Source organism: Hypanus sabinus (genome assembly GCF_030144855.1).
Source record: "Hypanus sabinus isolate sHypSab1 chromosome 1 unlocalized genomic scaffold, sHypSab1.hap1 SUPER_1_unloc_9, whole genome shotgun sequence".
Lineage (NCBI taxonomy): Eukaryota > Metazoa > Chordata > Chondrichthyes > Myliobatiformes > Dasyatidae > Hypanus > Hypanus sabinus.
In genome coordinates this window covers 114642-186730 of record NW_026778916.1, presented here as the reverse complement: position 1 = coordinate 186730, position 72089 = coordinate 114642, and the positions used below count along the sequence as shown (strand labels likewise).

The window sequence follows — 72089 nt, the reverse complement described above, 5'->3', positions numbered from 1 at the left end:
GGGGTAGGGGCTGGAGAGGGTCACAGGGTCAGAATGGGGTAGGGGCTTGAGAGGGTCTCAGGGACAGAATGGGGTAGGGGCTGGAGAGGGTCATAGGGTCAGAATGGCGTAGCGGCTTGAGAGGGTCTCAGGGACCGAATGTGGTAGGGGCTTGAGAGGGTCTCAGGGACAGAATGTGGTAGGGGCTGGGGACGGTCATAGGGTCAGAATGGGGTAGGGGCTGGAGAGGGTCACAGGGTCAGAATGGGGTAGGGGCTTGAGAGGGTCTCAGGGACAGAATGGGGTAGGGGCTGGGGAGGGTCATAGGGACTCAGAATGGTGTAGGGGCTGGAGGGGGTCACAGGGTCAGAATGGGATAGGGGCTTGAGAGGGTCACCATGACTCAGAATGGGGTAGGGGCTGGAGTGGGCCACAGGGACAGAATGGGGTAGGGGCAGGAGAGGGTCACAGGGACTCAGAATGGGGTAGGGGGTGGAGAGGGTCACAGGGACTCAGAATGGGGTAGGGGCTGGAGAGGGTCTCAGGGACTCAGAATGCGGTAGGGGCTGGATAAGGTCACAGAGACTCAGAATCGGGTAGGGTCTGGAGAGGGTCACAGAATGGTGTAGGGGCTGGGGAGGGACACAGGGACTCAGAATGGTGTAGGGGCTGGATAGGGTCACAGGGACTCAGAATGGTGTAGGGGCTGGGGAGGGTCATAGGGACTCAGAATGGTGTAGGGGCTGGAGAGGGTCATAGGGTCAGAATGGGGTAGGGGCTGGAGAGGGCCACAGGGACAGAATGTGGTAGGGGCTTGAGAGGGTCTCAGGGACAGAATGGGGTAGGGGCTGGAGAAGGGTCACAGGGACAGAATGTGTTAGGGGCTTGAGAGGGTCTCAGGGACAGAATGGGGTAGGAGCTGGGGAGGGTCATAGGGACTCAGAATGGGGTAGGGGCTGGAGAGGGTCACAGGGACTCAGAATTTTGGTAGGGGCTGGATAGGTTCACAGAGACTCAGAATGGGGTAGGGGCTGGTGAGGGTCACAGGGACAGAATGGGGTAGGGGCTGGTTAGGGTCACAGGGTCTCAGAATGGGGTAGGGGCTGGAGAGGGTCTCAGTGACTCAGAATGGGGTAGGGGCTGGAGATGGTCACAGAGACAGAATGGGGTAGGGGCTGGAGAGGGTCACAGAGACAGAATGGGTTAGGGGCTGGAGAGGGTCACAGAGACAGAATGGGGTAGGGGCTGGAGAGGGTCACAGGGACAGAATGGGGTAGGGGCTGGAGAGGGTCACAGAGAATGGGGTAGGGGCTGGAGAGGGTCACAGGGACTCAGAATGGGGTAGGGGCTGGAGAGGGTCTCAGGGACTCAGAATGGGGTAGGGGCTAGAGAGGGTCACCGAGACAGAATGGGGTAGGGGCTGGAGAGGGTCACAGAGACAGAATGGTGTAGGGGCTGGAGAGGGTCACAGGGACTCAGAATGGGGTAGGGGCTGGATAGGGTCACAGGGATTCAGAATGGGGTTGGGGCTGGAGAGGGTAACAGGGACAGAATGGGGTAGGGGCTGGAGAGGGTCACCGGGACAGAATGGGGTAGGGGCTGGAGAGGGTCACAGGGACTCAGAATGGGGTAGCGGCTGGAGAGTGTCACAGGGACTCAGAATGTGGTAGGGGCTGGGGAGGGTCACAGGGTCAGAATGGGGTAGGGGCTGGAGAGGGTCATAGGGACTCAGAATGAGGTAGGGCCTGGAGATGGTCACAGGGACAGAATGGGGTAGGGGCTGGAGAGGGTCAGAGGGACTCAGAATGGGGTAGGGGCTGGAGAGGGTCACAGGGACTCAGAATGGGGTAGGGGCTGGAGAGGGTCACTGGGACAGAATGGGGTAGGGGCTGGAGAGGGTCACAGCGACTCAGAATGGGGTAGGGGCTGGAGAGGGTCACAGGGACACAGAATGGGGTAGGGGCTGGAGAGGGTCACAGGGACTCAGAATGGGGTAGGTGCTGGATAAAGTCACAGAGACTCAGAATGGGGTAGGGGCTTGAGTGGGTCTCAGGGACAGAATGGGGTAGGGGCTGGAGAGGGTCACAGCGACTCAGAATGGGGTAGGGGCTGGAGAGGGTCACAGGGACACAGAATGGGGTAGGGGCTGGAGAGGGTCACAGGGACTCAGAATGGGGTAGGGGCTGGAGAGGGTCACAGGGTCAGAATGGGGTAGGGGCTTGAGAGGGTCTCAGGGACAGAATGGGGTAGGGGCTGGAGAGGGTCATAGGGTCAGAATGGCGTAGCGGCTTGAGAGGGTCTCAGGGACCGAATGTGGTAGGGGCTTGAGAGGGTCTCAGGGACAGAATGTGTTAGGGGCTGGGGACGGTCATAGGGTCAGAATGGGGTAGGGGCTGGAGAGGGTCACAGGGTCAGAATGTGGTAGGGGCTTGAGAGGGTCTCAAGGACAGAATGGGGTAGGGGCTGGGGAGGGTCATAGGGACTCAGAATGGTGTAGGGGCTGGAGGGGGTCACAGGGTCAGAATGGGATAGGGGCTTGTGAGGGTCACAGGGACAATGGGGTAGGGGCTGGGGAGGGTCTTAGGGACTCAGAATGGTGTAGGGGCTGGAGGTGGTCACAGGGACAGAATGGGGTAGGGGCTGGAGTGGGTCACAGGGACTCAGAATGGGGTAGGGGCTGGAGAGGGTCACAGACAGAATGGGGTAGGGGCTGGAGAGTGTCACAGGGACTCAGAATGGGGTAGGGGCTGGAGAGGGTCACAGGGACTCAGAATGGGGTAGGGGCTGGAGAGGGTCACAGGGACAGAATGGGGTAGGGGCTGGAGAGGGTCACAGCGACTCAGAATGGGGTAGGGGCTGGAGAGGGTCACAGGGACACAGAATGGGGTAGGGGCTGGAGAGGGTCACAGGGACTCAGAATGGGGTAGGGGCTGGATAAGGTCACAGAGACTCTGAATGGGGTAGGGTCTGGAGAGGGTCACAAGGACTCAGAATGGGGTAGGGGCTGGAGAGGGTCACAGGGACTCAGAATGGGGTAGGGGCTGGAGAGGGTCACAGGGTCAGAATGGGGTAGGGGCTTGAGAGGGTCTCAGGGACAGAATGGGGTAGGGGCTGGAGAGGGTCATAGGGTCAGAATGGCGTAGCGGCTTGAGAGGGTCTCAGGGACCGAATGTGGTAGGGGCTTGAGAGGGTCTCAGGGACAGAATGTGGTAGGGGCTGGGGACGGTCATAGGGTCAGAATGGGGTAGGGGCTGGAGAGGGTCACAGGGTCAGAATGGGGTAGGGGCTTGAGAGGGTCTCAAGGACAGAATGGGGTAGGGGCTGGGGAGGGTCATAGGGACTCAGAATGGTGTAGGGGCTGGAGGGGGTCACAGGGTCAGAATGGGATAGGGGCTTGTGAGGGTCACAGGGACAGAATGGGGTAGGGGCTGGGGAGGGTCTTAGGGACTCAGAATGGTGTAGGGGCTGGAGGTGGTCACAGGGACAGAATGGGGTAGGGGCTGGAGTGGGTCACAGGGACTCAGAATGGGGTAGGGGCTGGAGAGGGTCACAGACAGAATGGGGTAGGGGCTGGAGAGGGTCACAGGGACTCAGAATGGGGTAGGGGCTGGAGAGGGTCACAGGGACTCAGAATGGGGTAGGGGCTGGAGAGGGTCACAGGGACAGAATGGGGTAGGGGCTGGAGAGGGTCACAGGGACTCAGAATGGGGTAGGGGCTGGATAGGGTCACAGGGATTCAGAATGGGGTTGGGGCTGGAGAGGGTAACAGGGACAGAATGGGGTAGGGGCTGGAGAGGGTCACCGGGACAGAATGGGGTAGGGGCTGGAGAGGGTCACAGGGACTCAGAATGGGGTAGCGGCTGGAGAGTGTCACAGGGACTCAGAATGTGGTAGGGGCTGGGGAGGGTCACAGGGTCAGAATGGGGTAGGGGCTGGAGAGGGTCATAGGGACTCAGAATGAGGTAGGGCCTGGAGATGGTCACAGGGACAGAATGGGGTAGGGGCTGGAGAGGGTCAGAGGGACTCAGAATGGGGTAGGGGCTGGAGAGGGTCACAGGGACTCAGAATGGGGTAGGGGCTGGAGAGGGTCACAGGGACAGAATGGGGTAGGGGCTGGAGAGGGTCACAGCGACTCAGAATGGGGTAGGGGCTGGAGAGGGTCACAGGGACACAGAATGGGGTAGGGGCTGGAGAGGGTCACAGGGACTCAGAATGGGGTAGGTGCTGGATAAAGTCACAGAGACTCAGAATGGGGTAGGGGCTTGAGTGGGTCTCAGGGACAGAATGGGGTAGGGGCTGGAGAGGGTCACAGCGACTCAGAATGGGGTAGGGGCTGGAGAGGGTCACAGGGACACAGAATGGGGTAGGGGCTGGAGAGGGTCACAGGGACTCAGAATGGGGTAGGGGCTGGAGAGGGTCACAGGGTCAGAATGGGGTAGGGGCTTGAGAGGGTCTCAGGGACAGAATGGGGTAGGGGCTGGAGAGGGTCATAGGGTCAGAATGGCGTAGCGGCTTGAGAGGGTCTCAGGGACCGAATGTGGTAGGGGCTTGAGAGGGTCTCAGGGACAGAATGTGTTAGGGGCTGGGGACGGTCATAAGGTCAGAATGGGGTAGGGGCTGGAGAGGGTCACAGGGTCAGAATGTGGTAGGGGCTTGAGAGGGTCTCAAGGACAGAATGGGGTAGGGGCTGGGGAGGGTCATAGGGACTCAGAATGGTGTAGGGGCTGGAGGGGGTCACAGGGTCAGAATGGGATAGGGGCTTGTGAGGGTCACAGGGACAGAATGGGGTAGGGGCTGGGGAGGGTCTTAGGGACTCAGAATGGTGTAGGGGCTGGAGGTGGTCACAGGGACAGAATGGGGTAGGGGCTGGAGTGGGTCACAGGGACTCAGAATGGGGTAGGGGCTGGAGAGGGTCACAGACAGAATGGGGTAGGGGCTGGAGAGTGTCACAGGGACTCAGAATGGGGTAGGGGCTGGAGAGGGTCACAGGGACTCAGAATGGGGTAGGGGCTGGAGAGGGTCACAGGGACAGAATGGGGTAGGGGCTGGAGAGGGTCACAGCGACTCAGAATGGGGTAGGGGCTGGAGAGGGTCACAGGGACACAGAATGGGGTAGGGGCTGGAGAGGGTCACAGGGACTCAGAATGGGGTAGGGGCTGGATAAGGTCACAGAGACTCTGAATGGGGTAGGGTCTGGAGAGGGTCACAGGGACTCAGAATGGGGTAGGGGCTGGAGAGGGTCACAGGGACTCAGAATGGGGTAGGGGCTGGAGAGGGTCACAGGGTCAGAATGGGGTAGGGGCTTGAGAGGGTCTCAGGGACAGAATGGGGTAGGGGCTGGAGAGGGTCATAGGGTCAGAATGGCGTAGCGGCTTGAGAGGGTCTCAGGGACCGAATGTGGTAGGGGCTTGAGAGGGTCTCAGGGACAGAATGTGGTAGGGGCTGGGGACGGTCATAGGGTCAGAATGGGGTAGGGGCTGGAGAGGGTCACAGGGTCAGAATGGGGTAGGGGCTTGAGAGGGTCTCAAGGACAGAATGGGGTAGGGGCTGGGGAGGGTCATAGGGACTCAGAATGGTGTAGGGGCTGGAGGGGGTCACAGGGTCAGAATGGGATAGGGGCTTGTGAGGGTCACAGGGACAGAATGGGGTAGGGGCTGGGGAGGGTCTTAGGGACTCAGAATGGTGTAGGGGCTGGAGGTGGTCACAGGGACAGAATGGGGTAGGGGCTGGAGTGGGTCACAGGGACTCAGAATGGGGTAGGGGCTGGAGAGGGTCACAGACAGAATGGGGTAGGGGCTGGAGAGGGTCACAGGGACTCAGAATGGGGTAGGGGCTGGAGAGGGTCACAGGGACTCAGAATGGGGTAGGGGCTGGAGAGGGTCACAGGGACAGAATGGGGTAGGGGCTGGAGAGGGTCACAGCGACTCAGAATGGGGTAGGGGCTGGAGAGGGTCACAGGGACACAGAATGGGGTAGGGGCTGGAGAGGGTCACAGGGACTCAGAATGGGGTAGGGGCTGGATAAGGTCACAGAGACTCTGAATGGGGTAGGGTCTGGAGAGGGTCACAGGGACTCAGAATGGGGTAGGGGCTGGAGAGGGTCACAGGGACTCAGAATGGGGTAGGGGCTGGAGAGGGTCACAGGGTCAGAATGGGGTAGGGGCTTGAGAGGGTCTCAGGGACAGAATGGGGTAGGGGCTGGAGAGGGTCATAGGGTCAGAATGGCGTAGCGGCTTGAGAGGGTCTCAGGGACCGAATGTGGTAGGGGCTTGAGAGGGTCTCAGGGACAGAATGTGGTAGGGGCTGGGGACGGTCATAGGGTCAGAATGGGGTAGGGGCTGGAGAGGGTCACAGGGTCAGAATGGGGTAGAGGCTTGAGCGGGTCTCAGGGACAGAATGGGGTAGGGGCTGGGGAGGTCATAGGGACTCAGAATGGTGTAGGGGCTGGAGGGGGTCACAGGGTCAGAATGGGATAGGGGCTTGAGAGGGTCACAGGGACAGAATGGGGTAGGGGCTGGGGAGGGTCAGGGACTCAGAATGGGGTAGGGGCTGGAGGTGGTCACAGGGACAGAATGGGGTAGGGGCTGGAGTGGGTCACAGGGACTCAGAATGGGGTAGGGGCTGGAGAGGGTCACAGACAGAATGGGGTAGGGGCTGGAGAGGGTCACAGGGACTCAGAATGGGGTAGGGGCTCTATAGGGTCACAGAGTCTCAGAATGGGGTAGGGGCTGGAGAGGGTCACAGAGTGAATGGGGTAGGGGCTGGAGAGGGTCACAGGGACTCAGAATGGGGTAGGGGCTCTATAGGGTCACAGGGACTCAGAATGGGGTAGGGCCTGGAGAGGGTCACAGACAGAATGGGGTAGGGGCTGGATAGGGTCACAGAGACAGAATGGGGTAGGGGCTGGATAGGGTCACAGAGACTCAGAATGGTGTAGGGGCTGGTTAGGGTCACAGGGACTCAGAATGGGGTAGGCGCAGGAGCGGGTCACAGGGACTCAGAATGGGGTAGGGGCTGGAGTGGGTCACAGGGACTCAGAATGGGGTAGGGGCTGGAGAGGGTCACAGGGACAGAATGGCGTAAGGGCTGGAGAGGGTCACAGGGACTCAGAATGGGGTAGGGGCTGGAGAGGGTCACAGGGACTCAGAATGGGGTAGGGGCTGGAGAGGGTCACAGTGACTCAGAATGGGGTAGGGGCTGTAGAGGGTCACAGGGACTCAGAATGGGGTAGGGGCTGGATAGGGTCACAGAGACTCAGAGTGGGGTAGGGGCTGGATAGGGTCACAGTGACTCAGAATGGGGTAGGGGCTGGAGAGGGTCACAGGGACTCAGAATGGGGTAGGGGCTGGAGAGGGTAACAGGGACAGAATGGGGTAGGGGCTGGAGAGGGTCACCGGGACAGAATGGGGTAGGGGCTCGAGAGGGTCACAGGGACAGAATGGGTTAGGGGCTGGAGAGGGTCACCGGGACAGAATGGGGTAGGGTCTGGAGAGGGTCACAGAGACTCAGAATCGGGTAGGGGCTGGATAGTGTCACAGAGACTCCGAATGGGGTAGGGTCTGGGGAGGGTCACATGGACTCAGAATGGGGTAGGGGCTGGAGAGGGTTACAAGGACTCAGAATTGGGTAGGGGCTGGAGAGGGTCAGGGGCTCAGAATGGTGTAGGGGCTGGATAGGGTCACAGGGACTCAGAATGGGGTACGGGCTGGAGAGTGTCACAGAGACAGAATGGGGTAAGGGCTGGATAGGGTCATAGGGACTCAGAATGGGGTAGGGGCTGGAGAGGGTCACAGGGACAGAATGGGGTAGGTGCTTGAGAGGGTCTCAGGGACAGAATGTGGTAGGGGCTGGGGACGGTCATAGGGTCAGAATGGGGTAGGGGCTGGAGAGGGTCACAGGGTCAGAATGGGGTAGGGGCTTGAGCGGGTCTCAGGGACAGAATGGGGTAGGGGCTGGGGAGGTCATAGGGACTCAGAATGGTGTAGGGGCTGGAGGGGGTCACAGGGTCAGAATGGGATAGGGGCTTGAGAGGGTCACAGGGACAGAATGGGGTAGGGGCTGGGGAGGGTCAGGGACTCAGAAAGGGGTAGGGGCTGGAGGTGGTCACAGGGACAGAATGGGGTAGGGGCTGGAGTGGGTCACAGGGACTCAGAATGGGGTAGGGGCTGGAGAGGGTCACAGACAGAATGGGGTAGGGGCTGGAGAGGGTCACAGGGACTCAGAATGGGGTAGGGGCTCTATAGGGTCACAGAGTCTCAGAATGGGGTAGGGGCTGGAGAGGGTCACAGAGTGAATGGGGTAGGGGCTGGAGAGGGTCACAGGGACTCAGAATGGGGTAGGGGCTCTATAGGGTCACAGGGACTCAGAATGGGGTAGGGCCTGGAGAGGGTCACAGACAGAATGGGGTAGGGGCTGGATAGGGTCACAGAGACAGAATGGGGTAGGGGCTGGATAGGGTCACAGAGACTCAGAATGGTGTAGGGGCTGGTTAGGGTCACAGGGACTCAGAATGGGGTAGGCGCAGGAGCGGGTCACAGGGACTCAGAATGGGGTAGGGGCTGGAGTGGGTCACAGGGACTCAGAATGGGGTAGGGGCTGGAGAGGGTCACAGGGACAGAATGGCGTAAGGGCTGGAGAGGGTCACAGGGACTCAGAATGGGGTAGGGGCTGGAGAGGGTCACAGGGACTCAGAATGGGGTAGGGGCTGGAGAGGGTCACAGGGACTCAGAATGGGGTAGGGGCTGTAGAGGGTCACAGGGACTCAGAATGGGGTAGGGGCTGGATAGGGTCACAGAGACTCAGAGTGGGGTAGGGGCTGGATAGGGTCACAGTGACTCAGAATGGGGTAGGGGCTGGAGAGGGTCACAGGGACTCAGAATGGGGTAGGGGCTGGAGAGGGTAACAGGGACAGAATGGGGTAGGGGCTGGAGAGGGTCACCGGGACAGAATGGGGTAGGGGCTGGAGAGGGTCACAGGGACAGAATGGGTTAGGGGCTGGAGAGGGTCACCGGGACAGAATGGGGTAGGGTCTGGAGAGGGTCACAGAGACTCAGAATCGGGTAGGGGCTGGATAGTGTCACAGAGACTCCGAATGGGGTAGGGTCTGGGGAGGGTCACATGGACTCAGAATGGGGTAGGGGCTGGAGAGGGTTACAGGGACTCAGAATTGGGTAGGGGCTGGAGAGGGTCAGGGGCTCAGAATGGTGTAGGGGCTGGATAGGGTCACAGGGACTCAGAATGGGGTACGGGCTGGAGAGTGTCACAGAGACAGAATGGGGTAAGGGCTGGATAGGGTCATAGGGACTCAGAATGGGGTAGGGGCTGGAGAGGGTCACAGGGACAGAATGGGGTAGGGGCTGGAGAGGGTCACAGGTACTCAGAATGGGGTAGTGGCTGGAGAGGGTCTCAGGGACAGAATGGGGTAAGGGCTGTAGAGGGTCACAGGGACTCAGAATGGGGTATGGGCTGGATAGGGTCACAGGGACTCAGAAAGTGGTAGGGGCTGGAGAGGGTCACAGGGACAGAATGGGGTAGGGGCTGGAGAGGGTCACAGGGACTCAGAATGGGGTAGTGGCTGGGGAGGGTCACACGGACAGAATGGGGTAGTGGCTGGATAGGGTCACAGAGACTCAGAATGAGGTAGGGGCTGGGGAGGGTCACAGGGACTCAGAATGGGGTAGGGTGAGGAGAGGGTCACAGAGACTCAGAATGAGGTAGGGGCTGGAGAGAGTCAGAGGGTCTCAGAATGGGGCAGGATCTGCAGAGGGTCACAGGGACAGAATGGGGTAGGGGCTGGAGAGGGTCACAGGGACTCAGAATGGGGTAGGCGCTGGAGAGGGTCACAGGGACTCAGAATGGGGTAGGGGCTGGATAGGGTCACAGAGATGGGGATGTTTGCAGGAGCTCGGGGTGGAGTGTGTGGTCAGGAAGATGTCACAAAACCAGAAAATGGTGTTATTGCTGGCAGTAAAACTTGCACAAACCACATCACTGACATTATCACTGCACATGAACTCACCGTATCATGTGAGTGATGGGCACAAAGACACAAACTGCATTCCCGTGTGTGAGCAGTGACAGGAAATGGTCTCGATATAGTTCACTGTGAGAGGGCTGTGCATGTGAGGCAGAGAGAGGGAGATTTTGTGTGCATGTGTGAGAGAGAGTGTGTGTGTGTGAGAGAGAGAGAGAGGTTATGTGTGTGTGAGAGAGAGGTTATGTGTGTGTGTGAGAGAGAGAGAGAGGTTATGTGTGTGTGTGAGAGAGACTGTGTGTGTGTGAGAGAGAGTGTGTGTGTGTGTGAGAGAGAGGTTATGTGTGTGTGAGAGAGAGTGTGTGTGTGTGTGAGAGAGAGGTTATGTGTGTGTGAGAGAGAGACTGTGTGTGTGAGAGAGAGAGGGTGTGTGTGTGTGAGAGAGAGAGGTTATGTGTGTGTGTGAGAGAGACTGTGTGTGTGAGAGAGAGAGGGTGTGTGTGTGTGTGAGAGAGAGGTTATGTGTGTGTGAGAGAGAGACTGTGTGTGTGAGAGAGAGAGGGTTGTGTGTGTGTGAGAGAGACTGTGTGTGAGAGAGAGAGGTTATGTGTGTGTGAGAGAGAGACTGTGTGTGAGAGAGAGACTGTGTGTGAGAGAGAGAGGTTATGTGTGTGTGTGAGAGAGACTGTGTGTGAGAGAGAGAGGTTATGTGTGTGTGAGAGAGAGACTGTGTGTGTGTATGTGAGAGAGATGGTTATGTGTGTGAGAGAGAGAGACTGTGTGTGTGAGAGAGAGGGTTATGTGTGTGTGTGAGAGAGACTGTGTGTGAGAGAGAGAGGTTATGTGTGTGTGAGAGAGAGACTGTGTGTGTGTATGTGAGAGAGATGGTTATGTGTGTGAGAGAGAGAGACTGTGTGTGTGAGAGAGAGGTTATGTGTGTGTGAGAGAGAGGTTATGTGTGTGTGTGAGAGAGAGAGAGAGAGGTTATGTGTGTGTGTGAGAGAGACTGTGTGTGTGTGAGAGAGAGTGTGTGTGTGTGTGAGAGAGACTGTGTGTGTGTGAGAGAGAGTGTGTGTGTGTGTGAGAGAGAGGTTATGTGTGTGTGAGAGAGAGACTGTGTGTGTGAGAGAGAGAGGGTGTGTGTGTGTGAGAGAGAGAGGTTATGTGTGTGTGTGAGAGAGACTGTGTGTGTGAGAGAGAGAGGGTGTGTGTGTGTGAGAGAGAGAGGTTATGTGTGTGTGTGAGAGAGTGGGTTATGTGTGTGTGAGAGAGAGACTGTGTGTGTGTGAGAGAGAGTGTGTGTGTGTGTGTGAGAGAGAGGTTATGTGTGTGTGAGAGAGAGACTGTGTGTGTGAGAGAGAGAGGGTTGTGTGTGTGTGAGAGAGACTGTGTGTGAGAGAGAGAGGTTATGTGTGTGTGAGAGAGAGACTGTGTGTGAGAGAGAGAGGTTATGTGTGTGTGTGAGAGAGACTGTGTGTGAGAGAGAGAGGTTATGTGTGTGTGAGAGAGAGACTGTGTGTGTGTATGTGAGAGAGATGGTTATGTGTGTGAGAGAGAGAGACTGTGTGTGTGAGAGAGAGGGTTATGTGTGTGTGTGAGAGAGACTGTGTGTGAGAGAGAGAGGTTATGTGTGTGTGAGAGAGAGACTGTGTGTGTGTATGTGAGAGAGATGGTTATGTGTGTGAGAGAGAGAGACTGTGTGTGTGAGAGAGAGGTTATGTGTGTGTGAGAGAGAGGTTATGTGTGTGTGTGAGAGAGAGAGAGAGAGGTTATGTGTGTGTGTGAGAGAGACTGTGTGTGTGTGAGAGAGAGTGTGTGTGTGTGTGAGAGAGAGGTTATGTGTGTGTGAGAGAGAGACTGTGTGTGTGAGAGAGAGAGGGTGTGTGTGTGTGAGAGAGAGAGGTTATGTGTGTGTGTGAGAGAGACTGTGTGTGTGAGAGAGAGAGGGTGTGTGTGTGTGAGAGAGAGAGGTTATGTGTGTGTGTGAGAGAGTGGGTTATGTGTGTGTGAGAGAGAGACTGTGTGTGTGTGAGAGAGAGTGTGTGTGTGTGTGTGTGTGAGAGAGAGGTTATGTGTGTGTGAGAGACTGTGTGTGTGAGAGAGAGAGGGTTGTGTGTGTGTGAGAGAGACTGTGTGTGAGAGAGAGAGGTTATGTGTGTGTGAGAGAGAGACTGTGTGTGAGAGAGAGACTGTGTGTGAGAGAGAGAGGTTATGTGTGTGTGTGAGAGAGACTGTGTGTGAGAGAGAGAGGTTATGTGTGTGTGAGAGAGAGACTGTGTGTGTGTATGTGAGAGAGATGGTTATGTGTGTGAGAGAGAGAGACTGTGTGTGTGAGAGAGAGGGTTATGTGTGTGTGTGAGAGAGACTGTGTGTGAGAGAGAGAGGTTATGTGTGTGTGAGAGAGAGACTGTGTGTGTGTATGTGAGAGAGATGGTTATGTGTGTGAGAGAGAGAGACTGTGTGTGTGAGAGAGAGGGTTATGTGTGTGTGTGAGAGAGAGGTTGTGTGTGTGTGAGAGAGAGAGAGGTTATGTGTGTTTGAGAGAGAGGTTGTGTGTGTGTGAGAGAGAGACTGTGTGTGTGTATGTGAGAGAGATGGTTATGTGTGTGAGAGAGAGAGACTGTGTGTGTGAGAGTGAGAGGTTATGTGTGTGTGAGAGAGACTGTGTGTGAGAGAGAGGTTATGTGTGTGTGAGAGAGTGGTTATGTGTGTGTGTGTGAGAGTGAGACTGTGTGTGTGAGAGAGAGGTTATGTGTGTGTGTGAGAGAGAGTGTGTGTGTGAGAGAGAGGTTATGTGTGTGTGAGAGAGAGTGTGTGTGTGTGAGAGAGAGAGGTTATGTGTGTGTGAGAGAGAGAGGTTGTGTGTGTGAGAGAGAGTCTGTGTGTATGTGTGAGAGAGAGAGAAACTGTGTGTGTGTGTGAGAGAGAGTGTGTGTGTGTGAGAGAGAGAGGTTATGTGTGTGTGAGAGAGAGAGGTTGTGTGTGTGTGAGAGAGAGTGTGTGTGTGTGAGAGAGAGAAGTTATGTGTGTGAGAGAGAGAGTGTGTGTATGTGTGAGAGTGTGTGTCTGTGTGTGAGAGAGAGAGAGGTTGTGTGTGTGTGTGTGTGTGTGAGAGAGAGAGAGGTTATGTGTGTGTGAGAGAGAGAGGTTGTGTGTGTGTGAGAGTGAGGCTGTGTGTGTGAGAGAGAGAAGTTATGTGTGTGAGAGAGAGAGTGTGTGTATGTGTGAGAGTGTGTGTCTGTGTGTGAGAGAGAGAGAGGTTGTGTGTGTGTGTGTGTGTGAGAGAGAGAGAGGTTATGTGTGTGTGTGTGTGTGAGAGAGAGAGAGGTTATGTGTGTGTGTGAGAGAGAGAGGTTATGTGTGTGTGTGAGAGAGAGAGAGGTTATGTGTGTGTGAGAGAGAGAGGGGTATGTGTGTGTGTGAGAGAGAGGTTGTGTGTGTGTGAGAGAGAGGGTTATGTGTGTGTGTGTGTGTGTGTGTGTGTGTGTGTGTGTGTGTGTGTGTGTGTGTGTGTGTGAGAGAGAGAGAGAGAGACTGGAACCGTCAGTCCGTGTGGAGAAGGTATGAGAGAGAGAGAGAGAGAGAGAGAGAGAGACTGGAACCGTCAGTCCGTGTGGAGAAGGTATGAGAGAGAGAGAGAGAGAGAGAGAGACTGGAACCGTCAGTCCGTGTGGAGAAGGTATGAGAGAGAGAGAGAGAGAGAGAGAGAGAGACTGGAACCGTCAGTCCGTGTGGAGAAGGTATCAGAGAGAGAGAGAGAGAGAGAGACATACTTTATTGATCCCGAGGGAAATTGGGTTTCGTTACAGCCGCACCAACCAAGAATAGTGTAGAAACATAACAATATAAAATTATAAATAATTAAATAATATGTTAATCATGCCGAGTGGAAATAAGTCCAGGAGCAGCCTATTGGCTCAGGGTGTCTGACACTCCGAGGGAGGAGTTGTGAAGTTTGATGGCCACAGGCTGGAATTACTTCATATAACGCTCAGTTTTACATCTCGGTGGAATGAGTCTCTGGCTGAATGTACTCCTGTGCCTAACCAGTACATTATGGAGTGTGTGTGTGAGAATGTGAGTGTGTGTGAGTGTGTGTGTGTGTGTATCTGTATCTGAGTGTGTGTGTGTGTATTTGTAGCCAGAGGATAGTGAATCTGTGGAATTCATTGCCACAGAGGGCTATGGAAGTTGAGTCTTTGGGTGGAGTTACAGTGGAGTTTGATATGTTTTTGATTAGTAAGGGTGTTAAAGATTATGGGAAGAAGGAAGGAAGGAGAATGACAATGAGAGAGATAATAAATCAGCCAAGTGCAAGTCTCACTTACTAGGTGAGAATAAGTGTTCGGCACGGACTGGAAGGGCCGGATGGCCTGTTTCCGTGCTGTAATTGTTATATAGTTATAAGAAGGAATGGCAGAGCAGACTTAATGGGCCAAATGCTCGTTCTGCTTCTATGTATAGAATATGTATATGTATGAATATGTATATGTAGAATATTCTATGTATATGTATGTTTTAGGGTCAACATTTCCTCAGCACCCCTCTGGCTTGACAAGTGTCAGTGCTTGGAGCTGCAGCAGGGATCGAGGGGAAGATTTCCCCTCCGGGAGGGAGGGGGTGGTAGGATATGGAGTAAGCTGCCTTAGGGTGGGGAGAGTATCTCATTGAAAGAGTATCCAGACAGGCTCTGAAAACCAAAATGCTGGAAACTGAGCTTTTGTCCCCAGGGCACATAGAGGAGTGGAGACCAAAGATTCCCCTGGATCTTACTGTCCAACCTCTCTGCTTGTCTCACCCCACTGGGTTTGCTCTGTTGCTGCAGCAGCTCAGGGTGGGGAAGGGAGAGGGGATAGAGAGCAAGGGGAGGGGAGTGATGATGAGAAAGGAGAGAAAGAAAGGGTTAGGAGAGAAATGGAGTAAGGGAGAGAGGAGGGGCAGAGAGGTAGAAGGAGAGTGCAGATGGAGAGAATGAGATGCGAGGGAAGGAGGGGAAGAGATTCAGAGGAGATGGGGAGGGGAGAGAGGAAGAGGTAGACAAGGAATGTAAGTGGGTGGGTGGCTGGGGAGGGAATGGAAAAGAGGGAGAGTAATACAAAGAGGTGGAGAGGGAATAGAGTGATAGTGAGAGAGAGGAGAAGAATGGATGATGGATGAAAGATGCGGAGAGTGTGGAAAGAGAGAGGGCAGACAAGGTTGAAATCAGAAAAAGACTGGGGGGAGCAAGAGGGAGAAGGGGAGAGTGTTAGACAGAGATAGTGTATGGGGTGGCTGAGAAAAAGAGGATAGGGAGACATCTTGTATACAATTCCTGTTCAATGTAGAGCCCATTTGGTCATTCCATAGACCCAGCACAGTCTGGGGGATAAACCTGCCTCTCAGGACCCCTTGGAATCTCTCCCCTCTCCCCATAAGCCTGTGCCTCTAGTTTTAGCTTCCCCTACCCTGGGGAAAAGATTGTGACCATCCACCTTATCTCTTCCCCTCATTGTTTTACAAACCTCCATAAGGTCACCCCTCAGCCTCCTTCACTCCAGGGAAAACAGCCTCTCCTTATATCTCAAACCCTCCAGTCCCAGTAACGTCCTCGTGAATCTTTCCCACACCCTCTCCAGCTTAATGACATCCTTCCTGTAGCTGGGCGACCGGAACGACACACAATGTTCCAAAGTGTGGTCTCACCAACGTCCTGTACAGCTGTAATGTGACATCCCAACCCCTGTACTCAGCGTCCTGCCTGATGAAGCTCAGCGTGCACCAGAATTGGTATTGGGAGGGGGGCCAAAGCTCCGTTCCCCCAGGTTCAGAATCACAATCAGGTTTATTATCACCAGTATGTGTCCCAACATTTGATACCTTCAGAGCAGCAGTTCAATGGAATATAGAAAGGGAAAAATAAAGAAATAAATATTTTTCAGTAAGTATATAGATATATATTAAATACTTAAATTTAAAATAGTTCAAAACGGAAATAATATATCATGACACTGTGGGCTGATTTCGACAGCCCGCCCTTGTTTTTCTGATAACCAGTGCTGATAATTGTTCTTGTGTTAAAATGCTTTTGTGGGATCATGGTGGGAAGTTCCAGTTCATTTATTGTTACATTTTTGCTTGGGTTATATGGTTATTCACTTGTGTATTTGTGGGAGACTGATGGCCACTTCCCACGTTTGTGTGAGACTGGTTGGGTTCACTCTCTGTTTGTGTCTATCACAGTAAAACGGTTGTTGAGTTAAAGAGTTTCCTCATCTGTCATTATGGACCAAATGCTTGCCAGGAGTGGGATGCGAGATCGACGAGATTGAAGAGCTATGATGTTGGATAGAGTGCCTTAAGACCCAGGGAATGTCGAGGGAACGAGCTGTATGCCTCTGGGCAGGGTTTATGCAGATGAGACCCAGAGGGAGGACCTGGGAACCGAGCATTGTGCCTTCCCAGTGGAAGACATCTGCAGTGTACCGGACATTCAAGAGTGTCAGGGAAGTGAAGTTTGTGCAGTGAAAATTTTGACTGAGAAAATGCTCAGGAAGCTTAATGGTCTGAGGGTGGATAAATCTCCTGGACCTGATGGAATGCACCCTGGGGGTCTGAAGGAAGTAACTGGAGAGATTGCGGAGGCATTAACGATGATCTTTCAAGAATCGCTAGATCCTGGCATTGTACCCGATGACTGGAAAATTGCAAATGTTACTCCGCTATTTAAGAAGGGTGGGAGGCAGCAGAAAGGAAACTATAGACGTGTTAGCCTGACATCAGTGGTTGGGAAGTTGTTGGAATCGATTGTTTGGGATGAGATTACTGAGTACCTGGAGGCACATGACAAGATAGGCCAAAGCCAGCACGGTTTCCTGAAAGGAAATTCCTGCCTGACTACCCTACTGCAATTCCTTGAGGAAATTACAAGCAGGGTAGACAAAAGAGATGCAGTAGATGTGGTGTACTCAGAAGGCCTTTGACAAGATGCCGCACATGAGGCTGTTTAGCAAGAGCCCATGGAATTACAGGGGAGTTACGAGCATGGCTGGAGCATTGGCTGATCAGCAGAAAACAGAGTGGGAATAAAGGGATCCTATTCAGACTGGCTGCCAGTTACCAGTGGAGTTCCACAGGGGTCGGTTTTGGGACCACTGCTTTTTACGATGTGGGTCAATGATTTGAACAATGGAATGAATGGATTTGTGGCTAAATTTGCCGATGATATAAAAATAGGTGGAGGAGCAGGTGCAGAGAGACTTCGACAGTTTAGGAGAATGGGCAAAGTGGCAAATGAAATACAATGTTGGAAAATGTATGGTCATGCACTTTGGTGGAAGAAATAAACGGACAGACTATTATTTAGATGAGGAGAGAGTTCAAATTGCAGAGATGCAAAGGGATTTGGGAGTTCTCATGCAGGATACCCTAAAGGTTAATCTCCAGGTTGAGTTGGTGGTGTATTCTTTTGGGCTGTATTCCCTGGAGTTGAGGAGAATGAGGGAGGATCTCATAGAAACATTTCAAATGTTAAAAGGCCTAAACAGATTAATTATGGCAAAGTTATTTCCCATGGTAGGGGAGTCTAGGACAAGAGGGCATGACTTCAGGATTTAAGGACATCTGTTTAGAATAGAGATGCGGAGAAATTTCTTTAGCCAGGGGGTAGTAAATCTGTGGAATTTGTTGCCATGAGTGGCTGTGGAGGCCAAGTCGTTGGGCGTATTTAAGGCAGAGATAGATAGGTTCTTGACTAGCCAGGACATCAAAGGGTATGGGGAGAAGGCAGGGGAGTCGGGATGACTGGATCAGTCCATGAATGAATGGTGGAGCCAAGTTGATGGGCTAAATGGCCTACTTCTGCTCTTATATCTTATGGTATGATGGTCTTATCTGGGTTGAACTCCATCTGCCACTTCGTAGCTGATTTCTGCATCCTATCAATGTCTGGCTGTAACCTCTGACAGCCCTCCACACTATCCACAACACCCCCACCCTTTGTGTCATCAGCAAACTTCCCGACTCACCCTCTACTTCCCCATCAAGGTCATTTCTAAATATCTTGGGTTTGTCCCAAGTGGATAGATTAATCGGACCAAGCGGTTCTCTCTGGAGAGAGCGGTTGTCACCGAGACACAGAAACCTCATCAGGGTTGATGCAGGGAGGGGAAGTGAGGTGGGAGGAAACCCCTCAGCTGGGAAGTCAATGTCCCAGTCTCAGAATGGGACCACTGGTCATTCAGGATGGAGATGGGGAGGGTCAAGGACCCCCAGGAATTCCCTCCACAGCCCTCACCCGCTGCCTATCTCCGTGGATCCGAGGGATGCAGGGACGTGGGGCTGGTGGGTGGTGAGTGGGAGACCAGGGACATCCCCTTGGCACCAAGATTCAAAGTTCCCAGTATATTTATGATCAAAGCTTATATATACAACCTTGGGATTCGTCTTCTTGCAGGCAGCCACAAAACGTAGAAACACCATAGAATCCAGGAGATGACACATAGAACAGCAAGCGGGTGACGCCAAGGTTGCCAAGGAAGGGACCACAGTGAGCTTTTAGTTCCCATTCCCTTTCCCGTTCTGACATGTCGGTCGATAGCCTTCTCTTCTCCCACCATGAGGGCCACGTTCAGGATGTAGGAGGAACAACTCATACCCTGCCCAGGTTGCCTCCAACCAAGCATGAACATCGATTTCTCCAACTTTCAGTGATCTCATTCTTTCTTTCTCCCACCACCTTCCCTCTTCTTCTACTCCCCACTCTGGCCTCTTACCCCTTCTCCTCAGCTGCCGATCACCTCCCCGGTGCCCCTCCTCCCATGGTGCACACTCCTCTCCTATCAGATTCCTCCCTCTCCAGCCCTGTACCTTTTCCACATATCACTGCCCAGCATTCCAGGCCCCCCCCCCCCACACATCTTCCAGACTGTGACCTTTCCCTGGTCATCTTCCCCCTTCTTTTCCAGTCCTGAAGAAACTCCTTCATCTGTCTATTCATTTCCATAGATGCTGCCTGACCTGCTGAGTTCCTCCAGCATTTTGTGTGTGTTATTATAGTGGTAATGCCACCTCCCACAGGAAATATTTCACCCCCACACCCCCAGTCAGAAAATAACTGGAATACTTCAGTCTTGTTTTGGAATTACTTTATTCACAAATGCAACTGAAAGATTGACAAACTGCTTGCAAGATGGCAACAGGCAGTGGGCTGGTGAGGTGACAATCGATGCAGACTGTTAAGGGCAGGACTGGGGTTCACAACGTTACAGGCACGGTGACAGTTTTGGACAGATGGGGATGGGTGTACGGCCAGAAGGGGTCACAGAGAAGAGGGGTGTGTAAGGGCAGGAGGGGGGTCACAGAGATGGAGATGGTTATAGATGGTTCCAGAAAGGGCAGGAAATGGTCACAGAGAGGAAACGGTGTTCTTGTTGACTCTGAAGGTTGCAGAAGCCACATCACTGACATTATCACCACATGTGAACACACCGTATCTCCAGTCCTTATTGTGGTCTCTAGGGTTGGACACAAAGGCACCTCTCCTGTGTGAGCAGTGCCAGGAAATGGTCTCAATATAGTTCACTGTGAGAGGGGCCTACGTGTGAGGCAGAGAGAGACGGAGAGGGAGAGTGTATGAGAGTGATTGTGCTTGTGTATCAGAGAGAGAGATTATATTTGTGTGAGAGTGATCATGTTTGTGTGTGTATATGTCTGAGAGAGAAAGGTTCTGTGTGAGACAAAGGGATTGTGTGTGATCAAGAGTGAGAGATTGTGTGTGGAAAAGGGAAAGATTGAATGTGTGTGTCAGAGAGAGGTTGTGTTTATATGTGGAGAGAGTTTCTGTTTGTGTGAGAGAGGTCTCACACAGACACAAACACAATTCCTCCCCCTCTCTCCCTCCCTCCCTCTGTCCCTCCCACAAGCTCACACAATCTCTCTCCACACATACACACAATATCTCACTCACACACACACACAAACAGGAGTAAATCTGCAGAAGCTGGAAATCTGAATAACACTCACAAAATGCTGGAGGAACTCAGCAGGCCAGGCTGAAAAGAGTACAGTCGACATAGTCAACATTTTCAGATTAAACCCTTCAGCAGGACTTGAAAGAGATTGAATCAGTGTGTGTGTGTGTGTGTGTGTGTGTGTGTGTGTGTGTGTATGTGTGTGTATGTGTGTGTGTATGTGTGTGTGTGTGTGTGTCTGTGTGTGTGTATATGTGTGTGTGTCTGTGTGTGTGTCTGTGTGTGTCTGTGTGTGTGTGTGTGTGTGTGTCTGTGTGTGTGTCTGTGTGTGTGTGTGTGTGTGTCTGTGTGTGTGTCTGTGTGTGTGTCTGTGTGTGTCTGTGTGTGTGTGTGTGTGTCTGTGTGTGTGTCTGTGTGTGTGTCTGTGTGTGTGTATGTGTGTGTGTGTGTGTGTCTGTGTGTGTGTATATGTGTGTGTGTCTGTGTGTGTCTGTGTGTGTGTGTGTGTGTGTGTCTGTGTGTGTGTCTGTGTGTGTCTGTGTGTGTGTGTGTGTCTGTGTGTGTGTCTGTGTGTGTGTCTGTGTGTGTCTGTGTGTGTGTGTGTGTGTGTCTGTGTGTGTGTCTGTGTGTGTGTCTGTGTGTGTGTGTGTGTGTGTGTGTGTGTGTGTGTGTGAGAGAGAGATATGGTGTGTGCATGGAATAGAGATTGTGTGAGTGTCTGAGAGAGAGTTTGTCTGTGTTTGAGGGGCATGTTGTGTGTGAGAGAATGAGGGAGACCCATCCTCGAGTGGTGTGTGCCTTTGAAGATGGTGTGATGATGGGGTGGGTTCCAACAATGAGCAGTGGGGAGTGGTCTGCTGTTGGAGAGGAGCCCAGCGATGATGTGGAGGTTCTGACGGAGCAGTGAGGTCAGACGGTGAGGAGGGGGTCAGGACTCTGAAAGGGGCGAGAGGTCCAATGACAAGTAGCGGTCTGATGGCGGAGAGGGATCTGACGGTAGGGAGAGGTCAGACAGTGACACTGGCTTCCCGGACCAGTGACGTTGATCTGCTGTCCCTCCTACTGTAGCGGCTGGATGCAGACTCCTCCCCCAGTGCTACCCGCAGTGCTGTCTTCACCTCAAGGCCAATGTGGATCCTTCGGCCCATCGTGAAGTACAGGATGGGGTTCAGGCAGCTGTTGAAGAATGCCAGCGCAGAGGCCAGGGGCATTCCCAGTCTCAGGAAATTATGGGGTAGGTACTCAGACCAGACCAGTTCCAATAGCTTGAATACCTGCAGGGGGAGCAAGCAGAGGACAAAGGCCAAGACTACGGTTGCCATGATCTTGTAGGGCTTGTTGCGCCCAGGCCTCCCGTGAATCCTGACCTGCAGCCCAACCAGGGTGTAAGAGATGGCAATGATCAGAAATGGGATGAAGAAGCCCAGGACGACCTGAGAGACCACCAAGCCAACTTGTCTGGAAGACCTTACAACCTTCAGCTCATCATACACGTCATAGTACAAGATATCGCTTTCATAGGCCTCGTCCAGACGGGTCTCCTCATGGGTGTGCCACATATTCATGTGACAGGAGACTGTCCCGTTTACCGTAACTACGTCCCGATAGGTCCAGGTGGGGACGGCCAAAGCAGTGGCTGCAACCCAGGCGAGCAGGGAGACGCGGCGAGCCAGCGGCAGTCTGCGGTGGTTCTGGGACCAGACCGGCCACAGGATGGAGCAGCAGCGGTCCAGGCTGACCAGGGTCACAGTGAAGGCACTGGCGTACATGGTGAGGACCGCTAGGAAGCTGTGCGTCTTACAGAAGAAGCGGCCGAAGGGCCAGTGGTGACTCATGGTGAGGGAGGTGATGTAAAACGGCAACAGCAGGGTGAACGTGAAGTCGGCCACAGCCAGACTCAGGAACCAAACCGTGTTCACCGTGACTTTCAGCTCGCGCGTGCTGACATAGATGACCAGGCCGTTGCCAAGCAGCCCCAGGATGCATGTCAGGACGCAAACAATGATGGTGAATATACTCAGAGGCGGAATGCAGTCTGATGCTGGCTCATTGTGGCTGACTGGTACCTCTGTCATTCTGTTGGAGGGAAAGCAAGGAGAAAGGTCACTAGCAACTCTGAGACCACAAGCCATCATTCAGCCCATCCAGCTTACTCTGCCATTCCAGCACGGCTCATTTAATTTCTCTCTCAACCCCATTTTCCTGCCCTTCTCCCTGTAACCTACTGATTCGTACTAACCAAGAATCTCTGCTTCAAATACACCCGATTACTTAGTCTACCTTCAGTTCCACAGACTCATCACTCCCTGGCTAAAGAAATTCCTCCTCATCTTTATTCCAAATTTTGAGGCTGTGCCCTTTGGTCCTAGACTCTGCTACCATGGGATGGAAGTACTCTCTGTACAAATATGAGAGTTTTCACTGAGATCCCTCTCACTCTTCTAAACTCCAGTTTGTACAGGCCTAGGGCCATCAAATAACTCTCATACATTAACTTGGAATCGTCCTCTGCACCCTCACCAATACCAGCAGATAGGCGAGAGGCCCCAAACTCGGTACTCCAAGTGCTGTCTGACCAATGCCTTACAAAGCCTCAGCATTACATCCTTACTCTGATATTTAGTCCTCTCGAAATGAATGTGAACATTGCACTTGTCTTCCTCACCACTGACTCAACCTGAAAGTTAACCTTTAGGGAAGTCTGTGCAAGGGCTTGCGAGTTCCTTTGCAACTCTGATTTCTGAATTTTCTTCCCCTTTAGAAAGTAATCTATTCCCTCTACCCAAGTCCATTCCATATGCCAATTCCATAGAAGAACCGTAGAACACTACAGCACAGTTCAGGCCCTTCAGCCCTCCATGTTGTGCTGACCCATATAATCCTTAAAATAAAGTACTAAACCCACACTACCCCATAACCTTCCATTTTTCTTTCATCCATGTGCCTGTCCAAGGGGTTCTTAAATACCCCTAATGTTTTAGCCCCCACCACCATCCCTGGCAAGTCATTCCAGGCACTCACGACCCTCTGTGTAAAAAACTTAACCCTGATGTCTCCCCTAAACTTCCCTCCCTTAATTTTGTACATATGCCCTCTGGTGTTTGCTATTGGTGCCCTGGGAAACAGGTACTGACTTATCCACCCTATCTATGCATCTCATAATCTTGTAGACCTCTATCAAGTCCCCTCTCATTCTTCTACACTCCTAAGAGAAAAGTCCCAGCTCTGCTAACCTTGCTTCATATGACTTGTTCTCCAAACCAGGCAACATCCTGGTAAATCTCCTCTGCACCCTCTCCATAGCTTCCACATCCTTCCTATAATGAGGTGACCAGAATTGAACACAATACTCTAAGTGTGGTCTCACCAGAGATTTGTAGAGTTGCAACATGACCTCTCGACTCTTGAACTCAATCCCCCTGTTAATGAAGCCTAGCATCCCATAGGCCTTATTAACTACCCTATCAACCTGTGCAGCGACCTTGAGGGATGTATGGATTTGAACCCCAAGGTCCCTTTGTTCATCCACACTCTTAAGTAACTGACCATTAATCCTGTACTCAGTCTTCTGGTTTGTCCTTCCAAAATGCATCACCTCACACTTATCCGGATTGAACTCTATCTGCCATTTTTCTGCCCAACTCTGCAGCCTGTCTATATCCTCTTGTAACCTTCGACCACCTATAGTTCCATCCACAACTCCTCCAATCTTCATGTTATTCGCAAACTTACTCACCCATCCTTCCACCTCTACATCCAGCTCATTTATAAACATCACACATAGCAGGGGTCCCAGGACAGATCCCTGCAGCACTCCACTAGTCACCGACCTCCAGGCAGAATACTTTCCTTCACAATTACCTTTAAGCCACTACCTTTCTTCCTTTAAGCCAATTTTTTATCCAAACAGTCAAGGTTCCACTGATCCCATGCCTCATGACTTTCTGGATGAGTCTGTCATGAGGGATCTTGTCAAATGCTTTGCTAAAGTCCATGTAGACCACATCCAGTGCCCTACCCTCATCAATTTCTTTTGTTACCTCTTCAAAAAACTCAATCAGGCTCGTGAGGCACGATCTTCCCTTCACAAAGCCATGTTGACTATCCTTGAGCAGACTGTACTTCTCCAAATCCTCGTAGGTCCTATCCTTAAGAATCCTTTCCAGTAGTTTGCAGACCACCGACGTAAGACTCACCGGTCTATAGTTCCCAGGTTTCTCCCTATTACCTTTTTTAAACAAGGAAACTACAGTTGCCGTTCTCCAGTCCTCCGGCACTTCCCCTGCAGCCAAAGAGGATTCAAAGATCATAGCTACTGCTCCAGCGATCTCTTCTCTCAATTCCCACAACAACCTGGGGTGTATCAGATCCAGCCCTGGGGATTTATCAATCTTGATGTTTTAAAGAAGATCCAACACTTCTTCTTCCCTAATCTCCACATTGTCCAGCACACAGGCCTGCTCTACTTCGACCTCATACTGATCAAGATCCTTTTCACTTGTGAATACTGAAGCAAAATATTCACTTAGGACCTCCCCAACCTCCTCCGCTTCCAGGCACATGTTGCCCTCTTTATCCTTTAGCGGTCCCACCTCCAGTCTCGTCATCCTCCTGTTCTTCACATAAGCATAGAATGCCTTGGGGTTCTCCTTAATCCTACATGCCAAGGCCTTCTCATGCCCCTTTCGAGCTCTCCTAAGTCCTTTCTTTAGCTCCTTCCTGGCTACCCTATATTTCTCATGAGCCCCTCGTACTTCCTGCTTCTTTAATCTAACATATGCTTCCTTTTCCCTCTTGACGAGTTGCCTCACATGTTTCGTCAGCCACGGTTCCCTTTTCCTACCATTTTTTCCTTGCCTCAGTGGGACAAACCTATCCTGAACCCAGCTCAAGTGGTCCCTAAACTTCTCCCACATTACTTCTGTGCTTTCCCCTTTAAACATCTGTTTCCAATTTACTCTCACTAGTTCCTGCCTCATCCCTTCAAAGTTAGCCCTCCCCAGTTAAGCACTTTACCATTTTGTCTGATTTTATCCCTTTCCATAGCTATGCTGAAGCTAAGGGAGTTGTGGTCACTCTCACCAAAATGCTCCCCCACCAAGAGGTCTGTCACTTGACCAGGTTCATTACCCAGAACGAGATCCAGTATGGCCTCTCCTCTCGTCGGCCGGTCCACATACTCTGTCAGGAATCCTTCTTGAACACACCTGACAAATTCAGCCCCATCTATCCCCCTTGCACTCAGGAGGTGCCAGTCAATATGAGGGAAGTTGAAATCACCCATAACTACTACCTTGTATTTCCTGCACCATTCTAAAATCTGCCTGCTTATCTGCTCCTCAATGTCCCGAGGGCTATTTGGGGGCCTATAGACTACTCCCAGCACAGTGATTGATCCCTTCTTATTTCTGACTTCCACCCAGACTGACTCCGTGGACACTCCCTCTGCAACGCCCTCCCTTTCCATAGCCGTGACACTATCCCTGACCAGCAATGCCACTCCTCCCCCCTTTTCTACCTCCCATCCTATTCCTTTTGAAACACCTGAACCCCGGGACCTGCATCATCCAATCCTGCCCTTCCTCCAACCAAGTTTCAGTAATGGCCACAACACCATAGTTCCACGAATAATTCCATGCTCTAAGTTCATCCTCCTTGTTCCTGATACTCCTACCATTGAAATAGACACATTTCAACCCCTTTAACTGGCTACAATTATGTTCTGTCCCCTGCCTGTCCTTCCTCATCAACTCAGAACTCTTCGCATCATGCCCTTGTCCTTCTACCTTAATCCCTGCACTCACATTCTGATTCACACCCCCCCCCCCACCGCCAAACTAGTTTAAACCCTCCCCAACAGCTCTATTAAACCTGCCCGCCAGGATATTGGTCCCCCTGGGATTCAAGTGCAACCCATCCTTTTTGTACAGGTCACACCCGCCCCAAAAGAGGTCCCAATGATCCAGAAATCTGAATCCCTGCCCCCTGCTCCATTCCCTCAGCCACGCATTTATCCTCCACCTCATTCTATTCCTGTTCTCACTGTCGCATGGCACAGGCAGTAATCCCAAGATTACTACCTTTGAGGTCCTGCTTTTCAACTTCCTTCCTAACTCCCTGTAGTCTTTTTTCAGGACCTCTTCCCTTTTTCTACCTATGTCATTGGTACCAATATGTACCACAACCTCTGGCTGTTCTCCCTCCCACCGTAGGATATCTTGGATGCGATCAGAAACATCCCAGACCCTGGCACCTGGGAGGCAAACTACCATCTGAGTTTTTTCCGTCGTCCGTAGAATCGCCTGTGTGACCCCCTGACTATAGAGTCCCCTATCTCTGCTGCCTTCCTCTTCCTTTCTCTACCCTTCTGAGCCACAGGGCCAGACTCTGTGCCAGAGGCACGGCCACTGTCGCTTCCCCCAGGTAGGCTGTCCCCCCCACAACAGTACTCAAACAGGAGTACTTATCGTCAAGGGGTACAGCCACAGGGGTACTCTCTAGTACCTGACTCTTCCCCTTCCCTCTCCTAACCGTGACCCACTTGTCTGTCTCCCGTGGCCCCGGTGTGAGCACCTGCCTGTAACTCCTCTCTATCACCTCCTCGCTCTCCCTGACCGGACGACGGTCATCAAACAGCAGCTCCAGTTCCCTAAAGCGGGCCCTTAGGAGTTACATCTCGATGCACCGGGTGCAGATGTGGCTGTTCCAGGATGCCGGGAGACTCCAGAACCTCCCACATCCAACACCGACCATAGAAAACGCCCTAACACACATACCTTTTGCAATTCTTTGTGGAGTTGTCGACCGGGTGGGGGGAGGGGGGGTCTCACGAGACACAGCAGCAGTGTGGTCAGTTACAAGCACAGGCAGGGAAATGGCAGCAGGTGTGGTTTAATGTGAGGTGTTGGGACAGTTAATGACCAGATTCTTAGCAGTGTTGATGTACAAAGTTCTCTGAAAGTGGCCACACAACTACACAGGGCAGTAAAGAAGACACAGAATGTTGCATTCATCATCAGGGTGTTGGGTATAAGAATCAGGAAGTCCAGTTCAGGTTGCCTTGTTACGGAGGGGTGTGGAGAGGGTGCAGGGGTGGTTCACCAGGATGCTGTCTGGACAGACTTGGGGCTCTCCTCTGAAGTGGCGGAGATGGAGGGGAGACCTATAGAACCTTATAAAATTATAGTCATAGGAAACTACAGAACGGAAACAGGCCCTTTGGCCCATCTAGTTCATGCTAGTACTTTAAACTGCCTAATCTCATCAACATGCAACAGGACCATAGCCCTCCATACATCTACCATCCATATACTTATCCAAACTTCCCTTAAATCTTGAAAGAGCAATCATACCCGTCACTTGTACTGGCAGCTTGTTCCACACTCTCACAACTCTCTGGGTGAAGAAGTTTCCCTTCATGTTCCCCTTAAACATTTCACCTTTCACCCTTGACCCATGACCCCTGGTTGTAGTCCCACCCAACCACAGTGGAAAAAACCAGCTTGCATTAACCTTATCTATACCCCTCATAATTTTGTATACCTCTATCAAACCTCCCCTAAATCTTCTACATTCTGGGGGAGAAAGTTCTAACCTATTCAGACTTTCCTTATTACTCATTTCCTCTAATCCTAGCAATAGCCTTGCAAATTTTCTCTGTATTCTTTCAATCTTATTTACACCTTTCCTTTGAGCAGGTGACCAAAATTACACATAATGGCCTCAGCAACATCTCATACTTCAACATAACATCCCAACTCCTGTACTCAGTACTTTGGTTTATGAAGGGCAATGTGCCAAAAGCTTTCTTTATGACTCCATCTACCCGTGACATGAATTATGGACTTGTAATCCCGGATGCCCTTACACTACCACTCTCCTCAGTGCCTGACACTTACTGTGTAAGACCTGCTCTGGTTAGCCCCCCAAAAGTTATATTTCACTCTTTGTCTGCATTAAACTCCTCATTTGCTCCCATCTATGTCCCTCCTTTTTTTTAAACCACACCCTCAATATTATTGAAGAATAAGGTTCCCTAAACCTGTTATTATTACCTTTCTGACAGTCAACTACAAACTGTGTACTCTCAGAATTTCACTTTTGAGGGCCTCCCACGTAACAAATACGCCTTTGCCAGAAAGCAGCCCGACCCAATCCACACCTGCAAGATCCTTTTGATATCATCAAAACTGACTTTTCTCCAATTTAGAATCTCAATCCCAGACATGTCCTTTTCCATAATGTCAGTACTGTACCTCCAGTTGAACTCTCTTGTTGTGAGTTTCCCCCCAGCTGTCGGTCTGTGGTTTTGTATTGCCATGTGCTCCTGTCCCCGCTCCTGCTCTACTCCGGCCCCTGTATCACCGAGTACTCCGCCTCTCATCTGTACCTGTTTTCCTGCCACCTGTGTCTCATTGCGCTCCACCTATCAGCTGCCTCTCTGTGTATTTCAGTGTCTATGCTCTGTGTACACTCAGTGTATTTCAGTCCAGTGTTTTCACCTGTTTGTTGCCAGATTCTGCCAGTGAGTTTTCCTGAGCCTGTCCAGCGTTCGTATCTGTACCCTGTCCGTCTGAATATTGACTCTGCCTGATTCCCGATTCTGGTGTTTGGATTTCTCTGGGTAATTTGATCTCTGCCTGAACTTTGACGCTGACTTTGTTTGCACCTTGGGATTTGTTACTCAATTAATATCACGGTGTACACAGTGCTGGTTCTGTAATTGGTTCCCTGCTTCAGCGCCCTGACGGTACAATCTGGCCAGAATGGATCCAGCAGACTCTGATCATCTGAGAGCTGGTCTGGAACAATAGGGAGTGATGCTGGGGAGACACCAGAAGCAGCTGGACTCTGTGTTCTGGGCAGTAGAGTTGCTTTCTGCCAATGTAGCCGATCTTGTGGCCCAGACTCAGTCAGTCCAGCTGTCCCAGAGCGCCCATCCACATTCTGCAACTCCATCTTCTGCCCCGCCCTCCGTGTCCTCGCATGCTCCTCCCACCCAAGAGCCCCATCTGCCTCCTCCAGAAAAGTACTCCGGTGAGCCTCGTACCTGCCATTCTTTTCTTTCTCCGCGCACCCTCATTTTTGAATCGCAACCAACAACATTTCTGACCGATCGAGCCAAGGTGGCCGACATCATCACCCAACTGTCCGGTCAGGCGAGAGAATGGGGAACTGCCGTCTGGGAGGGGAGGCAGGCTCCCCTTTCTGCAGTAGTTTTCGGTTACTTTCTGAGGAGATGAGAAAAGCATTCGATCGCTCCAAGCATGGGAGAGAGGCTGCCTGTGAAATGCTGCACGTGCACCAGGGACGCAGATCTGTGTCAGACTACACCACAGAGTTCTGGACCCTAGCCACCTCCAGCGGCTGGAACTCAGAGGCACAGTACGACACCTTCCTGAATGGCCTCTCCGAAGACATCGAAGATGAACTGGTTGCCCAGGGCCTTCCTGCCACCTTTGAAGCCCTGGTGGATTTGGCCAACCGTATTGATGTTCGCCTTTGGCATCGCCACAGAGGGAGGGGTTCCAGAGGGTCTCTGGGGGCACTGGGTGAGTTCCAAGCTCCTCATCAGTCTACATTGCCCTGCCATTTGCCTCCATCTACAACTCCCGTTCCAGAGCCCGAGGCTATACACGTTGGCCGTACCCGCCTGATGCCGACTGAAAGACGAAGAATCTTCACCCGTGGCCAACCAGGCCACTTCATCTCCACCTGCCCAGTAAAAGCCAGCACTCACCAGTAGGATGAGGGGTAGTGGTGAGTGTGACCCCTGTCTGGCCCTCCTCAACACCACTCACCCTCATACCTGCTTCTCTGGAGTGGGGTGTCCAACGGCGAGCAGTCCCCGTCTTGGTCAATTCTGGTGCGGAGGGGAGTTTTTTTGATTCCAGCTTGGTTGCCCAGTGGGGATTACCCACGTCTGCTCTCCAGTCACCATTGGTGGCCAACGCCTTGAACGGTCAGAGACTGGCTAACATCACCCACGTCACGGCCCCGGTGAGTCTCAGTTTATCCAGCAACCATCATGAACAGTTAACCCTTTACGTTATTGACTCTCCTCAAGCTCCCATCGTCCAGGGCCATCCCTGGTTAATCAGACACAACCCCCATATTGACTGGCTCAGTCGCAAGATTGTAGGCTGGAGCCCATTCTGTCACTCCCACTGTCCCCGCCATGCTCAGATCCCTTGACTCCGCCATGCTCAGATCCCTTGTCTCCAAGCCCAGATCCTCTCGAGGAATTTCTGGACCTTTGTGCCACCCCTCCTGAATACAAGAACCTCAAGGCTGTGTTCAACAAGCCCCGGGCCACTTCCCTACTGCCTCATTGTCCACATGATTGCGCCACTGGCCTCTTGCCTGGCACATCTCCCCCACGAGGCCGCCTGTATTCCCGTCCATACCTGAAACAGAAGCCATGAGTAAGAGTCTCTGGCTGCAGGCATCATCCAGCCATCCTCCTCCTGATGGTGCTAGTTTTTTGCTTTCTTGAAAAGAAGGACGGATGCTTGCATCCATGCTTTGATTACCAGGAACTGAACGAAGTGATAGTGAAGAACTGTTAGCCTCTTCCACTCATCACCTCAGCATTTGAACTACTACAAGGAGCCTCAGTTTTCACCAAGCTTGATCTCCGTAACTCCGACCATCGTGTCCGCATCCTCGAAGGGGACGAGTGGGAGACGGCCTTCAAAACCTCCTCAGGCCATTACGAGTATCTGGTCAAAGCATTCGTTCTCACCTTTGCCCCCGCCATCTTCCAAGCCCTGATGAATGACGTTCTCAGGGACACGTTGAACCAATTTGTTTTTGTGTATCTCGACGACATTTTGATTTTTTTTTCTGAGTCCCTTGCTGAACACACAGGTCACGTCCAGAGTTCTCCAGAGTCTTTTGGAGAACCAGCTCTTTATGAAGGCTGAGAAATGTGAGTTTCATCGCAGTACTGTCTCCTTCTGGGGTATGTAATTTCAGGCAGTTCCTTTCAGATGGACCAACAGAAGGTCCAATCCATTTGATTGGTGATCGAATGGCCCCAACCTTCGACTCCTCGGGAGTTCCAACGCTTCTTGGGCTTTGCTAACTTCTATCGCTGCTTCATCAGAAACTACAGTACACTGGCTGCACCACTCACTGCTCTTACCTCATCGGCTGTCAAATTCTCCTGGTCCCCTGCTGCTGAAAAAGCATTCTCTGACCTGAAGGCAAGTTTCACCTCTGCCCCCATCCTGATTCAACCTGACACCGATGGGCAGTTCATTGTGGAGGTGGATGTATCTGACACCGGTGTAGGAACTGTTCTCTGTCTGCTCTCGGCCAAGGATGAGAAGGTACACCCCTGCGTTGTCTTCTCTCACCGCCTCACTCCCACGGAGCGGAATTATTATGTTGGAAACCGGGAGCTGCTGGCTGTGAAGCTAGCTCTGGAGGAGGGGAGGGAGCCAAGGTGGCATTCTTAGTCTGGACTGATCACATGAATCCGGAATATATCCGTATGGCCAAGCGCCTCAACTCTTGTCAAGCTCGTTGGTCCCTGTTTTTCTCAAGATTCAGTTTTACTCTGTCCTTCTGCCCCAGTTCCAAAAACGGAAAACCTGAAGCCCTCTTCCGAAGATTTCCTTCCTCCGAGACCCTGAGGTCCTCGATGTCATCCTCCCTGCTCACTGTCTCGTGGGAGCAGCGCAATGGGACATTGAAGCCATGGTGCAAGCTGCTTAACAGAGCGAGGCAGCCCCGAGTCAATGCCCCACTAACCGTGTTCATATTCCCAGCTCGGACCACTCACGGGTATTGCAGAGGGGTCATTCTTCCCGTTATCCTGTCACCCTGGAACCAAGCATACTCAGGCCTTCATCAGTCGGCGGTTCTGGTGGCGCTCAATGGGAGATGACATCCACAACTTTGTCTCAGCCTGCTCGGTCTATGCTCAAGGCAAGAACAGTAACTGGTCACCTGCTGGTTTGTTACAACCTCTGTCTGTCCCCAAGAGACCCTGTCCCACATTGCCCTGGATTTTGTCACCGGTCTTCCCCCATCAGATGGTAACACCACCATTCTCACAGTAGTCGATCATTTCTCCAAATCTGTACACTTCATTCCTTTACCTAAACTCCCCTCAGCCAAAGAAACAGCCAAATTACTAGTACTGCACGTTTTTAAATTACATGGTTTACCTGTAGATGTTGTGTCAGACACAACAGACTCTCAACTCACATCAACTTCTGGATCGCATTCTGTAATATTCTGGGTGCCTCTGAGTCTATCTTCAGGATTCCACCCACAGACCGAGCGGGCCAACCAACAGCTGGAGACTTTATTGCGGGGTCTGGTCTCCCAGACCCCTCTGTTTGGAGTCAGCAGATACCCTGGGTCACGTACGTCATAAACTCTCATCCAGCCCCATCCACTGGTCTGTCCCCTTTCGAGTGCTGCCTTGGCTACCGAACTCCACTGTTCCCTGCCCAGGAGGAGGAGGTAGGCAATTCATCGGCCGAGGCATTCATCAGCCATTGTCAGCGGACGTGGAGGCCCATTGGCTCTGCCCTTCTCCATGCTTCTGCTAGGATCAAGCGTCAAGCTGACCGCCATCGCTCCAAGGCCCCATGTTACTGTCAGGGACAGCGTGTGTGGCTTTCAACCCGCGACCTGCCCCTCAAGGTGGATTCCTGCAACCTCCCCCCTACTTCATCGGCCCCTTTCCCATTGCTAAAGTCATCAGCTCTGCTGCTGTCCATCTCAAGCTCCCCTCCACTCTCCGCCGCATTCATCCCACCTTCCATGTGTCCTGCAGCAAGCTGTGCATGAGCCACCCCCTGCGTCCTGTCCCTAATCCCCCCCCACCCCTCAGCTCATCGACGGGTCAGAGGCCTTCACGGTGCATCAGCTGCTGGACGTCCGTCGCCAGGGCCGTGGCCTCCGCTACCTTGTGGACCGAGAGAGCTGCAGTCCTGAGGAGAGGTGCTGGGTCCCACCCGTAACATCCTGGACCCCTCCATCAGGGACTTTCATCGCCAGCACCCGGCTCTACCGTCCGTGATGCCAGGATGTGTCTGTGGGAGGGGGGTACTGTCCATACTTCCAGTTGAACTTTGTCGTTTTGTGTGTTTTCCTGTCCCCGCTCCTGCTCTACTCCGGCCCCTGTATCACTGAGTACTCCGTCTCTCGTCTGTACCTGTTTTCCTGCCACCTGTGTCTCATTGCGCCCCACCTATCAGCTGCCTCTCTGTGTATTTCAGTGTCTATGCTCTGTGTACACTCAGTGTATTTCAGTCCTGTGTTTTCACCTGTTTGTTGCCAGATTCTGCCAGTGAGTTTTCCTGAGCCTGTCCAGCGTTCGTATCTGTACCCTGTCCGTCTGAATATTGACTCTGCCTGTTTCCCAATTCTGGTTTTTGTATTTCTTTAGCCTCTTGCTGAGCCTCTGGTGATGATCTTTGAATCATCAATGGGGACGGGAGAGGTTCCGGAAGATTGGAGGGTTATGAATGTGTTTCTTCATTCAAGAAAGGGAGTAGGGATAGCCCTGGAAATTATAGACTGGTGAGTCTTACCTCAGTGGTTGGTAAGTTGATGGAGAAGATCCTGAGAGGCAGGATTTATGAACATTTGGAGAGGCATAATATGATTAGGAATAGTCAGTATGGCTTTGTAAAGGGCAGGTCATGCATTACGAGCCTGATTGAAATTCTTGAGGATGTGACTACACATCTTTGATGGTGGAGCAGCAGTAGAAGGTAGATGTAATGTATATAGATTTCAACAAGGCATTTGATAAGTTACCCCATGCAAGGTTTATTGAGAAAGTAAGGAGGCATGGGATCCAAGGGGATATTGCTTTGTGGATCCAGAACTGGCTTGACCACAGAAGGGAAAGAGTGGTTGTAGACGGGTCATATTCTGCATGGAGTGTCTCAGGGATCTGTTCTGGACCCTTTACTCTTCGAGATTTTTTTTATAAATGACCTGGATGAGGAAGTGGAGGGATGGGTTAGTAAATTTGCTGATGACACAAAGGTTGGAGGTGTTGTGGATAGTGTGGAGGGCTGTCAGAGGTTACAGCAGGACATTGATAGGATGCAGAACTGGGCTGAGAAGTGGCAGATGGAGTTCAACCCAGATAAATGTGAGGTGGTTCATTTTGGTAGGTCAAATATGATGGCAGAATATAGTATTAATGGTAAGACTCTTGGCAGTGTGGAGGATCAGAGGGATCTTGCGGTCTGAGTCCATAGGACACTCAAAGCAGCTGCGCAGGTTAGATCTGTGGCTAAGAAGGTGTATGGCGTATTGGCCTTCATCAATTGTGGAATTGAATTTAGGAGCCAAGAGGTAACGTTGCAGCTATATTGTTGGATAATGTTGCAGTAGGGGAGATTCAGACAAGAGGACATGAGTTGAGAGTTAGGGGGCAAAAGTTTAAGGGTAACACAAGGGGGAATTTCTTTACTCAGAGAGTGGTAGCTGTATGGAATGAGCTTCCAGTAGAAATGGTAGAGGCAGGTTCGGTATTGTCATTTAAAGCAAAATTGGATAGGTGTATGGACAGGAAAGGAATGGAGGGTTATGGGCTGAGTGCGGGTCAGTGGGACTAGGTGAGAGTAAGCGTTCAGCACGGACTAGAAGAACCGAGATGGCCTGTTTCTGTGCTGTAATTGTTACATGGTTATATAGGACCCCGGTCAGACCCCACTTGGAATACTGTGCTCAGTTTTGGTCACCTCACTACAGGAAGGATGTGGAAACCATAGAAAGATTTACAAGGAGAGAGATTTACAAGGATGTTGCCTGGATTGGGGAGCATGTCTTATGAAAACAGGTTGAGTGAACTCGGCCTTTTCTCTTGGAGTGATGGAGGATGGGAGGTGACCTGATAGAGGTGTATAAGATGATGAGAGGCATTGATCGTGTGGATAGTCAGAGGCTTTTCCCCAGGGCTGGAATGGTTGCCATAAGAGGACACAGGTTGAAGGTGCTGGGGAGTAGGTATAGAGGAGATGTCGAGGTAAGTTTTTTACTCAGGGAGTGGTGAGTGTGTGGAATGAGCTGTCGGCAACAGTGGTGGAGGCGGATACAATAGGATCTTTTAAGAGGCTTTGAGATAGGTACATGGAGCTTAGTAAAATAGAGGGCTATGGGTAAGCCTAGTAAATTCTAGAGTAGGGACATGTTCGGTGCAGCTTGTGGGCTGAAGGGCCTGTATTGTGCTGCAGGTTTTCTATGTTTTGATCTCTACTTGAACTTTGACACTGACTTTGTTTGCACCTCAGAATTTGTTACTCACTGTGTGGGTCTGGGACTGGATCCCTACTCCAGTGTCCTGACACAAAATTACATTGAAACTAACGGCATTATGATCACTAGATGTAAAGTGTTCCCCTACACAAACTTCGGCCATCCGCCTTGTCTCATTCCCTGATAGGAGATTAGGTGTTGCACGTTCTGTGTTTGGGACTTCTATGTACTGATGAAGCAAACTTTCCTGAACACATTTAACAATCTTTATCCCATCTAGTCCTTTTACAGTATGAAGTCCCCATCAATATGTGCAAAGCTGAAGTCACCTTTTAAACAAGAGAAAGTCCACAGGTACTGGCAATCTGAAACAACACACGCAAGATGCTGGAGGAATAATTCGTCAGTGTTTCAGGTCCAGACCCCTCCTCAGGACTGAAAAGGAAGGGGGAAGCTGCTGAATAAAAATGTCAGGGGGAGGGGAATGAAGACAGCTACAGTGCCTATATAAAGTATTCACAACCCCCTCCCTTGGAAGTCTTTCTGTTTTATTGTTTTACAACTTTGATCATAGTGGATTTAATTTGGCTTTTTTGACATTGATCAACAGGGAAAGATTTGTGTCAAAGTAAAAACAGATCTCTTCAAAGTGGCCAAAATTAATTACAAATATAAAATACAAAATAATTGTTTGCATAAGTATTCATCCCCCTTTAATATGACACCCCAAATCACCACTGGTGCAGCCAATTAGTTTCAGAAGTCACATAATTAGTTAAATGGACATTACCATGTACAGTCAAGATATTTCAATTGATTGTAGTAATATACACCTGTATCTGGGAGGACAACTGCTGGAGAGTCGGTATCCTGGCAAGAACTACACCATGAAGACAGAACACTCCAAGCAGCTCCGCAAAAAGGTTATTGAAAAGCACAAGTCAGGAGATGGATATGAGAATATTTCCAAATCACTGAATATCCCTTAGAGGATAGTTAGATCAATCATCAAAAAATGGAAAGAACATGACACAGTTTTATATCTGCCTAGATCACGATGTCTTCAAAAACTGAGAGACTGTGCAAGAAGGGAACTAGTGAGAGAGGCCACCAAGGCACCTGTGACAGTTCTGGAGTTCTTACAAGCTCCAGTGACTGAGATGGGAGAGACAGTGCAGACAACAACCGTTGCCCGGGTGCTTCACCAGTCCCAGCTGTATGGGAGAGTGGCAAAGAGAAAGCCACTGTTGAAAAAAACTCACATGAAATCTTGGCTAGAGTTTGCTACAAGCCATGTGGGAGACTCTGAAGTCAGCTGGAAGAAGGTTTTATGGTGTGATGGAACTAAAATTGAGCTTTTTGGCCATCAGACTAAACACTATGTTTGGTGTAAACCAAACACCACACATCATCAAAAACAAACCATCCCTACCGTGAAGCACGGTGGTGTCTGCATCGTGCTGTAGGGATGCTTCACTGCAGCAGGCCCTGGAAGGCTGGTGAAGATGGGATAAAATAAATGCAGGGAAATCCTGATGCCCTGCAAGAGAACTGCAGCTTGGGAGAAGATTTGTTCTTTAGCAAGACAAGGACCTACACAGGAATGGCTTAAAAACAACGAAGTGGCCAAGTCAAGAGTTCGGGCCTCAATCCAAACCAGAATTTGTGGCTGGACTTGAAAAGGGCTGTTCACTCACAATCCCCATGCAATCTGAAAGAGCTTGAGCAGTTTTATAAAGATGAATGGGGGGAAATTGCAGTGTCCAGATGTGCAAAGCTGATAGAGACTTATCCACACAGACTTAAGGCTATAATTGATGCCAAAGGTACATCTACTAAATTCTGACTTGAAGGGAGTGAATACCTACGCAATCAATTATTATGTGTTTCGTATTTGTAGTTGTGGTGAACTACATATACCTGTCTGACACGCCCCCTGCTGACTGCTCCTGTGGCTCCTCCCACAGACCCCGGTATAAAGGCGATCGAGGCCTGAGCCCGGCCTCTCAGTCTCCAGGATGTTGTGTGGGAATCTCTTGCTGCTGACTGCTCTCTTCCAGCTAATAAAAGCCTATCTCGCCTCACGTCTCCGAGAGTTATTGATGGTGCATCAATTTTATTAGCTGGAATTTTAAAACAAGGAAAGTATTTTATGTCTGGAAAGATTGGACATTGATCCTCAAGCTCCTGAAGCAGCTCTTGCCTTTGAACTCTGGCTTGCATGCTTCCAATCATACTTGGAAGCGATTCCCGTGACTGAGCCTGCCACAATGTACAAAATCCTCCTTTCCAGAGTCAGTCCGAAGGTATACTCCCTTATTAGGGACCTGCCGACTTACGAAGGGGCACTGGACGCCCTCAAAAGACAGTACCTGCGGCCGGTGAACACCGTCTACGCAAGACATCGCTTAGCGACGCGGTGGCAGCGGCAGGAGAGTCGAGCGCTGAGTTTGTCCGGGCCCTACAGACACTCATGCGGGCCTGCGACTGCAGGGGACTGACAGTGGAACAACATGCGGAGCTCCTGGTAAGAGACGCCTTCGTTACGGGGATCAGGTCAGTGTACGTGCGCCAGCGGCTGCTGGAACACGCCGATCTTACCTTACATTCGGCTATCGAGCTGGCTGACACGCTGGAGGCTGCGCTGCACAACGCTAATGCTGTCCTGGCGCGCGATCTCCCGTCGGCCCCGTGGATGCTGCAGACCTCACAACCCGCCGGCAAATCGACCTCGGCTGCTGCCACTCACGAGTCGGCAAAGTCCCCACAACTCGCTGGCGAATCGACCACGGCTGCTGCCACTCACGAGTCGGCGAAGTGTTACTTCTGCAGACTCAAGAAGCACCCCCGAAAACACTGCCTAGCCCGAGAAGCTACCTGCTCCAGCTGCGGAAAGAAGGGCCACTTCGCCAAGGCCTGTAAGTCTAAACCATGAGCGGGGTTGAGCAGCGCCACGTGCAAGGCATGGGTGTCGCCATCTTGGTCGCCGCCATCTTGCCAGTCCGCCTCGTGCGAGGCATGGGGGCGGCCATCTTTGTCGGCGCCACCTCGCCCCGCCTCCGACCCACGGGTGCTTACCAGGCACCAAGACAGGGATGCAACTCTGGCCTCCGTGACCCTCGAGCAAAGCGCCCCACACCAGCTCGCAAGGTCAATGATGGACATCCTGGTGGAGGGGCACAGGACTAGATGCCTGTTTGACACGGGCAGCACTGAGAGTTTTATTCACCCGGACACGGTGCAACGCTGCGGACTCGTGACACGGTCGGTAAGCCAGAGGGTCACCATGGCTTCTGGGTCGCATTCCACAGATATCCGGGGGGGGTTGTGTGGCGACATTGGTGGTGCAGGGCACAGAACATCGGAACTTTGCGCTACTGGTCATGACTAAACTATGCGCACCTGTGCTATTGGGGCTGGACTTCCAGAGCCACCTCGAAAGTGTGACAATGGAGTATGACGGGCCCCTCCCACCACTCACTGTCAGGAATCCTCAGTTTGGTGGGACTTCGGCATATACTCTGCTACTGACCACACACACGCACCGAACCACACATCCCACCCAGCACCATGCCGACAGCTGTGCTACTGACACCACTTGCAGCCTTTCCACCCTCAAGGTCCCTCCCCCACCGCTGTTCGCCAACCTGACCCCCGACTGTAAACCTGTGGCAACTAAAAGCAGGAGGTACAGCGCGGGGGACAGGGCCTTCATTCAGTCGGAGGTACAGCGGCTGCTCAGGGAGGGGATCATTGAGCCAAGCACAAGCCCTTGGAGGTCCCAGGTGGTTGTTGTTCGGACCGGGTAGAAAAATAGGATGGTCATGGACTATAGCCAGACCATCAATAGGTTCACACAGCTTGACGCGTACCCCCTACCCCGCATCGCGGATATGGTCAACCAGACAGCTCAGTACAAGGTGTAGTCAACCATAGACCTGAAATCCACTTATCACCAGCTCCCCATCCGCCCAGAGGACCGCCCCTACACCGCCTTCGAGGCGGGCGGCAGGCTCTATCACTTCCTGCACGTCCTCTTTGGGGTCACAAATGGTGTCTCTGTCTTCCAGAGGGAAATGGACCGGATAGTGGACCAGTACCAACTGAAGGCCACATTTCCCTATCTGGATAACATCACCATCTGTGATCAAGACTGGCCGGATCACAACACCAACCTCCAATGATTTTTCCAAGCAGCGAAAGCTCTTAACCTTACCTATAACAGGGACAAGTGTGTGTTCAGAACCACCCGACTCGCTATCCTTGGGTATGTCGTGGAAAACGGGGTCATTGGCCCTGATCCCGACCGTATGCACCCCCTGTTGGAACTCCCTCTTCCCACCACCCTCAGAGCCCTCAGACGGTGCCTGGACTTCTTTTTCTATTACGCCCAATGGGTCCCTCACTACACAGACAAGTCCCGCCCCCTGGTCAAGTCCACCGCATTTCCCCTCTCAGCTGAGGCCTGTGTGGCCTTCAGCCGCATTAAAGGGGACATTGCCAAAGCAACGATGCATGCGGTGGACGAGACCATTCCCTTCCAAGTAGAGAGTGATGCCTCCGACTTCGCGCTGGCTGCTACCCTCAACCAGGCAGGAAGGCTGGTAGCATTCTTCTCTCGTACCCTTCAAGGCCCTGAAATTCAGCACTCCGCAATGGAGAAAGAAGCCCAGGCCATAGTGGAAGCTATTAGGCACTGGAGGCACTATCTCGCCGGCAAAAGGTTCACCTTGCTGACCGACCAGCGCTCGGTTGCATTCCTGTTCAGCAACTAACAGCGGGGCAAAATCAAAAATGATAAAATTTTGCGGAGTCAGCAGGATACGCTCATGGAGTGAGTACTGTTTTAGATTCGCTCCATAACCTTTACTTTTTTTAACCTTTGATCACCCTTATTTAACTTATTTTTACCTACACCAAAAGATTCTTGCTATTTTTTTGGACTTATCGTTAAGAGTTTATTGTGAATTTTTGAAGATATGTACTCAGAAATGGCTCTTAGATCTAAAGGACAAGAACCTGGGCGGAACCCGAACGGTAATGGAAAGAAGCACGCTCATCCGCAACGCACTGAATTAACTTATGAACTGTTATTGGAGGTTTTGGATAAAAAATTTGATGAACTACAACAAATTTTTAAACAAGATGTAAAGGCTTTTCAAGATTATATGGATAAGATGGATTCAGTAATTAACCAGCAGCAAGTTCTTATCGCATCTCTGCAAGAAGACGCTCGGAAACGAGTTTTGATAATTGAAAAATTGCAACAGGATTTACTTTCGACCACCAAACTGGTGGAAACACTTAAAGCCAAGAGTGTCGACTTTGCGAATCGGTCCAGAAGACAGAACCTACGTATACTTGGTCTCCCGGATGGCATAGAACAAGGCGACTCTTCGAAACTCTTTGCTCAACTTTTAAAGGATGTGTTCCCGTCTGTATTTCCAGATAGCCCCCTGTTACTTGATCGTGCTCATAGAATCAAGCGTCAATCACTGAGTGTCTCAGCTAAACCCTCGGTTGTAAGTGTCCGGTTTCATTACGTACATGATAAAGAGCAACTTACTCGTGTGGCCCGGCGTGTAGGAATGGTTACATTTCAGGATCACGATTTCCACTTAGTAGAAGATTTTAGTCCAGAAGTAATGAAGGCAAGGCTTCTTTTTAAACCTCTGATGTCTGAATGTTATGAGAAAAATCTAAAACCTGCGCTCTTATACCCTGCGAAGCTCAGAATCTTGCCGCCGAACGCTCTACGCCGGGTTTTCCTTTCTACATCTGAAGCGAGAAGTTTTCTAAATGAGAACTTCCCTATTGCTACTGTCTCTCATTCCTAATAAATGAGGGATTTTGATCGTGTAAGATGGTTTTTGATTCCTCAAACCAGATTTTGTTTCTGGCTATTGGTGTAGGTTTACTCTACACTTTATATTCAAGTGAAAGTGTTCTTTTGTCATATTAATCGGTTTGTTTTATACACTTTAACCATTATACTATATTGTTGACTATTATTTTTGTTCCCTCGAAGGTGAATTTTTTTTTACTAAGATGGTGGTTTTTTGGAAAAATATTTTTTTGCTTTTTTTTAAGATGGCGTTATTTTTTCTCTTGTCTTCTTCCTACAATGCATCGCTTATCACAGTCTAAATATTTTTTGGTTTGTTTGGGTTATAACCCGATTTATAAGTTTTTAGTGATTATATTCTTTTCAGTTTTTTTACAACCAAGTATATTAAGAAGTTTGGTTTTAGTATAGTGATGATAATTTTTAATGTTTGGGTGGATTTTTTATATATATCCTTTATATACGGAGTGGTCTTCCGCTGATATGGGTGTAGAATTAGTTTCATTTTTCCCTTTTCCCAGCCTGTTTTTGGCTGTTGTTTTTTTTCTCTCTCTTGAGGGGGTGGGGGTGGTCTGTTTTCTAACTCTATATTTCCTTTTCCAGTTTGTTTTAGTTTTTTCATTTGGGCTGTTTTTGAACGACAAATATGTCTACGATGTCATCACTTCCGGGTCCGCTCTTTATTTTTGTTCCTCTTCCGGGTGCAGGAGGTTATAATTTGGTTAACCCTTTTTATACCAAAGGGTTGAATTTAGAAATATGGCTCAGACCATTAATTTTGTGTCTTGGAATACTAATGGTTTAAACCATCCGATTAAATGAAAGAAGATTTTCAAAGTATTCCAAAGACTTAATGCTCATATCATTTTTGTACAAGAAACTCATGTGAGGAAGGAGGACAATTATCGCTTTTTGTGGGGCCAACAGTACCATTCGAATTCAAATGCCAAAGTAAAAGGAGTTTCAATTCTTATTGACTCTTCTATTGCATTTATCCAACATGATATCTTTTCGGATCCGAATGGTAGATTTTTGTTAATTACGGGTTTACTTTGTAATAAAAAGGTTGCTATGGTTAATGTTTATGCTCCAAATGTGGATTGTCCTGATTTTTTTAAGTCCTTATTTACTTCTTCACCTAATCTAAATGAATATAAGTTAATAATGGGTGGTGATTTTAATTGTTGTTTAAATCCTTTGATGGACAAATCTATATCTACTCAGACTTTACCCAATAAGTCAGCCACTTGTATCAACTCTCTCATGACTGATAATGGAGTTTTTGATATTTGGAGATTTGGGCATCCTAAGTTTTCTTTTTTCTCACATGTTTATCATTCTTATTTGAGAATTGATTATTTCTTTATTGACTCTTGTTTGATTCCTTCGGTAAATGGTTGTGATTATGATAGTATAGCTATTTCTGACCATGCTCCTTTAAAATTTTCTATTAAATTTATGGATAAAGTTCCCAATGCTAGAAAATGGTGATTTGATTCTACCTTATTGCAAGATCCAGACTTTATTAAATTAATGAAGGAACAGATCGATTTCTTCTTTTCAACCAATTCCACGGAAGATATTTCTTATGGAACACTTTGGGATACTTTTAAAGCATATATACGTGGACAGATTATCTCTTACTCTGTTGGTCTGAGAAAACGCATAAAGAAGGAAGCTCTTTTATTGGTTGATAAAATCAAAGAGATGGACAAGAAATATTCGATTACTCCTAGTAAGGAGCTTTACAAGCAAAGGGTTGAACTTCAAACAGAACATAGTTTATTACTTACATCTTCGATTGAAAATCAACTGATGAAGTCCAGATCTGATTTTTATATACATAGTGATAAATCGGGTAAACTGCTTGCTAGTCAATTGAAGAATGCTTTGGTTAAACGTCAAATTACTAAGATCTGTCAGCAAAATGGGGATTTGACAGTTAACCATGATGAGATAAATAAATCATTTCAAGATTTTTATACTTCCCTATATCATTCTGAATTTCCTCAGGATTGTGGTACCATGTGTGATTTTCTTGGGAAATTGAATTTCCCAAAATTATCACCAGATGATCTTTCATTATTGGAAACTCCTATGACTGAGGCAGAAATCAAAGGGGTTATTTCCTCCATTAATTCAAGGAAAGCACCTGGTCCGGATGGGTATATAGCAGAATTTTTAAAATGTTTTTCCGCTACTCTCTCTCCTTGGTTATATAAGGTTTTTGAAGAAGCAATTAGATTGGGCAATCTGCCACAATCTTTTTATAGAGCTTCCATTTCTTTAATATTGAAGAAAGATAAAGACCCTACTGACTATGCATCCTATAGACCAATATTGAATGTAGATTCCAAGATTTTTTCCAAGTTACTTGCATCCAGGTTGGAGAAGGTATTACCCCAAATTATTTTGGAAGATCAAACTGGTTTTATTAAAAATCGTTATTCTTTTTTTAATGTCAGGAGGTTATTGAATATTGTGTATACTCCTTCATATAACGTTTCAGAATGTGTTATTTCATTAGATGCGGAGAAAGCATTTGACAGAGTTGAATGGCCTTACTTATTTAATGTGTTGGAGAAGTTTAATTTTAGTCCGACATTTATTTCCTGGATTAAACTGATTTATCATACTCCAGTAGCCTTGGTGTTTACTAATAATCAAAGATCTCCCTTTTTTCGTTTATTTCGGGGTACTAGACAAGGCTGTCCTCTTAGCCCACTATTATTTGATATTGCTTTAGAACCCTTGGCAATTGCTATCAGAGAATCACAGGATATTCTTGGTATTAATCGTGGGACAGATACTCATAAGTTATCTTTGTATGCAGATGATTTATAATTATTTATTTCTAATCCTGAGAAATCTATTCCAGTAGTTTTATCATTGTTGGCTCAATTTAGTGATTTTTCTGGGTATAAATTAAATCTTAATAAGAGTGAATTGTTTCCTTTAAATAGACAGGTCCCAATCTATGGAAACTTACCTTTTAAATTAGTTAATGACTCTTTTATTTACTTAGTGATTAAAATTACAAAAAACCATAAAGACTTATTTAAGGTTAATTTTGTACCCTTAATCGATCAGATTAAATGCTTGTTTACTAAGTGGTCACCATTATCTTTATCTCTGATAGGTAGGATTAATGCTATTAAGATGGTTATTTTACCTAAGTTTTTATATATTTTCAAGCGGTACCAATTTTTATTCCGAAATCTTTTTTTACTAATGTTGATTCAAAAATTTCCTCATATATATGGCAGAACAAAAATCCCAGGTTAGGTAAAATATCCTTACAGAAGGCAAGGAAGGAAGGTGGATTAGCATTGCCTAATTTTGGATTTTATTATTGGGCAGTTAATATTAGATATTTGATATGTTGGTTAAAGATTGGGATGGATCTTTTGGCCCTCATTGGGTGAGCCTGGAAATTAAATCTGTACCAGGTTTTGCACTGGGTTCTATTTTGGGGACTTCTCTCCCTTTGCTCTTTCTAAATTGCCGAAACGAATTGACAACCTGATAGTTAAACATACTTTACGTATATGGTTTCAATTTTGGAAATTTTTTGGGTTGACTCCGTTAATTTAAAATATTCCTACTGTATCTAAATGTTTTTTCCACCCTTCAATTATAGACCAAGCTTATTCGGCTTGGAAGACTAAGGGATTACTACGATTTTCTGATTTATTTTTGGACAATTGTTTTATGTCTTTTGAGCAATTATCTAACAAATATAATTTGCCTAGATTTCATTTTTTTTAGATACTTACAGATTAGGAATTTTTTAAATACTGTACTTCCTACTTTTCCAAACTTTGTGTCTTCAGGTATTTTGAAGAGTTTGTTTGAATTAAACCCCTTTCAAAAAGGGCTTATATCAAAACTTTATAATATAATTATGAAGATACATTCAAAGCCCCTTTATAAGACAAAAAATATTGGGAAAGAGAGCTTAACCTTATTATTCCTATTGAGAATTGGGATAGAATTCTTCAATTAGTTAATACATCATCTATATGTGCCAAACATTCATTAATACAGTTTAAGGTCGTACATAGGTCCCATATGTCCAAGGATAAATTAGCTCATTTTTATTCCTATATAAATCCTATTTGTGATAGATGTCAATCTGAAATAGTGTCTTTAACTCATATGTTTTGGTCGTGTCCGCTTTTGAAAAAATATTGGAAAGATATTTTTGATATTATTTCTGCAGTATTGAACATTGATTTACAACCCCATCCTATTACTGCAATTTTTGGTTTACCAATGATGGACTCACTTCACTTATCTTCTTCCGCCTGTCGAATGATTGCATTTCTTACACTAATGGCTAGAAGATCTATTTTGTAGAACTGGAAGGAAATTAATCCTCCTACTGTATTTCATTGGTTTTCTCAAACTATGTTATGTTATAAACATTATAAACAGCCTTTTTTTTCAGTTTTCAGTTATTCTTTTTTTCTTTTTTCCTTTTTTTCTCTCTCCTTATTAGTTATTAGATTATTAGATTAGTTTTTTTTGCACATTTTTTTTCTTTTTCTTTTTTCTGTTTTTTTTTAATTACTTATCATGATATACCTGGATTTGCCTTGTTTATTTATATATTGTATCGTTCATGATTTGGAAATACTCATTTATACTGTAATCATTGCTTATGTATTCTTTCATGTTCAGTTGTAATGTGTATGTTTGTAACCCCATTATCTATGTATCAATTGTATTTTGTCGATATTAATAACAATAATAAAAAGATTGAAAAAGAAAGAAATTTTGCGGTGGAGAATGGAACTCTTGTATGACATCCTGTACCGGCCTGGCAGACTCAATGAGCCCCCTGATGCCCTATCCTGGGGAACGTGTGCCATCGCACAGCTTGACCAGCTGTACGCCCTCCATGCAGATCTTTGTCACCCGGGGGTCACCCGATTTTACCATTTCATGAAAGCCCGGAACCTGCCGTACTCCCTTGAGGACATCAGGACGATGACCAGGGACTGCCAAGTCTGCGCCGAGTGCAAACCGCACTTCTACCGTCCTGAAAAGGTGCAACTTATCACGGCCACCCACCCCTTTGAGCGACTGAGTGTTGACTTTAAAGGCCCCCTTCCCTCCACCGACCGCAATGTCTACTTTCTCAACATAATCGACGAGTACTCGCGGTTCCCCTTTGCCATCCCCTGCCCCGACACCACTACCACGTCCGTCATAAAAGCCCTGCGCCAGCTCTTCACTCTGTTCGGATATCCCTGCTATATCCACAGTGATAGAGGGTCCTCCTTTATGAGTGACGAGCTGCGCCGGTACCTGCTGGCTAGGGGCATTGCTACTAGTCGGACCACGAGTTATAATCCCCGGGGAAATGGACAGGTGGAGCGGGAGAATGCCACAGCCCTTAAGTCAAAAGGGTTGCCGGTCTCTCGATGGCAGGAGGTCCTCCCTGAGGCACTCCACTCCATCCGCTCTGTGTTATGCCCGTCCACCAATGCCACCCCTCACGAGCGCCTATTCTCTTTTCCCAGGAAGTCTGTCACTGGGACCACCCTACCAGTTTGGCTGACGTCCCCGGGGCCAGTGCTGCTCCGGAAACATGTGAGGAGCAATAAATACTCCCCGCTGGTCGAGAGGGTCCACCTTCTACATGCGAACCCCCAGTATGCCTACGTGGTCTTACCTGATGGGCGGGAGGACACGGTCTCTGTCCGCGACCTGGTGCCCGCAGGAGCAGCAGACCACTACCCCGAACGCTCCACGGTAACTATGAACCCTGTACCCGAGGTGACACCGCGCACACCAGGCCCTACACAGACTCCTCACAACACTCCCATACCGGGCGTCTCACACGCACGTATACCAGGTGGCTTGCACACGCACGAGGGATCACTGACGCCTAGTGGGCTGACACCTCCAGTTAGGCCGGAACCAGCACAACCTCCATCTCCGGTGCAATCACCACCACCGTCTCCTGTGCAATCACCCCCACCAGCACCTGTGCAATCACCACCACCGGCACCTGTGCAATCACCACCACCGGCACCTGTGCAATCTCCACCACCGGCACCTGTGCAATCACCACCACCGACACCTGTGCAATCACCACCGGCACCTGTGCAATCACCACCACCGGCACCTGTGCAATCACCACCAGCACCTGTGCAATCACCACCAGCACCTGTGCAATCACCACCAGCACCTGTGCAATCACCACCGGCACCTGTGCAATCACCACCACCAGCACCTGTGCAATCACCACCACCGGCACCTGTGCAATCACCACCACCGGCGCCTGTGCAATCACCACCAGCACCTGTGCAATCACCACCGGCACCTGTGCAATCACCACCGCCGGCACCTGTGCAATCACCCCCACCGGCACCTGTGCAATCACCACCACCGGCGCCTGTGCAATCACCACCAGCACCTGTGCAATCACCACCGGCACCTGTGCAATCACCACCACCGGCACCTGTGCAATCACCACCACCGGCACCTGTGCAATCACCACCACCGGCACCTGTGCAATCACCACCGCCGGCACCTGTGCAATCACCACCACCGGCACCTGTGCAATCACCACCGACACCTGTGCAATCACCACCGGCACCTGTGCAATCACCACCGACACCTGTGCAATCACCACCACCGACACCTGTGCAATCACCACCACCAGCACCTGTGCAATCACCACCGGCACCTGTGCAATCACCACCGGCACCTGTGCAATCACCACCACCGGCACCTGTGCAATCACCACCACCGACACCTGTGCAATCACCACCACTGGCACCTGTGCAATCACCACCACCGGCACCTGTGCAATCACCACCGGCACCTGTGCAATCACCACCGGCACCTGTGCAATCACCACCGGCACCTGTGCAATCACCACCGACACCTGTGCAATCACCACCACCGGCACCTGTGCAATCACCACCACCAGCACCTGTGCAATCACCACCACCGGCACCTGTGCAATCACCACCACCGGCACCTGAGCAATCACCACCACCGACACCTGTGCAATCACCACCACTGGCACCTGTGCAATCACCACCACCGGCACCTGTGCAATCACCACCGGCACCTGTGCAATCACCACCACCGGCACCTGTGCAATCACCACCACCGACACCTGTGCAATCACCACCACCGGCACCTGTGCAATCACCACCACCAGTACCTGTGCAATCACCACCACCGGCACCTGTGCAATCACAGCCGGTGCTACGTAGATCGCAGCGACAGATTCAACCACCTGATAGACTTAACCTGTAAATATACTTGTGAGAAACCTCGCCCCATGGGGACTCTCTTTTAAAACAGAGGGGGTGAATGTGGTGAACTACATACACCTGTCTGGACACACCCCCTGCTGACTGCTCCTGTGGCTCCTCCCACAGACCCCGGTATAAAGGCGATTGGAGGCACAGACCCTTCCTCAATCTCCAGGATGTTGTGTGGGGATCTCTTGCTGCTGACTGCTCTCTTCCAGCCAATAAAAGCCTATCTCGCCTCACGTCTCCGAGAGTTATTGATGGTGCATCAGTAGTTAATTTAAATCACTTAGTAAAGATCTGTTTTCACTTTGACGCAAATGAGTTTTTTCTGTTGATCAGTGTCAAAAAGCCAAATTAAATCCACTGTGATTCAATGTTGTAAAACAATAAAACATGAAAACTTCTGGGGGGGGGGGAATATTTTTTTAAGCACTGTAGAAGGTGATTTGTGAAGCTAGATAGATTGGGAAGATAAAGGTCCATGGAGAGGAGAGTGGACCTTAGGAGAAAGGAAAGGAGGAGGGGATACAGAGGGAGGTGAGAAGAGGTATGGGGCCAGAGTGGGGAATAGAGGAAGGGTGAGGGGGAGGAAATTTTTTCACTGGAAGGAGAAATCAGTATTCACACCATCAGGTCGGAGGCCACCCAGACAGAATAGAAGGCGTTGCTCCCGCACCCTGACTGTGGCCAAGAGGAGGCCACGACCGACACTTTGGAACGGGAATGGGAATTGGAATTCACACGTTTGGACACTAACAAGTTCTGCTTTTGGCAGGAGGAGCAGAGGTGCTTGATGAAACAGTCCCCCTATTTGCGATGGTTCTCAGACTAATGCAGAGGAGGGTGGCCGCAGCGGATTCTCTTGAGAGGTCCGGTTGGGACTCTGAATGGAAATGAGGAGGCAGGTGCAGTACTTTGGCCAAGTGCTGGCAGGAAGGACGAATGGAAAAGAGAATCACGGAGGGAGTAATGCCTGTGAACAGCGGAGAGGGTGTGGTGAGGTCTGTTTGTTGGTGTGATCCCTTTGGAGACAGCGGACTTGCAGAGGACGGTGTGGTGGATTTGGAGGCTCATTGGTAGGTAGGTAAGGACAAGGGGATCTCTGTCGCTGTTAAGATGGTGGAAAGATGAGGTGAGTGCAGTTGTGCTGGAAGTGGAGAGATGTGGGAGAGGGAAGCATCAATGGTGGAGGAAGAGGAACCCTTTCTTTGTAGAAGGAGGACATCTCTGATGTCCTGGAAAGGAAAGCCTTATTCTGGGAACAGTTGTGGCAGAGACAAAGAAACTGAGAAACGGGAGAGGAGATGGTGGGGAGAGGTAATGTCAGGTTTCTAAAGATGTCAGTTTGTCTCCAGAGATTCAGACTCAGATTGAAAAAGGGATGGGAGGTGTCAGAAATAGGCCAAGTGAACTTGAAGGTAATGTGGAAGTTGGTGAAATTGATAACTACAACATTCTTGCAACAGTTGGTGATCTCTCCACAAATGTTTTCATCTAAATCCCTTGGACTGTTGGGTCATTTATTTTATGAAAGTGTTCAAACTTTGCTTATTCCTCAGTTCACCAATGATGCCTCTGCAAACTGTCCTGACAGAACACTGCCGTGACATTTTCCCTGACTCGTAATGCCACTCTCCTCCTTCGATCCCTCTCACTCTGTCGCGTCTAAAGCAACAGAACCCAGAACACCGAGCTGCCAGTCCTGCCCCCCCCCCCGCAGCCAAATCTCACTAATGGCGACAATATCATGATTCCGCGCCCCGAGCTCGCCTGCCTGTCCTATAGTAACCCTTGCATTGAAATATACACAATTCGGAACATTAGTCCCACCATGCTCAATCCTTAGGATCTTGACTTTGTCAGATAACATCTATTTCCTCTACTATCAGTTCTGGCACTCTGGTTCCTGGTCCCCTGCATCCCCACCCACCCCGTTCCCACACGCAGCACTAGCAGACCTTCCCACTAGTACATCATACTAGTCCTCCTCCAGTTCAGGTGTGAACCAACTCTTCTGCACTGGTCCCACCTACCCTGGAAGAGAGCCCCATGATAAAATTCTGAAGCCCTTCCTCCTGCACCAGCTCTTCAGCCACGTTAAACTGTCTGACCTTCCTGTTTCTGACCTCACCGTCACAGGGCACAGTTAGCAATCCTCAGATCACAACCCTGGAGCACCTAACTCCCTTTGCAGAACCCCATCCCTCTTCCTACACATGTCATTGGTCCCGACATGGACCACAACCTCCAGCTGCTGACCCTCCCAATTAAGAATTCTGATGACTCAGTCTAAGACATCGTGGAGCCTGGTACCCAGGAGGCAACGTACCATCAGGAAATCTCATTCTCATCCACAGAACCTCCTTTCTGTTCCCCTAACGAATCCCCTATCACCACAGCTCACCTCTGGGTCAGACTTCCCTCTTCCAGATCATTGCAGTCCCTCCACCCACCAACAGTATCCATGTTGTTGAGGGTGTGGCCACAGAGCTACCCTGCCCTGGCTGTTTAACACCTTTCCCCATCTCAACTGTCACCAGTTTCCCGTCTCCCGCACCTCTCTATATGCCCTGTAAGTCACCCCCTCTGCCTCCATGGAGTGTTAGAAGCTGCAGAAGGGTGGGCCTCTTGTGGGAGTAGTCTTCAGGGATATTGGAGGGCTCCCTGATTTCCCACATCTGCAAGAGGAGCTGTCAACTATCCTACATGGCACTTCTACTGTTTCAGCTGTACAATTATGAAGGAAACAATAAATAAACTGAAAAAAACCTACCTACAGCTTTTCGCCTTTGCTCATTCAAATGTCTCCTTGCAGAAGCCTCAAAGAGCTAAAGATTCAAAATCTCCACTCTAACACTGCACTCCAACAATGGCCGCTCTGCGGGCCCTGTCTTACACCTGCGAATGAACCCTGACCTCTGATTGGCCGCTCTTCAAAACTCACAAAGCATTGCATTTGAAAGCACCCTCACCAACCTGCTCAATCAGTTCTTCTCTCGCTCCTGACCTCCGACTGGCTGCTGCTGAAACAAAAGAGAAGTGAGATGGAGTAGGAAGTTGGGAACATTATCCCAGCGTCAAAATGTCTAACCCAGTGGATATGTATCAAAGAAGATGCATGAGGCAGTTTTTAAACCCAGGGAGTGCTGGGTGCCTGCAATGTGTTACAGTAGTGGAGAGGGGGGGAGATATGATAGAAGTGATTAGACAGACACATCAATGTACAGGGAATAGTTATTGGGCCCTCTCCGACCCCCCACGGCGCTCCCTCCTCACCAACACTCCCACAACGCTCCCTCCTCACCAACACTCCCACAACGCTCCCTCCTCACCAACACTCCCACGGTGCTCCCTCCTCACCAACCCTCCCACAACGCTCCCTCCTCACCAACCCTCCCACAGTGTTCCCTCCTCACCAACCCTCCCACAATGCTACCTCCTCACCAACCCTCCCACAACGCTCCCTCCTCACCAACCCGCCCACAACGCTCCCTCCTCACCAACCCTCCCACAACGCTCCCTCCTCACCAACCCTCCCACAACGCTCCCTCCTCACCAACCCTCCCACAACGCTCCCTCCTCACCAACCCTCCCACAATGCTCCCTCCTCACCAACCCTCCCACAACGCTCCCTCCTCACCAACCCTCCCACAATGCTCCCTCCTCACCAACCCGTCCACAGTGTTCCCTCCTCACCAACCCTCCCACAATGCTCCCTCCTCACCAACCCGCCCACAACGCTCCCTCCTCACCAACCCGCCCACAACGCTCCCTCCTCACCAACCCTCCCACAATGCTCCCTCCTCACCAACCCTCCCACAATGCTCCCTCCTCACCAACCCTCCCACAATGCTCCCTCCTCACCAACCCGCCCACAGTGTTCCCTCCTCACCAACCCTCCCACAACGCTCCCTCCTCACCAACCCTCCCACAACGCTCCCTCCTCACCAACCCTCCCACAATGCTCCCTCCTCACCAACCCGCCCACAGTGTTCCCTCCTCACCAACCCTCCCACAACGCTCCCTCCTCACCAACCCTCCCACAATGCTCCCTCCTCACCAACCCTCCCACAACGCTCCCTCCTCACCAACCCTCCCACAACGCTCCCTCCTCACCAACCCTCCCACAACGCTCCCTCCTCACCAACCCTCCCACAATGCTCCCTCCTCACCAACCCGCCCACAGAGTTCCCTCCTCACCAACCCTCCCACAACGCTCCCTCCTCACCAACCCGCCCACAATGCTCCCTCCTCACCAACCCGCCCACAGTGTTCCCTCCTCACCAACCCGCCCACAACGCTCCCTCCTCACCAACCCTCCCACAGTGTTCCCTCCTCACCAACCCTCCCACAACGCTCCCTCCTCACCAACCCTCCCACAACGCTCCCTCCTCACCAACCCTCCCACAGTGCTCCCTCCTCACCAACCCTCCCACAACGCTCCCTCCTCACCAACCCTCCCACAGTGCTCCCTCCTCACCAACCCTCCCACAACCCTCCCTCCTCACCAACCCGCCCACAGTGTTCCCTCCTCACCAACCCTCCCACAACCCTCCCTCCTCACCAACCCTCCCACAACCCTCCCTCCTCACCAACCCTCCCACAGTGCTCCCTCCTCACCAACCCTCCCACAACGCTCCCTCCTCACCAACCCTCCCACAACGCTCCCTCCTCACCAACATTCCCACAACCCTCCCTCCTCACCAACCCGCCCACAACGCTCCCTCCTCACCCCCCCTCCCACAGTGCTCCCTCCTCACCAACCCTCCCACAACGCTCCCTCCTCACCAACCCGCCCACAACGCTCCCTCCTCACCAACCCTCCCACAACGCTCCCTCCTCACCACCCCTCCCACAGTGCTCCCTCCTCACCAACCCTCCCACAACGCTCCCTCCTCACCAACCCGCCCACAACGCTCCCTCCTCACCAACCCTCCCACAACGCTCCCTCCTCACCAACCCGCCCACAACGCTCCCTCCTCACCAACCCTCCCACAACGCTCCCTCCTCACCAACCCGCCCACAACGCTCCCTCCTCACCAACCCTCCCACAACGCTCCCTCCTCACCATCCCTCCCACAGTGCTCCCTCCTCACCAACCCGCCCACAACGCTCCCTCCTCACCAACCCGCCCACAATGCTCCCTCCTCACCAACCCTCCCAAGGCACTCCCTCCTCACCAACACTCCCACAGTGTTCCCTCCTCACCCCCTCCCACAGTGTTCCCTCCTCACCAACACTCCCACAACGCTCCCTCCTCACCAACACTCCCACAACGCTCCCTCCTCACTAACCCTCCCACAGTGTTCCCTCCTCACCAACCCTCCCACAACGCTCCCTCCTCACCCCCTCCCACAGTGTTCCCTCCTCACCAACACTCCCTCCTCACCAACCCTCCCACAGTGTTCCCTCCTCACCAACCCTCCCACAACGCTCCCTCCTCACCCCCTCCCACAGTTCCCTCCTCACCAACCCTCCCACAACGCTCCCTCCTCACCAACCCTCCCACAACCTTCCCTCCTCACCAACCCTCCCACAGTTCCCTCCTCACCAACCCTCCCACAACGTTCCCTCCTCACCAACCCTCCCACAGTGCTCCCTCCTCACCAACACTCCCACAGCGCTCCCTCCTCACCAACCCTCCCACAGTGTTCCCTCCTCACCGCCCCTCCCACAGTCCTCCCTCCTCAACATCCCTCCCACAACGTTCCCTCCTCACCATCCCTCCCACAACGCTCCCTCCTCACCATCCCTCCCACAGTCCTCCCTCCTCAACATCCCTCCCACAGCGCTCCCTCCTCACCATCCCTCCCACAGTCCTCCCTCCTCACCACCCCTCCCACAACGCTCCCTCCTCACCACCCCACCCACAGCACTAACCCACCCCTCCACATACCACACCACCACTAACCCACCCCTCCACATCCCACACCTCCACTAACCCACCCCTCCACATCCCACACCACCACTAACCCACCCTCCACATCCCCCACCACCACTAACCCACCCTCCACATCCCACACCATCACTAACCCACCCCTCCACATCCCACACCACCACTAACCCTCCCTCCACATCCCACACCACCACTAACCCACCCCTCCACATACCACACCACCACTAACCCACCCTCCACATCCCACACCATCGCTAACCCACCGTCCACATCCCACACCATCACTAACCCACCCCTCCACATCCCACACCATCACTAACCCACCCTCCACATCCCACACCACCACTAACCCACCCCTCCACATCCCACACCATCACTAACCCACCCCTCCACATCCCCCACCATCACTAACCCACCCCTCCACATCCCACACCATCACTAACCCACCCTCCACACCCCACACCATCACTAACCCACCCCTCCACATCCCACACCATCACTAACCCACCCCTCCACATCCCACACCATCACTAACCCACCCCTCCACATCCCACACCATCACTAACCCACCCCTCCACATCCCACATCACCACTAATCCACCCCTCCACATCCCACACCATCACTAAGCCACCCCTCCACATCCCACACCACCACTAAACCACCCCTCCACATCCCACACCATCACTGACCCACCCCTCCACATCCCACACCATCACTAACCCACCCCTCCACATCCCACACCATCACTAACCCACCCCTCCACATCCCACATCACCACTAACCCACCCCTCCCCATCCCACACCTCCACTAACCCACCCTCCACATCCCACACCATCACTAACCCAGCCTCCACATCCCACACCACCACTATCCAACCCCTCCACATCCCACACCATCACTAACCCACCCTCCACATCCCACACCACCACTAACCCACCCTCCACACCCCACACCATCACTAACCCACCCCTCCACATCCCACACCATCACTAAGCCACCCCTCCACATCCCACACCTCCACTAACCCACCCTCCACACCCCACACCATCACTAACCCACCCCTCCACATCCCACACCATCACTAACCCACCCCTCCACATCCCACACCATCACTAAGCCACCCCTCCACATCCCACACCACCACTAACCCACCCTCCACATCCCACACCATCACTAACCCACCCCTCCACATCCCACACCATCACTAACCCACCCCTCCACATCCCACACCACCACTAACCCACCCCTCCACATACCACACCATCACTAACCCACCGTCCACATCCCACACCATCACTAACCCACCCCTCCACATCCCACACCATCACTAACCCACCCTCCACATCCCACACCACCACTAACCCTCCCTCCACATCCCACACCACCACTAACCCACCCCTCCACATACCACACCACCACTAACCCACCCTCCACATCCCACACCATCACTAACCCACCGTCCACATCCCACACCATCACTAACCCACCCCTCCACATCCCACACCATCACTAACCCACCCTCCACATCCCACACCACCACTAACCCACCCCTCCACATCCCACACCATCACTAACCCACCCCTCCACATCCCACACCATCACTAACCCACCCTCCACATCCCACACCACCACTAACCCTCCCTCCACATCCCACACCACCACTAACCCACCCCTCCACATACCACACCACCACTAACCCACCCTCCACATCCCACACCATCACTAACCCACCGTCCACATCCCACACCATCACTAACCCACCCCTCCACATCCCACACCATCACTAACCCACCCTCCACATCCCACACCACCACTAACCCACCCCTCCACACCCCACACCATCACTAACCCACCCCTCCACATCCCACACCATCACTAACCCACCCTCCACACCCCACACCATCACTAACCCACCCCTCCACATCCCACACTACCACTAACCCACCCTCCACATCCCACACCACCACTAACCCACCCTCCACACCCCACACCATCACTAACCCACCCCTCCACATCCCACACCACCACTAACCCACCCTCCACATCCCACACCATCACTAACCCACCCCTCCCCATCCCACACCATCACTAAGCCACTGATTCTGTTTGAATTATGATTGTATTGCTGATCTGTGATTTTTTTTTCATTGTGCATTATAACCGGAGTAAGAATTACTTTGTTCCCTTGTACAGGAAATTATGGTTTCAACTGCAACTCATTTCAGGCCTCATCCTGCCAAGATTTATTTTGTCTGTTGGAGCAGGCGACTGCAGGCAGTGTGCTTTTCAGTGGAATTCCTGTCACCCTGCCGCTACTCTTTCAATCCATACACTGACCATGGGCTCACCAGTTTCAGCGCAATGTGACCCATTCCACGCACTCACCACTCTCTACGTAAAAAACTTACCCCTGACATCTCCTCTGTACTTCCAACCACCTTAAAACTATGCTCTCTCCTGCTAACCATTTCAGCCCTGGGGAAAAGCCTCTGACTAGCCACACGATCAATGCCTCTCATCATCTTGTACACCTCTATCAGGTCACTTCTCATCCTCTGTCACTCCAAGGAGAAAAGGCTGGGTTCACTCAACCTATTCTCAGAAGGCATGCTCCCCAATCCAGGCAACATCCTTGTAAATCTCTTCTGCACCCTTTCTATGGTTTCCACATCCTTCCTGTAGTGAGGTGACCAGAATTGAGCACAGTACTCCAAGTGGGTTCTGACCAGGGTCCTATGTAGCTGTAACATTACCTCTCGGATCTTAAACTCAATCCCATGATTGATGAAGGCCAATGCACTGTATGCCTTCTTAAGCACAGAGTTAACCTGTGTAGCAGCTTTGAGTGTCCTATGGACTCGGACCCCAAGACTCCTCTGATCCTCCGCACTGCCAAGAGTCTTACCATTAGTACAATAGTCTGACATCATATTTGACCTACTAAAATGAACCACTTCACACTTATCTGGGTTGAACTCCATCTGCCACTTCTCAGCCCAGTTTTGCATCCTATCCAAGTCCCGTTGTAACCTCTGACAGTTCTCCACACTATCCACAACATCTCCAATTTTTGTGTCATCAGCAAATTTACTAACCCATCCCTCCACTTCCTCATCCAGGTCATTTCTAAAAATCACGAAGAGTAAGGGTCCCAGAACAGATCCCTGAGGCACTCCACTAGTCACCGACCTCCATGCAGAATATGACCCGTCTACAACCACTCTTCGCCTTCTGTGGACAAGCCAGTTCTGGATCCACAAGGCAATGTCCCCTTGGATCCCATGCCTCCTTACTTTCTCAATAAGCCTTGCATGGGGTAACTTATCAAATGCCTTGCTGAAATCCATACACTCTACATCTACTGCTCTTCCTTCATCAATGTGTTTAGTCACATCCTCAAAAAATTCAATCAGGCTCGTAATGCATGACCTGCCTTTGACAAAGCCATGCTGACTATTCCTAGTCATATTATGCCTCTCCAAATGTTCATAACTCCTGCCTCTCAGGATCTTCTCCATCAATTTACCAGCCACGAAGTAAGAATCACTGGCTTATAATTTCCTGGGCTATCTCTACTCCCTTTCTTGAATAAGGGAACAACATCCACAACTCTCCAATCCTCCGGAACCTCTCCCATCCTCATTGATGATGCAAAGATCATTGCCAGAGGCTCAGCAATCTCCTCCCTCGCTTCCCACAGTAGCCTGGGCTGCATCCCATCCGGTCCTGGTGACTTATCCAACTTGATGCTTTTCCAAAAGCTCCAGCATATCCTCTTCCTTAATATCTACATTCTGAAGCTTTTCAGTCCACAGCAAGTCATCGCTACCATCGCCAAGATCCTTTTCCATAACGAATACTGAAGCAAAGTATTCATTAAGTACCTCTGCTAACTGCTCCGATTCCATACACACTTTCCCACTATCACTCTTGATTGGTCCTATTCTTTCACGTCTTATCCTCTTGCTCTTCACATACTTGTAGAATGCCTTGGGGTTTTCCTTAATCCTGTCCACCAAAGCCTTCTCATGGCCCCTTCTGGCTCTCCTAATTTCATTCTTAAACTCTTTCTGGCTAGCCTTATAATCTTGTAGATTCATATCATTACCTAGTTTTTTTTTAAACTTTTCATAGACTCTTCTTGACTAGATTTACAACAGCCTTTCTGCACCATGGATCTTGTACCAGACCTTTCCATGTCTCATTGGAACATACCTACGCAGAACCCCACACAAATATCCCCTGAACATTTGCCACATTTCTTCTGTACATTTCCCTGAGAACATCTGTTTCCAATTTATGCTTCCAAGTTCCTGCCTGATAGCTTCATATTTTCCCCTTACTCCAATTAAACGTTTCCCTAACTTGTCTGTTCCTATCCCTCTCCAATGCTATGGTAAAGGAGATAGAATTGTGATCACTATCTCCAAAATGCTCTCCCACTGAGAGATCTGACACCTGACCAGGTTCATTTCCCAATACCAGATCAAGTACAGCCTCTCCTCTTGTAGGCTTATCTACATATTGTGTCAGGAAACCTTCCTGAACACACGTAACAAACTCCACCCCATCTAAACCCCTCACTCTAGGGAGATGTCAATCAATATTTGGGAAATTAAAATCTCCCACCACAGCAACCCTGTTATTATTACTCCTTTCCAGAATCTATCTTCCTATCTGCTCCTCGATGTCCCTGTTACTATTGGGAGGTCTATAAAAACACCCAGTAGAGCTATTGACCCCTTCCTGTTCCTAACTTCCACCCATAGACAATTCCTCCATGACTTACTCCTTTTCTGCAGCCGTGACGCTATCTCTGATCAACAATGCTACACCCCCACCTCATTTGCCTCCCTCCCTGTCCTTTCTGAAACATCTAAAGCCTGGCACTCGAAGTAACCATTCCTGTCCCTGAGCCATCCAAGTCTCTGTAATGGCCACAACGTCATAGGTCGAAGTACTGATCCACACTCTAAGCTCATCCGCTTTGTTCATGATACTCCTCACATTAAAATAGACACATCACAAACCATCGGTCTGAGCTCATCCCTTCTCTATCACCTGCCTATCCTCCCTCTCGCACTGTCTCCAAGCTTTCTCTATTTGTGAGCCAACCCCCTCTTCCCCAGTCACTTCAGTTCGGTTCAGTTTCCAATTCTAGCAATTCTAGCTTAAACTCTCCCCAGTAGCCTTAGAAAACCTCCCCGCCAGGATATTGGTCCCCCTCGGATTCAAGTGCAACCCATCCTTTTTGTACAGGTCACACCTGCCCCAGAAGAGGTCCCAATGATCCAGAAATCCGAATCCCTGCCCCCTTCTCCAATCCTTCAGCCACGCATTTATCCTCCACCTCATTCCATTCCTGCTCTCACTGTCGCGTGGCACAGGCAGTAATCCTGAGATTACTACCTTTGAGATCCTGCTTCTCAACTTCTTTCCTAACTCCCTGTAGTCTGTTTTCAGGACCTTCTCCCTTTTCCTACCTATGTCATTGGTACCAATATGTACCACGACCTCTGGCTGTTCCCCTTCCCATTTCAGGATATCATGGACGCGATCAGAAACATCCTGGACCCTGGCACCTGGGAGGCAAACTCCCATCTGTGTTTCTTTTCTGCATCCACAGAATCGCCTGTGTGACCCCCTAATTATAGAGTCCCCTATCACTACTGCCTTCCTCTTCCTTTCCCCACCCTTCTGAGCCACAGAGCCAGACTCTGTGCCAGAGGCACGAGCACTGTCACTTCCCCCGGTAGGCCATCTCCCTCAACAGTACTCAAACAGGAGTGCTTATTGTTAAAGGGGACAAACACTGGAGTACTCTCCAGTACCTGACGCCTGCCCTTCCCTCTCCTGTCTGTGACCCACTTATCTGTCTCCCTGATGTGACTATCTGTCTGTAGCTCCTCTCTATCACCTCCTCGCTCTCCCTGACCAGACGAAGGTCATCGACTGCAGCTCCAGTTCCCTAAAACGGTCTCTAAGGAGCTGCAGCTCGATGCTCCTGCTGCAGTTGTGGCCAACCGGGAGGCCGGGAGACTCTGGACCTCCCACATATGACACCTGGTACAGAAAACCGGCCTCACAAAATACTTCCTGTTTGTATTCTACACAGATAACCTACCTCGCCTTGACCCGTTATCGCCGAAGCCCCGTTGAGCCAAAGCCTTCCTACTCTGTCTCCGGCTCCTCTGATGCCGGCTCTGTAAATCTGTCTTCCTTTTAAACTCTTCCCACTGTTCTCACTGGCCGACTTGCGCAGTCGTGCCCCGTTCAAACTGCATCCATTAAATCCCGAGTTGAAGGGGCGAATACTTATGCAATTAATGATTTTGTGTTTTATATTTTTAACTAATTTAGATCACTTTGATGAGATCTGTTTCACTTCGACACAAGAGAGTCTTTTCTCTGTTGATTGGTCAGAAAAGCCAAATTAAATCCACTGGGATTCACTGTTGTAAAACAATACAACATGGAAACTTCCAAGGGAGTTGAATACTTTTTATAGGCACTGTACATAAGTTATTTTATCTATGTATATTTATTGTGTTTTATTTATTATTGTGTTGTATATCTAGTTTTTTTCCCGTTCTGCATCAGATCTGGAGGAAGAATAATTCTGTTCCCTTTTACACTTGAATACAGGAAATGACATTAAATGAACTTGACTCTTGACTTCCTCTCATTAGTTTCAGCTGCAACTTATTTCAACCCTTGTCCTGCCTGGATTTATTCTCCCTGTTACAGCTGGAGACTCCGGGCAGTATTATGGATAAAAAAACCCTTGACAGTGAACATCAGCCCCCCCCCCCCCCCCACCGTTCAGTGGTATTCCCGTTACCCAGCCCCCCCCCACCCTCAACATCCAGGGGGTCACCGCTGACCAGGGGCTCACCATAAACACCATGGCTCCAGGCTGCAGATCCCGTGGAGAGTGAACGCCAGGTCTTCCCCCCATCTGCAGGTCAGGGTGTGGTCAAACTCTTCCCAGCTCACTGCACGTACCGGCTCTCACACCCCCAAAGGAGCTCGACACCATCCAGGACAGAGCAGGCGGCCCAATCACCATCCTGCAAACTCAGACAGCCCCTCCTGAACCCTCCAACTCTTCCCAACCAGAAAGATGAGGAGACGGCGTGGGGGGGGGGGGGGAACACCAATACTCAAAGGCTCCCCCCTCCACTGCTCCCACACCTGTTGACCATTCCTTCATTGTTGCAGGGTCTGAACCCTGGGAGTCTCTCCCTGCCTCTCCCCCTCCCCCCCGCCCCACACACACATAGACTGCATTAAGGGGCAGCTTACCACTATCTTCTCAGGAGGGATGGAGGGACTGCTCTCCACTCACCTTCAGCTCAGAGAAAGCCCGGTCTTTGAGAACTTGCCACTTCAGTCTTTCCCCTGTCACTGTGAAACTCCTCTGGCTAGAATTCAACACCCCCGTCTGCACCGGTAGGTGAGTGTGGTTTGAACTAGTTCTAACCCTAACCCTTCTTTGCACTGACGACAGCCAGTAAGACACTTTGCAGTTTACAGCTCCTTTGCTCCCTCTGGCAGGGCAGTGAGACTGTGTAGTCTGTTCTACTGCACAGGCCCATCGGCTGTGGAAACAGAGAGTGGAGGACGTTCCCAGCAGGTTCAGCAGCAGATGTGTGGAGACAGAGGGAGAAGGAAGGAGAGAAGGGTAAAGACAGAAAGGGGGAAGAGAGGGTGAGGGGGAGAAAAGAGAGAAGATGAGAGCAAGGGAAGGGAAGACGGTGAGACATAGGGAGGCAAGCAGTCAAAGCTTCAGGTCTGAGAATTAAGTACAAATAAACAGTTGCAGAAGATTACAAATGGGATAGTCACAGCACATCTCACCCATATTGTCCCATTTCCCAGTGTCATTGGATCTAAGCCTATCAATCCTGCCTATCTGTGTTTGGTCCGTATTCCTCTAAACCTTTCCTGTCCATGCACCTCTCTGAAAGTATTTTAAATCATGTTAACGTACCTGCCTCATCCACTGTTACCATCTACAGTGCATACACAAATGCACACATTACCATGTACAGTCCGTACATATATGCACAAATTACCATGTACAGTCCGTACATATATGCACAAATTACCATGTACCATGTGTACACATATGCACACATTACCATGTATGTTGTGTACACATTACCATGTACTATATGCACACATATGCACACGGTGCCATGTACAGGGTGTACACATATGCACACATTACCATGTATTGTTTGTACACATATTAACACGTTACCATGTATGGTGTGTACACATATGCACACATTACCATGTACAATGTGGTCACATATGCTCATCTTACCATGTACAGTGTGTACATATATGCACACGTTACCATGTCGAGTGTGTACACATATGCACAAGTTACCATGTACGGGGTGTACACATATGCACATATTGCCATGATCAGTGTGTACAAATATGCACATATAACCATTTACAGTGTGGACATATATGCAAACAATAACATGCACAGCATGTACACATTTGCACCTATTACCATGTACAGCGTGTACACATATGCACACGTTACAATGCTCAGCGTGGACACATATCCACCTATTACCATGTAGAGTAGGTACAAATATGCACACATTACCATGTTCAGTGCGTACTCATACTGACACGTTACCATGTTCAGAGTGTACACATATACAAACATTACATTGTACAGTGTGTACACATATGCACACATTACCATGTACAGTCTGTACAAATATGCACATGGTGGCGTGTACTGTGTGTACACATACGCACATATTACCATGTACAATGTGGTCACATATGCACATCTTACCATGTACAGTGTGTACATATATGCACACATTACAATGCTCAGCGTGGACACATATCCACCTATTACCATGTAGAGTAGGTACAAATATGCACACATTACCATGTACAGTGTGTACACATATGCACATGGTGCCGTGTACCGTGTGTACACATAAGCACATATTACCATGTACAATGTGGTCACATATGCTCATCTTACCATGTACAGTGTGTACATATATGCACACGTTACCATGTCGAGTGTGTACACATATGCACAAGCTACCATGTACGGGGTGTACACATATGCACATATTGCCATGATCAGTGTGGACATATATGCAAACAATAACATGCACAGCATGTACACATATGCACCTATTACCATGTAGAGTAGGTACAAATATGCACACATTACCATGTTCAGTGTGTACTCATATTGACACGTTACCATGTTCAGAGTGTACACATATACAAACATTACATTGTACAGTGTGTACACATAAGCAAACATTACCACGTTCAGTGTGTACACGTATGCACACGTTTCCCTGTAGTGTGTACATATATGCACATAATGCCATGTACAGTGTGTACACACACGCACACATTACCATATTAAGTGTGTACACATATGCAAACGTTACCATGTTCAGTGTGAACACATATGCACACGTTACCATGTACAGTGTGTACACATATACAAACGTTACCATGTTCAGAGTGTACACATATACAAACATTACATTGTACAATGTGGTCACATATGCACATCTTACCATGTACAGTGTGTACATATATGCACACGTTACCATGTACAGTGTGTACACATGTCCACATATTGTCAAGTTCAGTGTGTACACATATGCACATATTACCACGTTCAGTGTGTACACGTATGCACACGTTTCCCTGTAGTGTGTACATATATGCACATAATGCCATGTACAGTGTGTACACACACGCACACATTACCATTTTAAGTGTGTACACATATGCAAACGTTACCATGTTCAGTGTGAACACATATGCACACGTTACCATGTACAGTGTATACATATGCACACGTTACCATGTACAGTGTGTACACATATGCACACATTACCATGTACTGTATGTACACATATGCACACGGTGCTGTGTACACATATGCGCACATTACCATGTATTGTTTGTACACATATTGACACGTTACCATCTACAGTATGTACAAATATGCACACATGACCATGCAAAGTGTGTACACATATGCACACATTACCATGTACTGTATGTACACATATGCACACGGTGCTGTGTACAGTGCGTACACATATGCACATATTACCATGTACAGTGTGTACACATATGCACACGTTACCACGTACAGCATGTAAACATATGCACACATTACCATGTTCAGTGTGTACTCATACTGACACGTTACCATGTTCAGAGTGTACACATATACAAACATTACATTGTACAGTGTGTACACATATGCACACATTACCATGTACAGTGTGTACACATAAGCAAACATTACCAAGTACAGTGTGTACACATATGCACATGGTGCCGTGTACTGTGTGTACACATAAGCACATATTACCATGTACAATGTGGTCACATATGCTCATCTTACCATGTACAGTGTGTACATATATGCACACGTTACCATGTCGAGTGTGTACACATATGCACAAGTTACCATGTACGGGGTGTACACATATGCACATATTGCCATGATCAGTGTGTACAAATATGCACATATAACCATTTACAGTGTGGACATATATGCAAACAATAACATGCACAGCATGTACACATTTGCACCTATTACCATGTACAGCGTGTACACATATGCACACGTTACAATGCTCAGCGTGGACACATATCCACCTATTACCATGTAGAGTAGGTACAAATATGCACACATTACCATGTTCAGTGTGTACACATATACAAACGTTACATTGTACAGTGTGTACACATATGCACACATTACCATGTACAGTGTGTACACATATACAAACGTTACATTGTACAGTGTGTACACATATACAAACGTTACATTGTACAGTGTGTACGCATATGCACACATTACCATGTACAGTGTGTACACATAAGCAAACATTACCATGTACAGTGTGTACACATAAGCAAACATTACCATGTACAGTGTGTACATATATGCTGCACATCTTACCATGTACAGTGTGTACATATATGCACACGTTACAATGCTCAGCGTGGACACATATCCACCTATTACCATGTAGAGTAGGTACAAATATGCACACATTACCATGTTCAGTGTGTACTCATATTGACACGTTACCATGTTCAGAGTGTACACATATACAAACATTACATTGTACAGTGTGTACACATATGCACACATTACCATGTACAGTGTGTACACATAAACAAACATTACCAAGTACAGTGTGTACACATATGCACATGGTGTCGTGTACCGTGTGTACACATAAGCACATATTACCATGTACAATGTGGTCACATATGCTCATCTTACCATGTACAGTGTGTAAATATATGCACACGTTACCATGTCGAGTGTGTACACATATGCACAAGTTACCATGTACTGGGTGTACACATATGCACATATTGCCATGATCAGTGTGGACATATATGCAAACAATAACATGCACAGCATGTACACATAAGCACATATTACCATGTACAGTGTGTACATATATGCACATGTTACCATGTACAGTGTGTACACATGTCCACATATTGTCATGTTCAGCGTGTACACATATACACATATTACCACGTTCAGTCGTATGCACACGTTACCCTGTAGTGTGTACATATATGCACATAATGCCATGTACAGTGTGTACACATTCGCACACATTACCATGTTAACTGTGTACACATATGCAAACGTTACCATGTTCAGTGCGAACACATATGCACGCGTTACCATGTACAGTGTATACATATGCACACGTTACCATGTACAGTGTGTACACATATGCACACATTACCATGTATGTTGCGTACACATTACCATGTACTATATGCACACAAATGCACACGGTGCCATGTACAGGGTGTACACATATGCACACATGACCATGTATTGTTTGTACACATATTGACACATTACCATCTACAGTATGTACAAATATGCACACATGACCAGGCAAAGTGTATACACATATGCACACATTACCATGTACTGTATGTACACATATGCACATGGTGCTGTGTACAGTGTGTACACATATGCACATATTACCATGTACAGTGTGTACACATATGTACACATCACCATGCACGATGTGTACACATATGCACACATTACCATGTACCATGTGTACACATATGCACACATTACCATGTATGTTGCGTACACATTACCATGTACTATATGCACACAAATGCACACGGTGCCATGTACAGGGTGTACACATATGCACACATGACCATGTATTGTTTGTACACATATTGACACGTTACCATGTACGGTGTGTACACATATGCATATATTGCCATGATCAGTGTGTACAAATATGCACATATAACCATTTACAGTGTGGACATATATGCAAACAATAACATGCACAGCATGTACACATTTGCACCTATTACCATGTACAGCGTGTACACATATGCACACGTTATCATGCTCAGCATGTACACATATCCACCTATTACCATGTAGAGTAGGTACAAATATGCACACGTTACCATGTTCAGAGTGTACACATATACAAACATTACATTGTACAGTGTGTACACATATGCACACATTACCATGTACAGTGTGTACTCATATTGACACGTTACCATGTTCAGAGTGTACACATATACAAACATTACATTGTACAGTGTGTACACATAAGCAAACATTACCACGTTCAGTGTGTACACGTATGCACACGTTACCCTGTAGTGTGTACATATATGCACATAATGCCATGTACAGTGTGTACACACACGCACACATTACCATGTTAAGTGTGTACACATATGCAAATGTTACCATGTTCAGTGTGAACACATATGCACACGTTACCATGTACAGTGTATACATATGCACACGTTACCATGTACAGTGTGTACACATATGCACACATTACCATGTACTGTATGTACACATATGCACACGGTGCTGTGTACACATATGCGCACATTACCATGTATTGTTTGTACACATATTGACACGTTACCATCTACAGTATGTACAAATATGCACACATGACCATGCAAAGTGTGTACACATATGCACACATTACCATGTACTGTATGTACACATATGCACACGGTGCTGTGTACAGTGCGTACACATATGCACATATTACCATGTACAGTGTGTACACATATGCACACGTTACCACGTACAGCATGTAAACATATGCACACATTACCATGTTCAGTGTGTACACATATGCACACATTACCATGTACTGTATGTACACATATGCACACGGTGCTGTGTACAGTGTGTATATATGCACACGTTACCATGTACTGTATGTACACATATGCACACGGTGCTGTGTACACATATGCGCACATTACCAAGTATTGTTTGTACACATATTGACACGTTACCATCTACAGTGTGTACAAATATGCACACATGACCAGGCAAAGTGTGTACACATATGCACACATTACCATGTACTGTATGTACACATATGCACATGGTGCTGTGTACAGTGTGTACACATATGCACATATTACCATGTACAGTGTGTACACATATGTACACATCACCATGCACGATGTGTACACATATGCACACATTACCATGTACCATGTGTACACATATGCACACATTACCATGTATGTTGCGTACACATTACCATGTACTATATGCACACAAATGCACACGGTGCCATGTACAGGGTGTACACATATGCACATATTACCATGTATTGTTTGTACACATATTGACACGTTACCATGTACGGTGTGTACACATATGCACACAATACCATGTACGGTGTGTACACATATGCACATATTGCCATGATCAGTGTATACATATGCACATATTGCCATGTTCAGAGTGTACACATATGCACACATTACCATGTTCAGTGTGTACACATATGCACACATTTTCATATACAGTGTATACATATATGCACACATTACCATGTACAATGTTTACACATATCCACATATTACCATGTACGGGGTGTACACATATCCACATGTTACCATGTTCAGTGTATACACAAATGCAGACGTTACCATGTACAGTGTATATATATATGCACACGTTACCATGTGGAGTGTGTACACATATGCACAAATTACCATGTACAGTGTGTACACATATGTACACATCATGCACGATGTGTACACATATGCACACATTACCATGTACCATGTGTACAGATATGCACACATTACCATGTACCATGTGTACACATATGCACACATTACTATGTTCAGTGTGTACACATATGCACACATTTTCATATACAGTATACATATATGCACACATTACCATGTTCAGTGTGTACACATATGCACACATTACCATGTTCAGTGTGTACACATATGCACACATTACCATGTTTAGTGTGTACACATATGCACACATTAGCATGTTCAGTGTGTACATATATGCACACATTACCATGTTCAGTGTGTACACATATGCACACATTACCATGTTTAGTGTGTACACATATGCACACATTACCATGTTCAGTGTGTACACATATGCACACATTACCATGTACAGTGTGTACACATATGCACACATTACCATGTACAGTGTGTACACATATGCACACATTACCATGTTCAGTGTGTACACATATGCACACATTACCATGTACCATGTGTACAGATATGCACATATTACCATGTACCATGTGTACACATATGCACACATTTTCATATGCAGTGTATACATATATGCACACATTACCATGTACAATGTTTACACATATCCACACATTACCATGTTCAGAGTGTACACATATGCACACATTTTCATATACAGTGTATACATATATGCACACATTACCATATACAATGTTTACACATATCCACATATTACCATGTTCAGTGTGTACACATATGCACATTTTACCATGTTCAGTGTATACACAAATGCAGACATTACCATGTACAGTGTATATATATGCACACATTACCATGTAGAGTGTGTACACATATGCACAAATTACCATGTACAGTGTGTACACATATGTACACATCACCATGCACGATGTGTACACATATGCACACATTACCATGTACCATGTGTACAGATATGCACACATTACCATGTACCATGTGTACACATATGCACACATTACCATGTTCAGTGTGTACACATATGCACACATTTTCATATACAGTATACATATATGCACACATTACCATGTACAATGTTTACACATATCCACATATTACCATGTTCAGTGTGTACACATATGCACATTTTACAATGTTCAGTGTATACACAAATGCACACGTTACCATGCAGAGTGTGTACACATATGCACAAGTTACCATGTACGGGGTGTACACATATGCACATGTTACCATGTTCAGTGTATACACAAATGCAGACGTTACCATGTACAGTGTATATATATATGCACACGTTACCATGTAGAGTGTGTACACATATGCACAAATTACATGTACAGTGTGTACACATATGTACACATCATGCACGATGTGTACACATATGCACACATTACCATGTTCAGTGGGTACACATATGCACACATTACCATGTTCAGTGTGTACACATAAGCAAACATTACATTGTACAGTGTGTACACATATGCACACATTACCATGTACAGTGTGTACACATAAGCAAACATTACCAAGTACAGTGTGTACACATATGCACATGGTGCGTATACCGTGTGTGCACATACGCACATATTACCATGTACAATGTGGTCACATATGCACATCTTACCATGTACAGTGTGTACATATATGCACACGTTACCATGTACAGTGTGTACATATATACACATGTTGTCATGTTCAGTGTGTACACATATGCACATATTACCACGTTCAGTGTGAACACATATGCACACGTTACCCTGTAGTGTGTACATATATGCACATAATGCCATGTACAGTGTGTACACACACGCACACATTACCATGTTAAGTGTGTACACATATGCAAACGTTACCATGTTCAGTGTGAACACATATGCACACGTTACCATGTACAGTGTATACATATGCACACGTTACCATGTACAGTGTGTACACATATGCACACATTACCATGTACTGTATGTACACATATGCACACGGTGCTGTGTACACATATGCGCACATTACCATGTATTGTTTGTACACATATTGACACGTTACCATCTACAGTATGTACAAATATGCACACATGACCATGCAAAGTGTGTACACATATGCACACATTACCATGTACTGTATGTACACATATGCACGGTGCTGTGTACAGTGCGTACACATATGCACATATTACCATGTACAGTGTGTACACATATGCACACGTTACCACGTACAGCATGTAAACATATGCACACATTGCCACTTACAGTGTGTACACACATGCACATGGTGCCATGTACCGTGTGTACACATATGCACATATTACCATATACACTGTGTACACATATGCACACGTTACCATGTACAGTGTGTACACATACTCACACATTGCCATGTTCAGTGTGCACACATATGCACATATTACCATGTTCAGTGTGAACACATATGCACATGTTAACATGTATTGTGTACACATATGTACATATTGCCATGTACAGTGTGTACACATATGCACACATTACCATGTTCAGTGTGTAGACATATGCACACGTTACCATGTACTGTATGTACACATATGCCCAGGGTGCCATGTACAGTGTGTACACATATGTGCAGATTACCATGTATTGTTTGTACATGTATTGGTATGTTTTCATATACAGTGTGTAGATATATGCACATGTTACGATGTACAATGTTTACATATATGCACAAGTTACTATGTATGGTGTGTACACATATGCACACATTACCATGTACGGTGTGTACACATATGCAGACGTTACCATGTATGGTGTGTACACATATGCGCAAGTTACCATGTACAGTGTGTCCACATATGCACACATTACCTTGTACGGTGTGTACACATATGTACATATTGCAATGATCAGTGTGTACAAATATGCACACTTTACCATGTAGAGTAGGTACAAATATGCACACATTACCAACAACAGTGAGTACACATATGCACACAGTGGCATATAGTGTGTAAATATATGCACACATTACATGTTCAGTGTGTACTCATATTGACACGTTACCATGTTCAGTGTGTACAAATATGCACACATTACCATGTTCACTGTGCACACATATGCACACCTTACCATGTATAGTGTGTACATATATGCACACATTACCATGTACAGTGTGTACACATGTCCACATATTATCAAGTTCAGTGTGTACACATATGCACATTTTACCATGTTCAGTGTGTACACATATGCACACGTTACTCTGTAGTGTGTACAAATATACACATATTGCCTTTCAGTGTGTACACATATGCACAAATTACCATGTTCAGTGGGTACACATATGCACAAATTACCATGTACAGTGTGTACACATATGTACACATCATGCACGATGTGTACACATATGCACACATTACCATGTACCATGTGTACAGATATGCACACATTACCATGTACCATGTGTACACATATGCACACATTACTATGTTCAGTGTGTACACATATGCACACATTTTCATATACAGTATACATATATGCACACGTTACCATGTTCAATCATGCATATATGCACACGTTACCATGTACAGTGTACATATATGCACACGTTACCATGTACAGTGCTTACAGATATGCAAACGTTACCATGTGCAGCGCGTACACAAATGCACACATGAGCATGTACTGTATGTACCCATAAGCACATGGTGACATGTCCAGTGTGTACACATATGCACATATTGCCATGTTCAGTGTGTACACATATGCACAACGTTATCATGTTCAGTGTGCACACATTGCCACGTACGGTGTGCACACATATGCACATGGTGCCATGTACCGTGTGTACACATATGCACATATT

The 72089-nt window shown here is 49.0% G+C and overlaps 1 protein-coding gene across 7 annotated transcripts; it reads right to left on the bottom strand.

Annotated features, from left to right (window-relative positions):
* Nucleotides 1-20487: 20487 nt before the first annotated feature.
* Nucleotides 20488-61644, bottom strand: LOC132385420 (chemerin-like receptor 1). 7 transcript variants are annotated; one of them, XM_059957471.1, is made up of 3 exons: nt 61507-61644; nt 51237-51280; nt 20488-21974 (listed from the first exon to the last, which is right to left on the bottom strand). In XM_059957471.1, exon 3 carries the CDS (start codon nt 21971-21973, stop codon nt 20906-20908), a length of 1068 nt encoding a protein of 355 aa, XP_059813454.1. In that variant the 5' UTR covers nt 21974; nt 51237-51280; nt 61507-61644; the 3' UTR covers nt 20488-20905. The 7 variants fall into 7 exon arrangements, with proteins under 7 accessions (XP_059813454.1, XP_059813455.1, XP_059813457.1 ...); XM_059957472.1 differs by having other exon boundaries at nt 61464-61600; XM_059957474.1 differs by having other exon boundaries at nt 51237-51283; nt 61507-61600.
* Between the last annotated feature and the right edge of the window lie 10445 nt (nt 61645-72089).

Coding starts and splice junctions, on each gene's coding strand:
- LOC132385420 (XM_059957471.1), bottom strand. CDS start 21,973: ATGACAGAGGTACCAGTCAGCCACAATGAGCCAGCATCAGACTGCATT.